Source organism: Leucopleurus acutus (genome assembly GCF_964270905.1).
Source record: "Leucopleurus acutus genome assembly, chromosome: 1".
In the NCBI taxonomy this organism is placed as follows: domain Eukaryota; kingdom Metazoa; phylum Chordata; class Mammalia; order Artiodactyla; family Delphinidae; genus Leucopleurus; species Leucopleurus acutus.
Genome location: NC_139142.1, coordinates 129,506,997 through 129,569,377, shown reverse-complemented (window position 1 = coordinate 129,569,377; position 62,381 = coordinate 129,506,997). Strand labels below are relative to the sequence as shown.

The following is a 62,381-nucleotide window of genomic DNA, read 5'->3' as shown; positions in this document are numbered from 1 at the left end:
GCATTGGATATGAATTTTGGAGCATGGAATGAATCTCAGTAAGATTTATAGAAAATCCACAGAATTTTAAAGATAATTGTGTTAATGAAAGGACTGCCAGGTTGGACACAGAAACAGTTGAAAAGAAGTCTCTGGGCCTTCAAGTTTCTACTAGCATGAAGCAGGTTGAGAGAGCTACTCAACTACAAATATGGACCATTCTTAAGGGAAAGGAAAGACATCTCAGAGAGTGGAATCAAGAGGCCAGAAGGCAAAGCCAAAAAACGATCAGATGATGGATTAAAGCAAAGATTGGCAAACTACAGCCCATAAAGTCAACCCAGCCTATTTTTGGATAGCCCACAAGCTAAGAGGCCTGGCAGCTTCAGCTTTTGCTTCTTGAGAGCCAGCTTCCGTTATTATCCTGGTGTAGAGAGGAGGACCTGGCAGATGAGAGTCCAAGGGATGGAGAGAACCAGCCTGCTCTCAGCCATCCTAGCAACCCTAGCTGAGGCACCAAATGAGTGAAGTTCCTTTCTATCCTACAACCCTAGTTGAGCTGCCCCATCCAACACCATGGAGAAGAGACAAGCTGTTGCCCCTGAGTCCTGTCCATATTGCAAAATCATGAGCAAATAAATGGTTTTATTTATGTTTGAACCACTAAGTTTGGGTGGTAATTTGTTAAACTGCAATAAGTAACTTGAGTGCATTTTTAAATCTCTGGACTGGGCAGGAGACTTTATTTGGGCTCCAGTTTCTTCATCTATAAAAATCAAGAATTGGAAATGTTAGTCTCTTAAGGACCCTCTCTGCTCTAACATTCTGTTATTGGGTGAATAATTCTATTATTCTGTACATTTTAGTGACTGCCTATCACTGCTAGCTAGGCACAATTAGCAGTGTTGAGGTGCAGCAGAGAAAGTGTGAACAAAATAAAGTCAAAGCTTTAGAGAACAGAACGCACAGCAGCAGACACAATCTGAGATCTGTTGTTGTAAACATTCTTCCAGCCATGGAGGAGAAAGAAAGAAAGAAAAAAGGATCTTTGCACTCAGAGATTCAAAAGCTCATTTAAACTGGCAGAATTGCCCCCCCCCCCATTCCTCAGAAAGAGCAAACCATGACGTCTGATAGCTTCATTTTTATGAAAATACCAGTGTGAAGTTCTGTAGCAAGAAGCAGACCCTGGTTATTGGACAGATCTGTATGTTTGGCTTTGCTGGATGCCCTAGACAAGCAAAAGCATTCTTCCGGCTACTTGGCTTTTAGGTATTCCACATGATTCGAATTAAATCTTATCTTCTGTAGAGGGCCTATCACAGCACAGCTGGGCGTCAGAAGGCCCAGAGAAGAGAAGGGAAGCAGAATTCCGTTCACCATTACGGTCAGCCTATGTTCTCCTTGTGTTCCAAAATGTTTAGGCTGTAAAGCTTTCAGCCTAAATTGAAGGGCTATAAATGTAAATCAGAAATTGTATCAACAGAATTGCTTTATTTTCTATTTGTCCTTCTGACAGTGCCTATCATGTTTCATTCTGAGTGAAAGAAATGGGTAACAGTGCTCTGGGCTGAGTGTCCAGGGACCCCATTTGTGGTATGGACCTGACTGTGAGCTTGGCAACGATGTCTTGGCCTTGCTGTTTCCTGATTCCCAGGAGTGAAGTGACGCTTAACTGGAAAGTAAAAACGGACGTTAAGATAGATGGGGGATTAAAACAGAAGCATCAGTAGAAAGCTAAGTGAGGTCTGTGAAAGGGAGGAATTCAAAGGTGCAGAGAGATCTTTGGGATTCTTAGCAAAACTCTCCTGCTAGTTTGAGGTGAGTACAGTATTTGCGCAATCAACCACAAAACCATGTTTGCCTGCATGTTGCCACTGCGGTTCGTGGAAGCAGAGAGTGGAAGAAAAGCGAGAAACAGCAAAACCAAGCCATGGAGCTAAGAGTCTGAGAAAAAACAAAAAAACCCAAAGAACAACGGCAGTTAGGACAGAAGGAAGGGAGGAAACTTATTTGTTGGAACTCGAGGTTCAAAGCCACCGGCCCCACCCAGCCCGGGACGGCCTGCCACGAGGACGTGTGGGAGTCCCGGAGGGTCGCGGGAGGCGTGTAGGGAAGCCAAGCAGAGAGCGCTCGGGAAAAGGACGCCTCCCCGGGCGGGCGGGGTGGGACCTTGGCTCCTGGCTTCGGCCTCCTACCCCCCGACCCAACTCCCACCATGGCTCAGCGTCTCCCAGCGCGCTCCGAGGTCGGGGCGGGGCCAGTCCTTTGCCCGCCAGGACCCAGCGGATCTCCCTCCCCGCGATCCTCCCGGCAATAGCCGCTCAGAGGTTAAGCTGGTATGTTTGCAGACGGTAATGGGGAGCTGGATGCCAACGGCCCAGCTCAGGGGAATCACGATTTATGTTTCTTGGAACAATTCTTCCTTCCATTGCATTGACGCCTTAAACAAACAAAAAAGCGACTTAAGGTCAGAGTCTACGAAAGTCTTGAAAACGTATTAACCTGAGGCAGGGCTGCGCGCTCGACGTGGCGCTCGAGAAGTAAAAGAGGAAGAGAGGAGAAAACTAGGCCGGTACTAGGCCTCGAGGAAGCCTCGGTGGCGCTTTATCGGACGGCAGAGCCGTGGGCGTGGGGCCGCTCCCACTGGCGCGGCCCGGGGAACGTTCCAGGGCGAGGCGTCTCCCGCGGGCGAGCGGGCGGACCCGGGACTGTGAGTCACCCTGCCTCGAGTGCTAGCGGCCGGAGCAGGAGAAGGCGGGGCGGGGGGCGGCGGGGCGGGCCTCCCGTGCACCGCGAGGATGTGGCGGATATAAAAGCCCCACCCAGGCCAGCTGGCTCCGCTTTGCATCTGGCGACGCTCGCAGCGCACTGCGCTTGGCCCAGGTAAGCGGGGTGCCCCGCCCGCCCGCCCGCTATGGCCCCGGGGCCGCCGCGCTGGCGGGGTGTGGAGAGCGAGGGAAGGAGACGGCCTTGCAAAGAGCAGCTCTGGAGACGGGGACTCGGGAGGCCGTCCGGGGAGGGGGCTGAAGGGACGGTCCGCACTAGGAGCTTTGCGAGGAGGGCGCGCAGTGGCGAGGGGGGTCTGGACAGGAGTGAGGGGGGCCGCGTGTGCCCCGGCCTGGGGCGTGCAGGGCAGAAAGAGGGAGTCGGGCATCCCCCGCGAAGTGCTCGCGGGAAGCCCGACGAGGTGGCGCCGGGGAGGGGGGCGGAGGGAGGCTTCGCATTCCAGACGCGCCGGGCGCCGCTGGGGGGCTGGGTGTGGCCTCCCTGCGAGCCCCTGGTCGGGTGGAGAGCAGACGTGCGGCACCCTCCACGTTTAACACTAGCGCTACGGCTATCTAGAAAGTAATCCCCATCTGTTCCAAGTTAACTTTACTTGAAACAAACGAGCATTTGTGGAACTTGTGCCGACGAGCAGGAGGGAAGCAGTCGGGGGAGGATGAGGGGTGGGAGTTTTTAGCATCAACCTCCTGCCCCAGTAAAACAAAACAACGGAAGAACCTCCCCTCATTCTCCTTTGTTCAGCTTATCTTGTAAGAGAGCAACTTTTGATTTCCGTGTATCTGGAGAGTTTCTTATTTGGTTGACTACTTTTGCATCAGGAAAGGAAGTGTTCTCCCGTGGTTCTGTGGGGAGAATCGTCACTGACTTACTGGCGCTGATGCGACATTGAGTCAGGGACAGAGGGTACAGAAAAGGGCGTAGCCCCCCGGGCTGCTCCTTGTAGCTCTGTGAGATGGGTCCCAGCGCCTGGTGTTGTAGGCCTGGATTCCATCAACTCTCAGTTAAAAAAAAGGTGTGGACATCAATTTCCTTATCTATGAAAGTGGTTTAAGAATGCACATTCTTACTTTCCCCACATAGGGTTATTATCGAAGATTCCAAAAACCATATTCATTCAAAAATAAATTTGTAAAGCACACTGGAAACATTAAGTGCCATACCAAAACCGAGTGTCATTCTTTTTGTGTTAAGATTTGCCATTTTAAAGCTATTAGAGGTAAAAGAACAGTAACTTCATGGGGCACGCTGGGTCTTTACCAGGAGCCCTAAGGTCCTGGAGTCCAGGGGTCGGGACCCCTGAGCTCATACTGACGGTACTGATGGGTTCTGTCCAAAAGTGTGCCCTACTGTGCCTGTCCGGAACTTGGTCATTTCGAATGCAGAATGCGCTGTAGCACTGAAACAATGTTACAGAAGGTGCTTAGGTTCTCAGGCTAGCCCAGAAAACCCCTACCTTAACCTGCACTATATCAAAGTACTGATAGTACAATGCCTAATTTGCGGGATGGGAGTGATGGGGGGTGGGGAGGGAGGGTGGGAGGAGGGTGAGGTATAATATGTAAGAGTAAATAATTGAAGTATTTTACTGGAAGTTTTCTAAGTTTTAAGGTTGGCCCTGATTAAATTATTTTAATTGGAAAATTATGTCCTTATCACCCTCTCTACTTTACTCTCTTCCTCCTGCCTCCTTGGAGACCCCTCCCGCCCCCACATATTACAAAAGCCTGTCCATTCTTCTCCAGTTCTGCTGCATTCCCCCCTCCCTCCCACTTCAGTGTTCTCATACCCAGCTAGAGACAAGCAGATTGAGTCAATATTCATTTATATTCAACATTAGGAATGGTTGGTGGTCCTGAAATCCTCAGCAACCCAGGGGAGATGTGTTATTTAAAAGATAACAAGAGCATTTTTAAACCTAAACATCTGTAATTTATAGAATTTGAGGCTATGGAAGGAGCCACGTAATATAATATTCAAGCATTGTGAAGGAGGATCTCATATGAGGCCAGGTTCAGTGTGCTTAGTGGTCAGTGGTGTTAAGACCATCCCATACAGCACTTCTGACTCCACCTATTATCTCAAATCTTCAGTCAAGGCTTTCCCCAGAGGTATGGATTGCATCTGCAGTGCAAGGGTGTGACCATCAATGTAAATTTTTTAGTTGGAGGTTTATGATTAGGGGACTGCCTAGATTTTGTGATTTCTTGCAATGCTAAATGCCTTGCCTGTTGCAGATGCCCAGGAAATATTGCTGACTCACTGGCTTTGAGCAAGAGCTTGGTCTTGGACTGGGGTCACAATAACATCCTCTGTCTTTGAGCTATTAAAAATGCTGTATCGATTGACATGCCAGCAGTCATGGCCATTGGTTTCCTGACTAATTTCTAATTTAAGTAGTTTCCCTGGCAAGGTAGATATCCTTCTATAATTGTTATTGATTTTGAGGGTTGTAGGCTCTTCTTGCACCATCGGGCCTAGAATTTGGCCTTTGTTCTTGTTCTTCCCTTATGTGGGGCTGTGCGCCTGCTGAGGCATTTCTTACAAACGGAGCGTGAGTGTGTCACAAATAGAAGTCCCAGGCGCTCTCTTTTTTTTTTTTTTTGTGGTACGCGGGCCTCTCACTGCTGTGGCCTCTCCCGTTGTGGAGCACAGGCTCCGGATGTGCAGGCTCAGCAGCCATGGCTCACGGGCCCAGCTGCTCGGCGGCATGTGGGATCCTCCCGGACCGGGACACAAACCCGTTCCCAGGCTCTCTTGGGCTGCCTTAAACATCTGTTCATGCCACAATATTTATTAAGCACCTACTATGTTCTACTTACAGTATAAGCACTGAGGATATAGCACTGAACAAAACAGACCAAAACAAAAACAAAACTCTGCTCTTTAGGCTTTAAATCTAGTGGGGAAAAAATAAAATAGACAAAATCGAGTGAATTTGTATAGACAGTAATTGGATTTTGAGCTTTACGTTCTCCCAAATTAATATTTGTTTCCAAACTTGATTGGGGCTCATTTCCCCTTTAATCCAGCTGTTCCACAGACCTGAGCGTCATAGTTTACTTGCTTTAGGGAAAGTGTTGTTTAAAGTTATCATTGACTTAACCTGCCTTCTGGATTTGACTGTGAGAATAGAAACGGAGGGCTTCCCTGGTGGTGCAGTGGTTAAGGATCTGCCTGCCAATGCAGGGGACACGGGTTCTAGCCCTGGTCCGGGAAGATCCCACATGCCACGGAGCAGCTAAGCCTGTGCTCTAGAGCCCGCAAGCCACAACTACTGAAGCCTGTGCGCCTAGAGCCCGTGCTCCGCAACGAGAGAAGCCACCGCAATGAGAAGCTTGTGCACCGCAATGAAGAGTAGCCCCCACTCGCCGCAACTAGAGAAAGCCCGCGCACTAGAGAAAGCCCACGCACGGGTAGCAACGAAGACCCAACACAGCCAAAAGTAAATTAAAAAAAAAATAAAAAGAATAGAAATTTCTTTTTTTGCATGCATATGGGAACCCACCTCCCTCTTTTTCCCTGGTGCCACACCCTATTCTAGTTGTAGGCTACATCAGGAGGAAATTCCAGTCTTTTAAAAAAAAATGTTCTGCTCTTTCACTGTCAGGTCTGTTTTTCCTCCTCCAGTTGCCAGTGGCGGTCCCCGTCTCTTTTGTTGGGGAGCAGGTCAGCTGTAGGGGTCAGGAGATGCCCAGCCTTGTTCTTTGCAGTGGCTCCAGTGAGATTACCTCCAAGTCTCCCCTAGGGTACACCTGAAGCTGTGAAACCATCTGAGCTCAGTCTTGTCAGAGAGAAGTCAGTAGCATCGAAGTAAGTGGTCTGAGTTACACTCCCAGGCTTGGTGTGGGAAGTTCTGACTCAAGGGAGTGGCTGTCACATGGAATCTTTGCCCTTTGTCTCTCTGCCACACCCAGTCCCCACACTCCCAGCTCAGAGGAAGTCAGAGTCCCAAGGCCACTTGCAAATCTTTCCTCCTTGTTGCCTCCTTCCCTGCCTTTCTTGCCACAAGGAGATGTAGGTTACGTTTCCACGTTGTCCCATGGACAGAGCTAGGAGCCAAGGGGCCCTGACGGTATTAAAGGTGGAGGTTGAGCTGTGGGAGAAGGTGAAGAGCTGCATATCGTATGAGAAAGAGGCAGTCTCCTGAATTGCTCTACCAGGCTTTGCAAAGGTGTGAACAGAGGCTGGGAATTGAAGCCTCCAGCTCTGAATGTATGGAACTGGAGCTGCATTTGAGATACGCAGTCCGAGGAAGAGAAAGGAAATTGAGGAAGGAGAATGTAGTGGAAAAGAAGGAAAAAAAGATATAATGTGGAAAGACCCAGTGTGTGTAAACCATCCAAAAATGTGAGTGAACGCCTCCAGTGTGTTAGGCACTGTGCTCAGACCTATGGGGAAATGGGGATGCATAAGACAGAAACCCTGGGGGCAGATAGAATGGAAGACCACCTTACAGAATGGAAGACCGTCTTTGTACCCTCAGCTCTGATATTTCACAGATACACCAAGAGAGACAGGAGCACAGAGCAGGGAGAGGTACAGGAGAAAGGTAACAGTATTTTTTGTGTCCTGAAGTCTCCCGAGGATGTCAGCTGATCCAGATAGAGCATTCCCAGTAAAGGGAACTTTGAAAACCCAGGCCTAGAGGTAGTTGGACAGTGCTGAATGTGTTTGGAGAATTACCAATCCAGTCTAACTTCGGTGCTGGGTGTGTGTGTGTGTGTGTGTGTGTGTGTGTGTGTGTGTGTGTGTGTGTGTGTGTGTGTGTGTGTGTGTGTGTGTGTGTGTGTGTGTGTGTGTGTGTGTGTGTGTGTGTTGCATGTGCTTTATTTATGGAAAAGTAGGTAGAGTCCAGAGTGTGGAAGATCTTGAATGCTGTGTAGACTTTTTTCTGTAAGCAGCAGGGCCCCATTGGAAATATAATATTTGGGCCATAAAACACTGAAATTGAGTTGTAGATGTGAAGACCTTGATCTCTCAACCGTGAGAGTACTTTGTGCCAAGTGACATCATTCTTCTGCACGTCTCTTTCTGCCCACTCCAACCCCACTTCGGGAGATTGAACGAGAGGCTCTGAGAGCTTGAGGCCACAGTGTGTCTGGAGTTAGTAAACAAATATTGATTCAGATCAGGCAGCAAAAGGGACAGGCCAGAGCAAGTGCAGCACCGTGTCCATCCTGCTCAGTTTGATCAAGGCCCCTGGGCAGAATTCCAGGATTTCTGGGGAATGACTTGCGCCTGGAGAAAACCGTGTGCTTTCAGGAAGGTTCTGTTAAATAAAAATGCTCTGGGAGGGAGGGGTGGAGAGTGAATAAAGTGGGAACTCTACCCCTACCCCCCACTCATGCATTTTTTTTTACCCCCTCTTGGTTTAAAATGTCAGTCTGGTCCTGTAGACCCAGGACTGCACAGTAAGGGCTTGGCGGGGAATCCCAACCCTCCATCCCCACACCCGCCCCCATTTTTTTGGTTTTAAAAAAATCCTCCTTTGTATCATCCAGTCCCTGATTGATTCATCATGGTTGCTAGGGATGTGTTTTGCAGTAACACATCAACACTCCACATTTTAAAAGTGGGTGTGACCACGAAACTGCTGGGTTATACTCAGATTCTGCTGGGCAGAGGAGCCCTGCCGCAATGTGTTTTTGTTTGTTTGTGAGAATTAATATTTGGGCTTTCTGGATCTGGTTCTTCATTCATTTCAGTAGAACTTGTTTTTATTATTTGAAGCACTAACTTTTAGGTTTTCTTTTTTTGTTTGTTTCAACCTTTTTGCAAACTTTCTTTTACTTTTTTTGGGGGGACAGGGAGACGTTAAAGCTGTTTTACTTGTACTATTTTTGTTGCAACTGTGTGTTGGAAGTGAAACAGTGAAATGCAGTGTAATCTATTGGGTTTAAAAAAAAAAAAGGACAAACTCTTATCTTTAAGATAGTGCTTATGTTAGATGTAAGTTGCTTCATTTCCAGCAGCTGCACGGATTTCTTTAATGTCTAGCTTTGCGCTATAAGAGCTTTTCCAGTCAGGCAGTTAACAGTCTCATTTATTAATATTTTCAAGGCCAGAGGAAACTGTTCTGTTCCCTTCGTTAGGGTGGAGTGTCTGTGTTCCCTTCCCAGTGGTGCGTTATTTCAAGCCAGTCTGAATTGGGTATGGCTCTCAGTGAGTCTCCTTGTACTTCTCTAGTTATTTTCTTAAACAAAAAACTTTCCCTGAAGAAGGCGATTGGAACAATCTTGTCTAAGTCACTGAGCCCTTTCCTGCGAATAAGAGGTACTGGTATGTGGAGGTACTCATCAAAAGATTGAATTTGCTGATTTTTTTCTCTTTCTTTTTTGCAAGTTGAAACCAGTTGGAGATCTTTGTGAGGCTGTAGTGTTGGAAAGAGTGATGCCATTTTCGTGTCTGTGGAGAGGCCTGCCAGACACGGAGCGGTTGTTCTGATTTTAATGCGCTTATGAATTTTTCAGTGTGCTAAGTGGTCACTGGGGTGGAATTGTCTCCTATGGTATGGAGACTTAAAAACAACAGGTACACTAAAAAGGCAGAGCTATTGTTTCAGTAAGAAAATTCAGCCTCCAGAGCAAATACGGTGAATGGATACTTAGTATTGGCATCAAATCCCTTTCCATAGCCAAGCTTAAATCTGCACCGTTCAGAAACATCTCAGGCCCCCCACGTGCCACCACATTAGACATGGCTGGTTTTAAACCTGGCCTCTTGCCCCCCCGCCACACTCTCCCACATCCCATCTCCTCAGGCTTTCCCTTGTTTCTCTGGCTGGAACCTTCCAGGGTGAGTGAGTGTCCTTCTCAAACTAGTCAGTACCTCACCTCTCAGACCCTTAGCCAGTCTCACTCATGCTGCTTTTATCTTTCTCTGTCTCCATGTCTCAATCTCTTGGAATGAAGAGCCACTGTGGGGAAGTTGAAAGGGCAAGGGCCCAAGAGTCAGGGGACCTGGAACCTGGCCCTGACTACTCATTAGCTGGGTGACCTGGGCTAGTCTTCCTGGGGCGAGAAGGGAAGAGAGCTGCAAGGTCCTGCAGGAGTGGAGTCTGTGTTTCATAGTTTTGTGTGTGTCTCTCCCAGCCTTTAATGCGGGGCAGGCCCGGTGTGTGTGTGTTAGGGGCTTGTTGATTGATTACCTGGGTGTCACCAGTGATTGTAACCTACAGTAGCCCTGCCAAGACTTTCTCTTTCTGCTTCCAAGGATAGCAGCACTCTGACATCGTCTCATTAATCATATGTGCTATATTAAGCTAATGTTTTAACAAACATAAGTGGTACAGCTGACTCTTTCTTCTGGAGATTAATTAGTCGTCTGCAAGATGACTTTGCATTCCCAGGGGATTGGATGTAGTGAAGAGACCAGGATGTAGTGAAGAAACCAGCGGATTGGATGTAGTGAAGAAATGAGGGCCATGGTTTAAAAAAAAAAATTATTATTAAATAATATTTTTAATATTTATTATTTATTTTTAATATTTATATTTAATATTTATTTATTTATAAAATATTTATTTATTTGGGCTGCGCCGGGTCTTAGTTGCAGCACGCAGGATCTTTTAGCTATGGCACGTATGCAGGATCTAGTTCCCTGACCAGGGATCGAACCTGGGCCCCCTGCATTGAGAGCGCAGAGTCTTAACCACTGGACCACCAGGGAAGTCCTGAGGGCCATGTTTTATTTCTAAGGTGAAAATGTGTTTGCCCTTAAGCTTGCATGGAGTAGGCAATATTTATATGGATACAGAAGACACTTGCATGGAGTAATCCCAAGCTTCATGGATATTGTTTTTTTGGTTACTGTGACATTCTTTTCCTACAGAATGAGTATCAACAATATAAATATAAATGTTCATTATGCAAAATAGCAACTCATTTCTGACCGTTTATTTAGCACCTAGAGTGTGCAGAGGCCCTCTTCAATCTGTGGGGGAACTGGGACTCGGGCGCCTATGAGACCCCCGTTTGGTTGAATTGTACTATGTATTTGCCATCTGAATGTGTGGCGCACGCGTGGCAGGAGCTCAGGACACTCCTGCTCAGTGGTGAGTAAGTCTAGTGGCATCAGAAAGTGTTTCTGGCATTGAAAGGTGGGAGAGGCAGTGCCGGGGAATGTGGGCTGCAGCCACCCCATTGGAGCAGGTGCCAGAGGTGTGGTGACTTGAGGAATGGGCAGCATCTGTAACCAGAAGAAGAGACAAGGGTAAGGAGATGAGGCAGGAGACACGAATCAAGGTGCTGTGGATTAAAGCTGTTACGGTGTGTTTGGGGAGAAGCAAGGAGCAGTTTGGTTGAGGTCCACTTTTGCTGGGGAGTACATAGAGGGCTGGACGGAGCTGGAGTAAGAGAACATCATGGAAGGATGGATTTTGAACTATTTATTGTGACAAGATAAAATAGAGGAATTTAGTTGGTAGTGGCACGTAGGACTGATGTGAGGTGAAAGAGCAGTACAACTGTCGACCGTTAAACAGCAAGGAAGACTTGTGAGCCTTTTTAAAATCCCCATTTTCTGTCTCTGTACTGTGCCTGTGGGAGAAGGATTACATGAATCCGATGGTCTTTGGTTTGTACCATACCGAGGGGTCCGTGTGGGACATGGTTAGGCAGCTGTCTCCCAAGCCGGTGCTCGGAGCTGGAAAGGCAACTTGAAAGAACTCCCTGGCAGAAACTTACCCGCCTCTGCAAGTTGCGATTTCCTAAACCTCAGAACCCATGTGAAGTAACTGATCTAATAAATAAGTGGAATTTAATCCACCCGGAAACAACTCTGACTTGTTGGTCTTCTTTTTGCTTTGACATTTTTCTTTCTTAGCTGTTTACAGTGGGGACTAGAATTCTGCAAGGCAGATGACAACCGTTGACCCCTCACTGCAAACCTAGCCCAGTTCTGACTGAGCCCCAGGGGTGGGAGTCCAGGCCAGGGCTTAGGTGGTCCGTGTCCTGGGGAGCTCATGTCCTCTTTGGTGATTCTCAGCAGCCTCCTGATGAGACGCTATAGAATGTGTCTTGGCCCAAGTTGAAGTTGAGATTATTCTTCGATTTTACATTCTTATACTAATTCTTCCACATCTGGTGTGTACTTGACACTTACAGCACATCTCAGTGTGGTCTGGACACCTTTCAGTGCTTGACAGCCCCATGTGGCTGGTGGCTAGTGTCTTGGACAGTCCAGCTACAGAGCAAGACTCTTAAAGAAAATAGACTTTATTTTTCAGGGCAGTTTTCGGTTCATAGAATAATTGACTACGAAGTCAGAGTTCCCATATATTCCCAGAACCCCCCCTATATACACACACAACCTCTCCAACTATCAAAATCCCCCACCAGAGAAGTACATTTGTTATAATTGCTGGACCTACATTGACACATCTTTATCACTCAAAACACATAGTTTACATTAGGGTTCATTCTTGGTGTTGTAAATTCTGTGGATTTGGGCAAACGTGTCATAACATGTATCCACCATTACTGTATCACAGCCCTAAAAATCTTCTGCGCTCTGCCAGTTCGTCCCTCCCTCCTTCCCCTCTAAGCCGTAGCAGCCACTGATCCTTTTACTGTCTCCATGGTTGTGCCTTTTCCAGAATGGCATATAATTGGAATCATACAGTATGTAGCCTTTTCAAACTGCTTTTTTCACTTAGTAACATACATTTAAGTCTGCTTCGTGTCTGTTCATGGCTTGATAGCTCATTTCTTTTTAGTGCTGAATAATATTACATTGTCTGGATGTACCACAGTTTATTTATAGAGGATGACTTTACAAACTAGGATCGTATCCCAGTGCTGTGATGCATTGCAGGGGTTGGGGGTGTGTGTGATAGTGTCTGAGAGTTGTGGGAATGGGGGAGTTGGAATAGCTGTGATTTTCTTTTTTGCCATGTGCTTAAAAAGCTTCTATAAGCATCTGGGATTCCCTGGTGGCGCAGTGGTTGAGAGTCTGCCTGCCGATGCAGGGGACATGGGTTCGTGCCTCGGTCCGGGAAGATCCCACGTGCCGCGGAGCGGCTGGGCCCGTGAGCCATGGCCACTGAGCCTGTGCATCCGGAGCCTGTGCTCCGCAACGGGAGAGGCCCCAACAGTGAGAGGACCATGTACTGCAAAAAAAAAAAAAAAGCTTCTGTAAGCATCAAGAAGAGAGAGGATGTCGTGTAGGAGAGAGTTCATGGTGAAAATCTTGTAGAAATACTTCCATAACCACAAATAAAGGCGAGTCTTTTTCTTTTAATTCCTCTAACTCACCCCACACAGAGCCTGGAATCTGCCTAGTCCAAAGCCTTCTGATAAATTAACAAATGTCTACGTCCAAATAGTCCTTCAAAGCCAGCTGTCTGAAAACACGTAGACTAAGCAAACTGTTGGAAGAGAAAAGAAAGCTGAATTGCATGGGCACCATTTCCTTGATCAAAGAATATTAAGCAAAAAGAGACCAAAACAGGAGTTTCTGCAATTCAGACGTCGTTCCCACTGTTTGAGGATGCAGCTCTGCTCTGTTTTCTTTATTTTTGGGAGGCTGTTGGCTGAATGACCTGTCTTGTCTCAGTGGAGGTAAATTTCCTGCCAGTTGAGCACTTTTTATTGGCAGGGGTTGGTATATCAATTCCGAGAACTGTGTGATTGCAAAGCTGGAAAGCCAGTTCATTACGTTGTCGTATCACTGTCCAATTAAGTGTATTAACTGAAAGATGACTTAACTTCAGCCATTTTGAATCTTAAATACAAGGATCAGTCTTCTATGGGATGAGTTAATGTCAAAATCTGTCCATTGTGTTTCTCATCAACAGTTTAATATCTTCTTTTTTTTTTAACACCTTTATTGGGGTATAATTGCTTTACAATGGTGTGCTAGTTTCCGCTTTATAACAAAGTGAATTAGTCATACATATACATATGTTCCCATATCTCTTCCCTCTTGCGTCTCCTTCCCACCCCCCCCATCCCACCCCTCTAGGTGGTCACAAAGCACCGAGCTGATCTCCCTGTGCTATGCGGCTGCTTCCCACTAGCTATCTACCTTATGTTTGGTAGTGTATATATGTCCATGCAGTTTAATATCTTCTAAGCATTGGTGAGGTAAGAGAATAATTATGGATAGTAATAAAGGGCTCCATTTAGGAATCAGCCAGCATGAAAATGCTACTGATTTCAGTTCATATCCATAGTTTTCAGACTATGGATATATATTATATATGATATATTAAATTATTGGTGAAAAATGCAGCAGTACTGGCTGGTTTGACAAGACTCACTTTTTAGGAGAACTGGAAGATTCAGTCTTATCCTGTTTGGACTGGTCTTGGGAAGAAACGTTTTGGTTTTGTATTTACAAGTCAGTCTCCCCAGGTTCTCTTCAAACTGGGCAAGAGCAAGACTAGCTAGTTCTGTGGTCCATCCCAAACCTAAGGCAAACCATCTCTCAGCTTTAATTTTCCCAGTCACAAGATAGGAATTGCATCTATTTGCACAAATTACTCTAATATCGTCAGATGAAATGGCCCAAGAAGTAGAGATGAGTATAATGAATCATTGCGCTTCGGGGGAAAGGAAAGCCTCTTCATAATAAAGAATTGTACTTTTTTTTTTTCCAGCTTCTTTCAAAATGTCTACCGTTCATGAAATTCTCTGCAAGCTCAGCTTGGAGGGTGATGTAAGTATATCATTTTCACTTTGTGTAATTTTTGCAAATTGGTCATCTCTCTGGGTAGCTGTGCCTCTTCCTTTCCTTGTACATCTAAGGAAAATGAGGACAAAATTCGGACAGTCATTCCCGGAATCCCCTTGCTTCCCTGTCTTCCCCAGTACTTTAGCTGTTCCTAGTAGTTCAATTTGAAAGAAATGGTATGGCTCCAGAAACTGTTTTGGCATCACATTAAAACTGGACAAACACTAGTGACACTGAGATGCTTGGAATTTTATCCTGCTATATACTTAACATGCCAGTGGTAGTAATTATTGTGATTTTTTTTTTTGCCTTAGCGGGCCTCTCACTATTGTGGCCTCTCCCATTGCGGAGCACAGGCTCCGGACGCGCAGGCTCAGCGGCCATGGCTCACGGGCCCAGCCGCTCCACGGCATGTGGGATCTTCCTGGACCGGGGCACGAACCCGTGTCCCCTGCATCGGCAGGCGGACTCTCAACCCCTGCGCCACCAGGGAAGCCCGAGGACTTTTTTTCTTTTTCTTTAATTGGAGTATAGTTGCTTTACACTGCTGTGTCAGTCAGTTTCTGATATACAGCAAAGTGAATCAGCCATACGGATACATATATCCCCTCTTTTTTGGATTTCCTTTCCATTTAGGTCACAACAGAGCACTGAGTAGAGTTCCCTGTGCTCTACAGAAGGTACTCATTGATACAGGATTTTTAATGTCATGCCCTCAGATTTTATTAATGGTTGGCATAAGCTACAGCCATATTGAAAATGATCCTGCATGTTTTGGACTTCTTATAGTGTCCAGAGAGTTATTCCAGACAAGGACTTTTTAAAATTTAGTACCTGGGAAAGCTTTTCTTCAAAATAGCTAGAATTTTTTTTTTTTAACTAAATAATAGAAGTATTATAATTCATCTTGTTGCCTTTTTTGCTTTGGCTATCAGGCAGCTCAGACTTATACTTAATTGTCTTTCACAGGAACTTGGAAATTCTGATACATTTGCTTTTTTGTTTTACAGTCAAAAATTTTAAAAGCTATATGCAAAATTATGTCATTACAAATGCTTTTAGAATAAAGTAGAGTATAAATTATGAATATGTAAACTATCTAATAATACCATACATCTTTCAGGTTATCTTGGCAGAACTGGCTTTTACAGAAACTCAGCAGTGACACTGGTTTATAGGCATATCTTCCAGATATTTCAAAATACGCTCTCACTGAAATTAAAATACAAAGAAGCACTCAAGTGGGTTGACAGCAGCTTGGGTCATGTGGTACAGAACCCTCTGTCTCTGGTGCTTGCCAATAAAACATTCAGATGGATGATGTTGGTGCGAGCACAGGTTGTATGGAGTGTAAAGCCTACCTCGTTTTCATCTTTCTTCTTGGACCTTGTGCACACTGTTGTTGGCAACCATACAAGCAGCATGTTGAGGTCCAGACAAGTCCAAGAGCTAAATAAATTTTTTCTTAATGGATCAGATCATTAGATCATTTTTAGTATCGGGTTTCATCAGAGGGCTTTTCATGGGGCCTTTGAAGTTACTCTAGTATGATGTGCTTCTCTGTGGAGAGATGGGACTGCAATAGAAAATGTCATGTATTCCCCAGTACTTTGAGGGAAGAGAAACATCACTTGGACCTCCATAACTTGATTTTCAGATAAATGAATTTTACAGGTAGTAAGTTCAATTATCCATTTAATTTTATTTCCAGAGATACTATAAAATTATGTAAAACTTTTCCCTACTCACTGTTGTTTTTGGGATGAGATGACACAGCACCTGATATGTGAAGCCATATTTGATATGGCTCGATGGCCAGACTGCCTGCCTTTGTAAATAACTGATGGCATTGTTAATAAATAGGAAAATGTGTTCCCTTAGATTTCTGTCCTCATTTTGTAGCCACCATAGCATATATAGTAAGTATTTCAGAATAACACTTTGTCATTACCTTTTCCTGAATGTGTACTCTATTCCCACTGAGTTAATCTTACTGGAAAGTTTAAGTAGTGAAATTATACGGAAAACACCTTGATAATCCACTGTGTTTCAGTTTTAACTGGATTTACTATTTGGCCAAGATGGTCACAAGTACATTTTGAAACATTTTGTCCAGCCCTGAACTTAGATTTGTGGCTTTGTGCTAGGAGACATTTGGGAGGATGGCATCTTAGTTGTCTACCTGCACAGCCTCACTGCTAATAAATGCTGGGGTGCCTTGTAACGTGATGCGTGTGGGTGGAAAGGTAAGTCAGGGCAACTCAGTCTCCGACTATTCCCAGAAACTGAGCCTAGACAGAGTCATGATATGATGGGAGGTGTGCAGTGTGGGGAGGCAGGGATGGGGAGCCTTGACATTGAAGGCGGTGTAGTGGTGGATGGGTCCACTGGCCATCAGCCAACCTAAAGAGCATTGTCAGTCCTGTTTTGTCTGTCCTTTGCTTTGGGACTGGATAGCAGGGAGGAGGAGGGCTGTAAGTGCATTTCAAAGGAGAGAAGTTAACACTCTGGAGAGGAGAACTGATGTAGAATCATGCTGTTGTCCTTACCTCAGTCTGGGGTGGGGAGAGCTGGGGAGGGTCCATCAGATCTGGAACGGTGAAAAGCACCAGAAAGGAAGAACCTGTGGTTTAAAGGGCAGTGAGAAAAAAAATACTAGGAAGAGTAGTAGGCAGAGGGGATCGTGTTAAAGACAGCAGAGTGGAGGGTAGAGAGAGTAGAGAAAGCAGGAGGAACCTGGCCGAGATGAAGAGGATGTGAGCCATGTGGCCTGACCACCTTGGTTCCACGGCGGTGGCCAGAGGGTGGGGGATGCAGGAAGAAGATGCTTCCCTCACTTACCTCATAGTCCGAGACAGGCAGGCAGGCATTCTACATTTGCTTTTTAAAGAATTGTGAGCTCAGTGATACAGGCTCAGTGGAAATTCATGTGCCTGTAGCAAAAACTTGGCTAAACACACTTGTCATTCAGGCATTTCCACATTTCCAGCTTGTTTCAAATTTTGGCCAGCCCAGTTTCACGCTCTTCAAAGCCTTCCGCAAAGAAACGGGTGGTTTCAAGTGCCCAGCTTTGCGTTTTCCGCCTTTGAGCTTGCATGAAAAGTAAGATGAAATGTGGAAATAGATTTATCATATTCTAAACTAGTTGAGCCTTTGAAGAAGAATTCTCATTAGAAATAAGGAAGTTTCGTATCCTATGTCGGATGGCATGTTCATATACTTACTGAGTTACCTAGCCTAAGAATGATGCGAATTATTAAAAGAAACAATAGGAAAAAAAAATTTAGGAATTGACGTTTCAACAAGAGGATTTTAAATATGCGGGATTGAAGTGTGTTTGTCTTTTAACCTCAGCACTCCACACCTCCAAGTGCGTACGGGTCAGTCAAAGCGTACACCAACTTTGATGCTGAGCGGGATGCTCTGAACATTGAGACAGCCATCAAGACTAAAGGTAGGCCATCCATTTGTCCTCCTTGTCAAACACTGACCAAAGGGCTTTTAGTCTCTTTTCTTGAATCTTCATATATTGGTCATTTGAAATCGTCATCAAGCTTTAATGGAGCGATCAAAACCTACCCCACCCCATCCTTCTCTCCTTCGTTCCCCCTCTTTCTCCCTCCCTCCCTCCTCTCTTTGGAGAGAAGAAGATTTAAAACATGAGAAACTAAATCACCGAATAGCATAGTGACATGGAAATAGGCTTTAGCTGAGGGCCGGGAGGTCTGATCCCCTGGGTGTGTGCTTTGGGCTGAGCTCTTCACTTTGAGGCCTCACTGCCCCTTCTATAAGGAAGAATTTGGTCATGGTGATCCCTAAGGGTCTCTTTTTGGTCCTAAATCCCCTTGAACTTTATTACATTTCTTGGAAAAATGCTGGGAACATTTTACTGCTTTGATCTCAGATTGATCTAATGAGCGAAAAATTCAGACTTTTTTTTTTTTTATTAGCTCCACAAGTTATTACGCCCCTCCTTAGGCCTGGAGCTTGGGTTTGAAGAGCTGTCGGGATGATTGTATTTCCTAGAGTTCCAGGATGAGTAAGAGAGGACAAGGAGGCATAAAAGCCTCTGTTCTGAAATAAAGCAGATAAAGCATTTAATTGGGTAAGAGTTGAGCAAGGGCCTGTTGAGCAAGGGCCTGTTCAGGTCATCGTGCTGTTTTCTGTATCCACAAAAGCCAGCGTTCAGACTTCTTTGGCTTACGTTAACGAAGCATGTACCTCTGGGGTTGCCCCATCCCTGGATCCTTGGAAACACTGTGATTATTGTGGTGATGCTTGTGATTCACCACACTCTTTTCTCCTTTTGGACAAAGTGCTGCTTTTCATATGAGGCTAGATTGAGACACGTATGTGATCCAACAGCCAGAGTGGGTGCTTGTTCATCCCCTGCTGACGAGTTGTGGGACATTAGGACGATGGAGTGTTTTTACTTATTGACACATGCATACAATTCACGTACGGGTCACTGACAGACTGGGGACCTCAGTCAGGGTGACCTGGGGCCCTAAAATTGGCGTGGTCATGTGTCCCCGTTATGCCGGCATATATACTGATTGTGCCCCCTTTCGCCCTCCGAATTGTCTTGTTTTGCAGGATAAATTGCATAGTCACTTTTCCTAGAACCCTTGGAAAAACTGGTGACTGTGTTTCCAGGGATAGGAAGGAGTGCAGAAAGATCCTTTACGTCCTGTGGTTCTAATAGGACATAGGTTTGCATCACTGGCCTCAAAGCAGCCTTCGTTTCCATGGGGACAGTGTGGGCACCTCCCACTACGGGCGGCCTGGACAACTACCTACCTTCAAAAAGCCATCTTTTTTGGTGCTTTTAAATGACCATACTTGTCAAAGGCCAGGCTGGGAAGTCAGGAAGTCACTAATCAGAAAATGAAACTAAAATCTGCAGGGCTTACCTCCCTGCAGTCAGTTCTACTTGGTGGAGCCTAGTGGATGACAGCATATGTGTTCGTGGGTTCAAATCTTAGCTCTACCACTAATTTACTAGCTATCTGACTCTGGGAAAACATTTAACTTTCTTAAGCCTCAGCTTCCTTACTGTAGAAGGAGGGCTAATGAAAGTTCCCACCCACCTCACAGGGTTGTTGTGAAGTAGGAAGCTCTTAGCATGGTGCCTGGCATATAGATAATACTCAAAATATGTCACCTTAACACACACACACACACACACACACACACAGTCCGCGCACACACACACACACACACACACACGCAATCCGCTCTCCTAAAAACTCACCTTCTCACTATTTGAATGTGCTTGCATTCCTGGGGTTTCCCAACTAGCCATTGTAGAGATATAACCGAAGTTTAACAGTTAACTCATCTGACAAAGATGGTGCCTTTTACAAGCTTGAGACAAAGGCTGCTTTTATCCCTGCATGAGAAAGCTTTTAGCACACTGGAATGTAAAGATTGCGCAAATGAACTCTGGTAACAGCTGAAACTCCCAGGGTAATAAAAATACCTTCAGGCGCTTTCTGAGTTAGAAAAATACTGTAGTTTCTAAGCAGAAACATCTGGAGGGCTAAGATCTGGATTCCTGCGTTCCAGTTTGGTCAAGTGCAGATGACATCACCATTATTAGGGTTGCAGCTGCGTATTGAGTGCTGCTGATTATGGGCTGGCGTGGCACCAGGCACTTCAGGAACATTCTTCCTAGGTGAACTTCAGATTAATCCTCTCGTGTAGGGTGCTATCGTCCCCAGTTTATGGCGGACATAATTTAGGATTAACATGCTCCAGGTCTCTTGGCTGTGGTTCAGATAGGGGTTTTAACACGACTCTTTTCCAGCCCCAGGGCTGTGCTCTCAAGCACCCCAGTGTTATGCTACCCACCTGCCAGGGTTGGACTTTTTACTTTCCCGTGAGTTGTTTTCAGGCATGAGAACATTTTCTAGCTGTGATTCTATGGGTATCAGATACATGTTATATTTGTGGGTCCAGCTTTTGGGCTCCTGTCTCCTTCTCTCCCAAACTTAATGCCCAGTGGGTCCCACTTGAGACTGCTTTTTATTATTTGTTTTTGGTGCCTAGTGATTTGAAAGAGTAACTGATTTTTCTTCAGTTAAGTCTGTTGGTCCTTTAAAATAGTTTCTAGATTGTTGGTATATTTAGAACCTTAAATCCTTCTAGGAAACTCGAGAGGAAAGAATATGATAGCTATCCAGAGCTCAGAGTTGTAACAAAGATTTTATTATCAGCATTGGTTATTACTTTTTTTAAACATCTTTATTAGAGTATAATTGCTTTCCAATGGTGTGTCAGTTTCTGCTTTATAACAAAGTGAATACATATACATATGTCCCCATATCTCTTCCCTCTTGCATCTCGGTCCCTCCCACCCTCCCTATCCCACCCCTCTAGCTGGTCACAAAGCACTGAGCTGATCTCCCTGTGCTGTATCAGCATTGGTTATGATGGTGACAAACCTAGATCCATTTTCTAGTTGGAGAGTGACTTAGTACATTATGGTAACTGCCTTTATATTGCATAGAATGTCTGTAGAATGTCACCAAGACATGAAAAGTAAAGTTTGTAAACAATTATTTTACATTGTTATTGAGATATACTTCACATCTCATACAATTCACCTATATAAAATGTACAGTTCAGTTTTTTTTAGTGTATTCACTGAATTGTACGACCATCACCACAGTCAATTTTGGAATGCTCATATTTCACCTTGAATTTGTCAGTTGCGTAGGAAATGGACATAAAATAGTGTATACAGTATGATCATACCACCACAATTTTTTTTATGTCAGAAAGAAAAAGATAAAAGGCATCATTAACTGATATATAGAATTATGGGTAATTGATTCTTTTCCTGTGTTTTCGGTATATTCTGTTTTTTTCCAATTTTTCTGTGGTGACATGTATTACCTTCATAACAGAAAGCAGTAAACTAAACTAAAAACAAAAATGAAGTCATCGTAGTTGAACAACATGGGTTTGAACTCCACTTACACGTGGAGGTTTTTCAACGCTAAGTACTACGGTGCTACGCGGTCAGAGGTTGGTTGAATCCACAGATATGGAACTGAGGATAAGGAGGGCCGACTATAAATTATATGTGGATTTTCAGCTGTTGGGGGTGTCGGCACCCCAAACCCTCCAGTTGTTCGAGGGTCAGCTGTAGTTGGGAAACTCACATCCCTTTTGGTTTTTTCTCCTTCCCCTTGATCTTTTTAGATACTAACGCTAGTTTAAAAAAAATGAGCTAATTAAGATCTTACCTTCCCTTTTAGAATGCCTTTCCCTTTAAGTGTAATTAGGAAGCTCATGCCCCACCTTATCTGGCTCTGTCTCAAACCCTTCTCCAGGAGAATACAATGCAAATTAATTGGTGTTTCCCTGACATCCAAGGAAACAGGGTAAACCTCAAATGCTGATACAAACAAAGCCAAAGGACCGTGAAAAGATGACCCTCTGGGCCTCCCCTCTCAGGGTAGCCCAGGTGTGTGTGCACACGTGCGTGTGCCGAGTGTAGAGCATGCTGGGCATTACCTGTACTGCCTGATGTACGTCTGCTTCCCTATCCGAGTACTCGCAGGCAGAAGGGCTGTGAGCAAGTCAGCTGTGGCCTAGGGTTACTCACTGCTCTTAAACCCAAGGATTGTAAACCGAGGCAGGCCTGCAGTGGGGAGAGTTAGGAGGGGCAGACCTGGGTGAGATCTATAGGCTGGTGCTGCCTAGACTGGTCAGAAGGCCCCAAAACAGCTCTTATCCCTCCCTTCTCCTCTGCCCTTATCTCTCACCTGGGCTGCTAGGGCATTTGTCCTTATTTATTTATAAAATATTTATTTATTTGGTTGTGCCGGGTCTTAGTTGCTGCAGGTGGGCTCCTTAGTTGTGGCACGTGAACTCTTAGGTGTGGCATGCATGTGAGATCTAGTTCCCTGACCCGGGCCCCCTGCATTGGGAGTGCGGAGTCTTACCCACTGCGCCACCGGGGAAGTCCCTGTCCTTATTTTTACGGGCCTCCTTGCCTCATCCATTGCAGATTCTCTGTCTAGCTTCATCTCCAGGCTATTCGGTGCCACAAACAGAGCCTTTGCTCTCTCAGGAGTGTGCAGCCCGCTTCTAGTGGGAGTGTTGGCGCACTTCTGACATCGAGGCAGTTCCCACTCATCTTGGCCTGAGCTGATGCACCGCCTCTTCTCCGAGCTTTCTCTAAGTGGGAGGCAGAATCATTTATTCCTTGATCTGTGTCTCATTTATAGCTCTTGCCACATTGTGTTATAGTTATTTATCTATGGGTTTGTCTCTCCCACCAGAAAGTGAGCTCCTTGAGGGCAATGACTTTATTTCATTAAACTTTTCTAATGCCCAGGCCCCTGGGATCATGTGAAAAAGTACATATTTAACCTGAATAGTAGTGAAAATGTACACAGATACCGGCATACAGGTGAGTGCAGAGTCAGGATATGTGGCTGGCAAGAGAAGGCAGCAGAAGGCAGTTCCAGAATCCGGACCATATCCCCGAAGGATTAACAGTCCCCTAGTAAGCTTTGATCCTTTTTTCCAAAAGGAATTTAGCTCACACTTGTAAGTTTGCTTTGTTTTTGGTTTGAAGGGATCTCAGTGTTCCCTGAGCATGTCACCTAAACCAAATGGAGGATTGCTTTGTGTATGCTCTGGCTTGAGGTAGACTCTGCAATTACTTACCTTAATTAATGTCTAGTTAGAAACTGAATAAAGCCATGCAAAAGTAGTAATATTGCTTAATTAACAAGAGGTTTCTGAGACTTAGATCTGTAGGAGTCTCTTGGTCTAGATTGGCCTTGGGTTAAATATATACTGCAGAGTGTACAACACAGCTGTGAATGGTTTACCATATGGGTCCAAATAACTAGAAAGGAAAGTCAGCTAAATTAGAAAAGGATGAATCTAGACTACATAAAATAGATTGTAATTAGAAGCAGCACAACCCCGGAGTTAGTGTAAGTGCCAATAAACTGGTACAGCTTCGGTCTCTCTCTGGAAGGGGAGGGTAATGAATTGCCCTATTATTATTGCCAGTTTTGATTTTAGCAGTATTTGTGTTCTCCGGAAGGGTTGCAGAAGCGGGTGATTTTTCCCTCCCTTATAAGCACAAGTATAGAAGCATAACGGCAGCAAGTTTCTGCGCTTATTTTTTTCTTATACTTTGGAAATGGAGCTGCTTAAGATTTCCAGCGTGGCCGAAAGACTTAACATCCCATGGCAGTGGGAAGCAAGCCAGGATGTGTATTTTTGGTTTCACCTGCACACCTGGAGGTATATTCATTTAGCTGAGACAGCAATGAGGAATGTATTCTCTTTTTTTTTTTTTTTGCGGTACGCGGGCCTCTCACCGTTGCGGCCTCTCCCGTTGCGGAGCACAGACTCCGGACGCGCAGGCCCGGCGGCCGTGGCTCACGGGCCCAGCCGCTCCGCGGCATGTGGGATCTTCCCGGACCGGGGCACCAACCCATGTCCCCTGCATCGGCAGGCGGACTCTCAACCACTGAGCCACCAGGGAAGACCAGGAATGTATTCTCTTGAAGATGCCAGGAGGCAGATTGGCTCTGAAAAGTAGCTTCTCTCCCACGGGAGCGGCATCGGAGGTGTGGGCCCAAACTAAGAACCCCCACGCCTGAGTGTGAGCACGCTTGTGGGAAAGGCCTTTCTGCCCCACGTAGCCCAGGGTCTTCTCACTCTAACCATCCTGGAAGTGAACAGGAGGGAACAAAACCTTCCCGTTGATGAGGACTTTCCTTTTGTGTTCAAGCTCACTTTAGACTGAATTCTCATCTTACAGCACTGCTGGGAACAAAGAGGGACCAGTGCTGAGTCACGGCCACCTTTACTCTGGGCACAGATTTTCTGATTTTTTTCAAGATGATCATTGTCTACTCGGGTAGGTAGATGCCAGACTCATGCCAAGGAGCCTGTGAAACATGGGTGAAGGAGTCCCTGGTGCCTTTCTCACTGTAGGCATCGGCTGTGTTGCCTGCCTGTCAGTTTTTTTTTTTCTGTAAAAAATGGTTACCTCTTTTCCATGAGGAAATCCCAATACCGGTGACACCCAGGGAGGATGGAAGTCACCACGTTCAGGTGTCGGCAGTGCTGAGACAATAACTAGTAACTTCTCTGTCAGCTGAGTTCAGGGCGGGTATCAGTTTCCTTTACATCTGTTCAGATTTTTTTACTTTCTGACTCAGGAAGCTGGTAGAGCAACAGGGCACAAATTGGTGCTTTCATTTTATGCATAACCCTTCATTTGCAATTTTATTTGATTTCGATCTTGAGTAGTGGCCTTTGTGTTTTCCTGCTGGTCCTGTAGAGTATCTCAGAAACGTAATTATGCACAGACGGCAGACAGGGTTCCAGATTATTAAGATACCCCAGTGGGATTACCAAGGAGACTGTACTTAAATCCTTTCTAAGGGACTCAGCTGAGGTGAGACCAGAGCAGAATGGAAATAGAAGAAATTTGATTTCTGGGCCCAATCCTCTTCTTAGGCACTTAGCTAAACCACACTTTCCTTGAGTCAGGCCAGGCAGCACCGTGGCAGATGGTGGGAAGGGTACTTTGGGCAACAGTGTGTGTGTGAGTGTCTGTGTGCGTGCATGTGTTTCTCTGTCTCTAAAATCACTCTTACTGGCATTTTAGGCTCCCACTGAGTTATGAATGGCTATTTCCAGAAGAGAGTCTTCTAGCTCTTTCTCTTGAAAAAAACCTCAGTTGGGTTAGCTCAGTGGCCACGCATTGTTACTGGGTGGCAAATCATTATCTACAGATTACTCAATGGGTGTACATTTGTATGGTCTAAATAGTAAGTCCAGTTCTGTAGACAAATAGACGCATTACTGTCTCCAGTCCTTTTTAGCAACAAGATGGAGGAGTGTGGTATAAGGAAGTACCAAATTATAATTCAAAAAGGTACAAACATGACTCGTAGAGATATAGGATAAACACGTGGCAAACATTTATTTAATTCATTGAGATAGGGCTGGTTAAAAGGGAAATTTGAGAGACTAGGTGTTTATAGACACTGAGGAAAGAATGTTGGAAGAAGATTGCTAGGCTGGATACAAGACCGTTAATGTCCTTCAGGGCACTGAAGCCATAATCTTGGGGGCTATCCTTTCTACTGGACCAAAATCTACAAGTTAACACATAACCCCATAGAGCCTGTGCCATAATCAGTAGTGAGTAGCAAGTTGAGTGAGAGCGTGCCCTGGAGAAACAGTCTTGGATGGGCCTTTTAGCCACACTGGGAAGACAGATTCCCTTCCTTTTGCCTTATTTTCAAGTTTTGGATTATTTTCTGTAATAGGAGGCAGAATAGCCCAACATAGATATTTAATCCTGGTTTGAATCCCAGCTCTGCAAGTGACTTGCTTGTGTGACCTTGGGTGAGTCCTCGTCTTTTCCTCATTGGTACAATGGGGATGACACTAACACCCATCGCACATGGACACGATGACAATTGCAAGAGAGCTTTGTACAAAGCACCTTGTAAAATGCCTGGCATGTAGGTACTCAGTGAATGGTTGATACTATCCATATTATAATAAAATAAAACCCATGGGTCTGTGCCTTCTGCTGTCTCTGTGGCCTGCCTGTGACCTTGTTGTAAAGATGATTTCTGAGGTTTGATACTGATATGCCCAGTAACCTAAGCCAAGTCCCGGTTTTACCTATGATCTAGATAAGGAACGGACCTGGGCAGTTTTCCTTTATCTTCTAACTAGTCAGTCAGCCCTGCCTGGAGGGCCTCCTGAGTCCTTTATCAAACACAATGAAATCTGTTTTCTCTGTGCAGTCAGTGTGCCTTGGCAGATGTGAGTCAGATCCTGTGCAGAATGGCCTCTTGGTTCCTGGCCATGAACAGTAAAGATGCACATTTTCCATGCAGTGCCAGATGTGGAGCTGACTTGGGGTTTCCACCCGCAGAGAGGAGGAGACTCCAGGAGGCCCGTTTTGTGGGTTTGGATTCAGCCGTTATTTTAGACTGCAAGTGTTCTTTGTTTTAAAAATATGGCTGATGTTTTAAGGAACCCACGACCCCACAGTTTTCTATGTGAGCCCTGTTGTCAGCGGTGCCTTCCCATGGCATCACTTGCCGGAGCTGTGGCTTCAGGTGACTAGCACGTAGAACAGGGACTGATTTTTTTTCAGATGCCCTGGAGTGTGGGAAGCATTTTTGTAGTTAGCTGATAAGATTAGTTGGCCATTTTCGTTCAAGGAAAAAATGCTTAAAAACTTTCGTGCTGCTTTCCATCAGGAGCCAGATAAATTTGTGTCTTAGTTCCTCACCAGTCTTGAAAATCTTAACTTCTGTTAGTGTTGAAAAGACATTTAATGTCCCTCAACAGAGGATTGGATAAAGAAGATGTGGTACATACATACAATGGAATATTACTCAGCCATAAAAAAGAATGAGATAATGCCATTTGCAGCAACATGGGTGGACCTAGAGATTATCATACTAAGTGCAGTAAGTCAGACAGAGAAAGACAAGTATCATATGATATCACTTATATGTAGAATCTAAAAAGATGATACAAGTGAACTTATTTACAAAACAGAAACAGACTCACAAGCCTTCGAAAATAAACTTACGGTTACCAAAGGGGAAAGGTTGGGGGGAGGGATAAATTAGGAGGTTGGGATTAGCATATACACACTACTATATATAAAATAGATAATCAGCAAGGACCTACTGTATGGCACAGGGAACTCTATTAAGTATTCTATAATAACCTATATGGGAAAAGAATCTGAAAAAGAATGGATATATGTATATAAATATGTATAACTGAATCACTTTGCTGTACACCTGAAACACAACATTGTAAATTAACTATACTCCAGTGTAAAATAAAAATTAAATTTAAGAAAGGCATTAAAAAAAAATCTGCCTGAATCACAGAATTTACTGTGTTCTCACCCACATTCTGTGGGATCCTGCACCCATGTCATTGTTTCCCAATGTGAGGCTTTGCTTGGATTACCTTGTGACCTTCTGTATCAAACACAAAAGGAATGGGATGGGAAAATAGGCATTATTCACATTTATTGTTTTCTTTATGCGTTTGCTTCATCCATGCAGTTTCTTTTCGACCCTGGGCTCCTTCCCTCAGCAGACACTTCCCTTCGCACTGGCACAGGAGCGATCGGAAAGTGCAAATCCAGAGAGGCAGAGCCTCATCTGCCATCGTCTGCACCTATGTTAACCTTGTTTAAATGTAAAGCTTTCCTGGTGTACTGGCACTTGCTGTGCATTTGTTGACGGTGATTGTGCTGACATAGGTAGCCGAACGTTCAGTCCTCATCCTTCAGCTGCATCCTGGGCAGGAGTGGTGAGTCACCAGATGACCCTTGCAGCTTCAACCTGGACTGGACTATTTTCCACAGGAATAAACCGTCTCACCAGTTATGATGCCAGGTCAAGAGGAAGCAGCACTGTTCTGAAGATAAGATGGTGAAATCCCACTGGCAGATGTGTGCATTCTGGGGTTCCAACACAGGACGTGCCTTCCGTGGCTTTGAGTAGGCCATCGATCCTGGGCACTATGATTTATTTTCCTCTGTCTAGTTCAATTTGAAACTTGCGCACAGTGGTATGGGAGGAGCAGCTGATGCAGGTGAGGCCCTCGGAAGGAGGAGGGGGCTTCCACTGGCAGAAATAGCCCCTATTTACTTTCTTTGTAGTTGCTGGCATTAGCATTGATTGTATCAATGTATCAATGTATCAGATCTTTCATTGGTGAGGGGTCCCAGCATGCTCGATGCTGCATTGCAGCAGTCTGTTTGTTTGGTAAGTAATTTAGGTAAAATACACTTAGAGGCCTTCGGGCTCTAGTTGTTGCTGAGTTCTATGTGAGATTCAGGTTAACCACCCAGGCTCTTTACGGGGATTTCCAGTAACTGGATTGTATTCTGACTCTGTTGGCTGAATGCTAAGCTGCTATGAACAGAAAGGTTCATTGTTTGGTTGGAAGAGAGGTTTGTTTCAATGACTAAGAACACGGGGCTGCACTGAAGTTTGTGGAGTGAGCTCTTTTCAGGTGTTATTTCTTACCAGGGTTGTTTGAACAAAGGTAAGCATTTCTTTCCCTAAGATTGTAGTTGACCCTGCACCTCACAGAAGCAGTTGGTAGAAGCGATTTAATAGTCTTATACACAGGGAGATTTCCAACGACCTTTCTACTTCCCACCCATGCTTTTCCATCTCTGTTGGCGATTCTCAAATAAAGAATCACCAGGGAGCTGGTTGCAATGCTGCTTCCCAGGTCCAAAGTCCACAAGAGTCTTTAATCATATCTCAGAGGGCAGGGAGGCCCAGGGAGCTGTGTTTTTTTTTAATTTTCTTTAATTTTTTAAATTGAAGTACAGTTGATTTACAATATTATATTAGTTTCAGGTATATAGCATAGTGATTTGGTATTTTTGCAAATTATACTCCATTATAGGTTATTACAAGATAATGGCTATAATTCCCTGTGCTGTACGGTATATCCTTGTTGCTTATCTATTTTATACATATTTTTTTTTTTTTTGGCCATACGTGGGCCTCTCACTGCTGTGGCCTCTCCTACTGCGGAGCACAGGCTCCGGACGCGCAGGCCCAGCGGCCATGGCTAACGGGTCCAGCTGCTCTGCAGCATATGGGATCTTCCCAGACTGGGGCATGAACCCGTGTCCCCTGCATCGGCAGGCGGACTCTCAACCACTGCGCCACCAGGGAAGCCCTATACCGTCATTTTAAATGTATATTTAAAATATTATCCCACTATAAGGACAAAAACATTTATTTAATCAATCTACTATTAGACATTTTCCCCCTTTATTTTATGCCAAAATAAGCATCTTTGAAACGATCTCATATTCAGCAGTTGGGTTTCTACGTTGACACCGGCTACTCTGAAAATCAGAGCTGAAGGTATAAATGCTGCAGTTAAGGTAACTGACGTATTGGTATGAATTCACTTAAAAATGAGTATGTAAATACAAAAATGTTACTTATTTTTATACCCAGAAATTCTAACTTTCTGCTTTTTGATCTTTCTAACACACTTGAGAGTTTAGAATACCTTCTTTGTAAGTCTGCTCATTGCCGCTGTCTCAGAGTATTATCGTTCTGACCTTTCTGTTGCTTTGGAACTCCTGATTTCCTATAGGCTGGGCTGTTCGCAGTTCACGTGTGACCCTGGAGGCTTAACCACTCTGCTCTTTCTCACTCAGGAATTACCTATCCAGTTATGGCAAAGACTTCTTTTTATTAAACAAAGTTCATAATCAGTAAGGAGAGAGACCTTTCACTTTCTGAATTCTTAAAATAGTGCTTCCTTAAGTTAAATGGCATGTTAAGAGTATTTCTGATATAAAATTGGAAACTTTCAGATACCAGAAGGCATTGCTTATCTTTGTAAATACACATGTTCTAATTAAAATAGGTACTAAAATATTTCGGTGGTACTTCAAAACTCCCAGTTTAGATTTAGATTAAAACATTATTCTTTTTAATAAAGTTACAAAATTGATTATTAAAATTGCCTATTGAATATTAAAAGCAGTGGAACATTTATTTTCCTTACAAAACAATTTAGTCTTCAGTAAGTAGGATTGTATTAATCAGTTATTCTATTAAAATACAACTGCCATATTAAATCTGACTCATTTGTCATGACATTTTGTATAATTATAGAAATTGTACCTAGCTGCTTATATAGCCATAATCCTGCAATAAATATAAATAATTGTCTCTATTAATTCAGGTCACAGTTACTGTCTTATTAAAACCTCAGTTAAATGTTAATTCGGGGACCTTCCTTTAAAATCTTTCTAAATCTTTGTTGTTCCCTGTGACTGCCAAAGCCCCACAAATGCACCTCCTACTGTTGAGTCCAGAAACCCAATTTATGAATGAAATAGGTTTTTTTTGTTGTTATTTTTGGTTTTTTAATACAGATACTTAAAAAGGTCCATTTAGACTTGAGGTTTGAGGCTGTTAGGAAAAACAGAAAAGAGGGCATACATGTGGGGTGGAGGGTGCTGACAGAAAGAAAGAAAACATCTTAATGTCTTGGCATTTCACTTTAGGGACTAATATATACATTTCAGGTTGAAAAAATGCTTAAAACCTTCTATGTAAGCCCAGAGAACTAGAGCATATGGTTGAGTAACTACTCCCTACTTGTGTCTTCATAGGTGTGGATGAGGTCACCATCGTCAACATTTTGACCAACCGCAGCAATGCACAGAGACAGGATATTGCTTTCGCCTACCAGAGAAGGACCAAAAAGGTACAGCAGGTTCGGGGATGGAGGGCATTCCATGCTGAATTTCAGTTCCTCAGCCATTGCTTTTTCTTTTTGTGAATTCTGGCTCTTCCCAGCAAGCGCCTCCTGGAACCCTAGGAGATCCAAGGTTTTCCCCTTACATCCTGTAAGAGTCACAACTCACATATACGGGTCCCCTGGGGTGCTTGGAGCTTATGCATAAAGACCACACCCTCTTCCACCCCAGAGGGTGTAAAGGGAGCAGTTCTGGAAATAGAAAGGATCGGGGGAAAACAACAGGTATCATTTATTGAGTGCTAACCTTTGTGCCAGGTATGCCGTTCTCTACATGTGGCCACTCATTTCATCTTTATGACTTCTGCTGGTTCTTGATAAAATGTTTTAAATTTAATCTTGGGACACTAGCCTCCATTTGAGCATTGATCCTGACACACTCCTCTCATTCTTAAAAAAATACAGTGGAATTCCTAAGATCTTTGCAACCGCCAGGTTTAGTTTAGTAGCTCATTTGGTCTCTAGGCTGTCTTCACCTTGCCATGCTCTCACTATTTAAAGGGTCTTGTGTGCCTTTTTCCCTTGCTCATCCACGAGTGGTTAAGGAACAGCCCAGCACTTGTTCATCCTTTATTTTGTCGCAGTGTTAGGAAATTTATTTTTACAGACAGGCTGCTTTATTTTTAACTTCTTGCTATTAAAAGCTTTCGATTTATTCTTGGACGGTGCAGTAAGCATGGCTTCCTGCAGCTCCCGCTTGACTTATGGCTTTCACTCGTAGTCACAGTGGAGGTGAGCTGGAAGGAGTCTAGAAAAGACATTTCTGCACTTGGAGTTGACATGACCACCAGGGTCCAGGAAGTTGCAGGTCACACCCTGCTATATCTCCCTCTCCCACCTCTCAAAACAGTTGGAAAGGACGTAAATAAGAAAGCATGCAGCTTGTTTCCTCTCATATGCATTAAAATTTTTCTTCCAGCTAGACTGACATTAATCTACTACAGTGAGGCATGGAAGGGAGTGTTTATTTCTCCACTTTCCCAAAAGGATCTGTGAGCCGGTAGAACTGAGTTCCAGTTGGAGCAGAAGGCCCACCTCTTTGGACAATATGCCTGTATTGCTCCTTCAGCTGTCACTTACAGAGTGTGGTCTTGGAACACACTTGGGTGTGGACACATAAGTGTACATAGAAATATAGAAGCCCGGATTTCGATTTCAGATGAGATGTATGGAGGACAAAGCTCTCACATACCCTGCTGGAGGGATGATGTTACAGAATCGTGATGGGTTTGGTGACCTCACAGGCTTCATGGTGGGCTGGGGACAACTCACTATCCTATGATTCTTGATACCTCTTAACCCTGGGCTAAGGAGAATTATCACATTTTAAGAAAGATACATAAAATAATGGAGAGACTTTCTGAAGGAAATCCTGAAAGCAGAACCTTATTGTTTGCATAATAAAGGAGAAGGCCCTGTATTGTACTTTAACAATAGGGACCGAGGCTGCCTAGGTGAGGGACTTGAACAGCATGGGTACAGCTAGTAGAAGTGGACAGGAACTGGGACAGAGGATCAGTGTTATATTTCTTTCATGTTCAAGCAGATGCCAGGTTTCTCCGTAGAAGGAATGGTCATATTTTATTTGTCAAACATATCTGGACAAATATTCTTTGCTAAGTGCAAAGAAAGCCCTGTGCTTGACATTATGAGAAGCAGGAAGTTGGCTGCCCATAAGGAGTTTATTATAGAAGTGGAAAGAAGTCAGTAGGTGCCCAAATGCTATTTGAAGTCTGAACAGAGAATGGGTAGAGGGGAGTGTCAGGGTAGGCTAAGTTTGGAATTACCTAACCTCAGAGTTCCACGCCGGAAAATTGGTGCTATAATTGGAAGGTGTAGCTTTCTAAAGTTCTCTCCTAAGTGCTATGTGTTACTAGGACTTCAGGAAGCAGGAGAAAGTAGGTGATGAAAGGGTTGGACCAGATGATTTCTAAGACCCATCTCAGTCCTCGCCATCTGTGAATGATTTGAGAAGATTCTCTCTGAAGCAGGCTGCCCATCACCTCTTAGAGTCTGCACACGCCTCTAGGGGCTAAACATCGTAGATGCCATGGGTGCTGCTGGAAAGCAGGAGAGGAAGAGAGAAGAGGGGGGGAAAAGTGAAAAGAAAGAAAAAAAAAATTATAACAGGAGAGTTCAGCCATCACTCAGTGCCCATGATTTGTAGGAAATCTAATCCCTGAGGAAGCATCTGTCAAAGCCACATCGAATTGGGATATCTGTCTGCCTATGTGGGTGCTGACTCAGGCCTCTGACTTGAAATCTGTCAGTGGATTTTAATGGTAACGGTGGGAACCTTTAAGAAACAATATATAGCAGGGAAGCCCAGCGGTGAATGGGGAGGGCGTTAGTCTCCACCATCTTGATAATACCATTCCAGTTTGGTATGGAAAATAGAGGTTCTCTCAGTCTTAGGTGAAGTGTCTTGCATAGGAAAGCTTCATGAGATCAGTTCTAGCCAAGTGGGGGCCTCTGGTTCCACCTGGAGACTTTCTGGAGCCACCTCTGCACAGCTGCACAAAACCTTTCACAGGAGAATACCAGCAGGCCACAAGGGTTCTGCTTCCTTGGAGGCTCCCCTCTTTGATCACCTCCTTCTTAGCAGGGGCCTTGACCCTAGAAAGTGCCCTGTCTTAAATAGGCTGTTACCACGTGCGAGTGTAAGCGTATTGTAAACTGCATTCACTCACAGCTTTCTGAGGCATTGCATGCTGCTCTGGTTTCCTTTTACTGACTGGACGAGAGGGCAAAATCAGCTTGGATTTTAGGGGATTTTACCGGCGGAAAGTCTGATCTTTCCACTTCTGACCTTTGGGTCTGCCAAAGGGAATGCGGTTGAAGGATACTTTGACCGAACACCCCAGAGTTGTCAAAAGAATCACAACCTGCTTTACAAACACATGCCTCTTTTTTTTTTTTTTTTTTTTTTTTTGCGGTACGCGGGCCTCTCACTTTTGTGGCCTCTCCCGTTGCGGAGCACAGGCTCCGGACGCGCAGGCTCAGCGGCCATGGCTCACGGGCCTAGCCGCTCTGCGGCATGTGGGATCTTCCCGGACCGGGGCATGAACCCGTGTCCCCTGCATCGGCAGGCGGACTCTCAACCACTGCGCCAGCAGGGAAGCCCCCACATGCCTCTATTTTTGTCTTACTAGTTTTAAAGGGAATATTGGTTACCAACCAAGTTTTCCATGTTGTTGCCTGTGTTTCTGAAGGAACTTGCATCAGCACTGAAGTCAGCCTTGTTCGGCCACCTGGAGACAGTGATTTTGGGCCTATTGAAAACACCTGCTCAGTATGACGCTTCCGAGCTGAAAGCCTCCATGAAGGTAAACACGTGTGAGATGCAATCTCTGTCAAATCTGCCATTAATATTTGTGAATTACAGCTTCCTGAGTGTAATTAGGTGATTTTCAGTTATGTTGAATTCTCATTTGGAATCATTTTTTGGGAATGAACTGAAGCTATAAGGCTCAGGATTTGTACCAAAAATATTTCAATTACTTTTTTTAAGACTGTAAAGAAATTTCATGATGCAGAGAAGTCAGTTACCAGCTGCTACTGCTTGGCACCTGGGCAATTGGAATACCATTTGGAAAAACTACTTCCTTGATTACACTTCCTCTTTAAAAAAGATTTGTTATGATATTAAGGCAAAAGTAAAACTCATAGCTTTTGTTAAGTGAAGCTTAACAAAAATCTGCATATGCCGTTTTGGTTGTCTCTTCTGACCTCCTTGCTGGTCCCATTGTTTGATTCAAATTTTGGGCAAAATCAGAGCATCACAGTGCACATAAAGGGTGATTTCAGCTCATGAATGGTTCCTGTGTTTTGTTCACAGTATCAAGGCACATGCTACTGTCTTTTGTTTGTATTTTGCAAAGTTATTTTGAACATGGATTTTTTAGGTTAAATTAGATAGTAAAAATTCCAGGTTGTAAGTTCCCCTGAATTTTGTGTGTACCTAAAACATCGAGTATTATATAAATGGAATAGATATATAAACATAAATGCATGTTTAATGGCAAAGCACAGAACGCTTTTCGTAAGTGTGCCTGCAATACTTTGAATAATCTGACACTGCCCTCTGCTGGTAAAACTGGGTAAAGCCTCAGTGGAGGGAAAGCTGTAGTTCTGATTTTTTATTCTAAGTCCGAGTGCATTTTCTGTGATGCCACCATTTCTGAATTATGGAGAGATGGAGCTGTAAGTCAGTCACCAGCTAATGTCACAGTTCAGTTGTCATCCCTTCCCCCACAGAGCACCTCGAGAGGGAGGCAGCTTCCCACTGGGTATTTCCAGGGCCCAGAAGTTGATAGCTCAGGGCTGCTGAAAGATTTGCTCTGAAATCAGTTTTCCAGCTTGGCCCAAGCTGTGCTCAGTTTATTTGAGCAGACTTGCTCTGGCTTTCTAAGTAGACTGTATTGGACAGAATGATAAAATGTCAACAACACTTAATGATCCTGTTTAATAAAAAGAACACTGAAAACACTCAGTCTTGGGACCTTTGGAACCATGGATGAGCTGGCCTCTCCTAGGTTTCTTCTGACCATCATCACTTCAGATCAGTTTATCTTATTTTTGCCAAGAATTCATTTAGTTGTGATTTGTGCAATTTTATAAGTATCTGTTACTAGGTATTAGTGACTTGAAACAGACCTGCTTGAGCTGTCAATCACCATTGTAATCTATGTAATTGGGCCCAATGAAAGGTGCTTTGACTGCTAGATCTTTGACCTTGTGCCAGCTCTTCCATTAGCTATCACAGCTGAGTACCCTTCTGAAATCCATAAAGCTTGGAGTGACATGAACTGAGCTATGCTTTAAAAAAAAATCTGTTTTGACTTCTGGCAATACCAGTGGCAATATCTGCCGTATGTTACAGTAGACGTTGCCCTTGTGATGGGAACTGTGGACAGTCTGTGGAGAGCCTGGGCCAAGTTTGAAATCGCCAAGGTCACCTTTAAATATAGAGGAAAAAATGCTATTAGAGTTCTCTGATATTAACATGGGTATATCAGTGATGAAAGAAAACAAATCTTCTATTGCTATACCTGTTCTACGTTTCAACAGTGTCAGGATATAGCATTTCTTCCAATGCATGAGTTATTTTTAGACTCTATTACATATCCTTGAGATTGAAAAACTGCCCCCTAAAATATTTGAAGATGCTTGGTAATCTCTTTATAATATCTGTATAGAATGTTGTATAGACCTTTGGCTAAGAAGGGAAGAAATTTTGGCTTTGCCAGCACCTCTACAAATCATGATTAAAAACTCTGGGAGGAAGAGGCCTTGGCTCAGATAAGATGAGGAATAAAATTCAAAATTAACTATTCACCTGAGGCTTAGCTTCTATAAACTACTGTTTATACTGTTTTTACTGTTTTAGGGGCATATAAACTCTAATAAGTTTAATTAATCGCTGACACACTTTTCATGTGGATAAGTAAGTTTCTTATTGTATTAACACCTTATAATTGATTTACATTTTAAACAGTTGTCATTCTACTTAGTTCAAAGTGATATTTCCATACTCGGAAAGACAAGTATTAGAGAATCCTGATTATTAAATCTTGACTTTGATCATGAAGCCAGCTTTGAAATACAAGTTTCATTGGGTCCTTTCAAGCTTTCTGTCATGGCAGCTCGGAAGTGTATGTATTAAATTTGAATAGATCACCCATCAAATTCTTCCTCCTTCCTAAAGTGTTGGTGTCTGGGTTTACCTGGCTCTTCATTATTTCCTTTTGCTTCTCTAAAATGCCCAAAGAGTGCATCGCACTCGAGCAAAAATGGAAGTACAAGAATGAAATTTTTAACACTAACCCAATTTTACATTTCAAAGAGGTAAAGCTAAAAAATTTATCTTATCTATACCTTTCCCTCGTAAAAGACTTGCTCCAATCTAATGATGCTGGCTGCACATGACAGCATAAAATCTCTGTGTTCCTTTGTTTTAAATTTCTGAGCAGAATTGTACAATAAAGAAAATTATTTCTCATCTATTAAAGTAATGGCCGATTATTAGAGAAGTTGAAAAATAAAGAAACATAGGGAGACGATAAAGTTATTCAGTTTATCAACCCATTGCCAAAAGGCAACCACTTTTAACATTTTGGTGTATTCCATTGCTGTCTCTTCCCATTTCACTATATGTTTATATATAGTGGGAAAAAAAATTTTTTAATGTAGTTGAGCTAAAAAAAACATGTCAGTTAAACCATCTTTTATTTTGATGAAGCTTTTTTTTTTTTTTTGCGGTACGCGGGCCTCTCACTGTTGTGGCCTCTCCCGTTGCGGAGCACAGACTCCGGACGCGCAGGCTCAGTGGCCATGGCTCATGGGCCCAGCCGCTCCGCGGCACGCAGGATCCTCCCGGACCGGGGCACGAACCCGTGTTCCCTGCATCGGCAGGCGGACTCTCAACCACTGCGCCACCAGGGAAGCCCATTGATGAAGCAGTATTTTAAAGGAATAGAATATAACTTTACCTTGTGCTGAGGAATGTAGTACAGATCCCTCAGGAGGAATGCAGGAAGGAGCGTGCTACACACCCAGTCTGTGTGTGTAGTTTACCTGACTGAGATCAGGGAAGTGGGCTAATGGCCTGGAGGGCTTTCCCTGCTGATGTCTGCAATGCCTGGTTCGCAGGGGCTGGGGACCGATGAGGACTCCCTCATTGAGATCATCTGCTCGAGGACCAACCAGGAGCTGCAGGAAATCAACAGAGTCTACAAGGAAAGTGAGTAGCCCCAGTTCTGTGGTGCACCCTCTCAGCCCTGTTTCTGTGACCCCCATCCTGGCCTGCGGGGCTGGTGTTCAGGATAGGGTGCCTGGATTACTTGTGGAGAAATGCTTGTCACCTGGACCGTCCAGGGGTCTGCTCTGTTCCAGGTCCCTCTCCTCCATCTCCTGATGGCCTGGGTTTTGATGATGATGTTCCCCTAGAACTAATACAAAAGGATATACAGGAGCGAAAGCAGAGAAAACAAACAAAAAAGAAAAAAGAGATCTGGTGGGGAGAAGTAGAAAGTATTTTACATGGATTTCTTGGAATGGGTGCTGTCCAGTTTCTGCTGAGGAGGTTCCCAGCTCTTGACTGTGTGGATCACTGTTGCAAGAGGCGCGTGGACCTTTGTGCACCAAGCAGTGTAGGAGACCCGGGTGGAGTAAATGATGCAGCTTACATGTGTACGTGGTACCACTACATTTAAACAGAGATGCTATTTTGAATAATAAAGTACAAAGTCATTGAAAAGTACTCTTTAATTCTTACTAGTTTTTGCCATTGTGCATTTTCTCGATCAGTAGATAATAAACCGCAGTTGTGTACGTGTGTGTGTGTGTGTAGTCCTCCAGATTTTTTAATGATCCAAGTAAGTATAGTCAAGAAGTTTGGGAACCAGTATTTCAGCTACCCAGGAAGTCACTGATCAGAGGCGAGCTTGAAGATCCCTGGTCTGATCCTGCTCTGCGTGTCCCTTGTCACTGATAATAGCACTGGTTCTGATTTTATGAGGGTAAAAATCATTCCAGAGAGTCCACCTCCTTTGGGTGGGTACCTCCATGCTGCCACAGCTGTTTCTGCTTTTTAGAGGCTTAGTGGGCAGGGGATAAGTGGGACGGGTGGCTGGCTGACTGCACAGGCAGGAAGCGTCAAACCAGATATGTTGTTTTGTTTTCCAAGTGTACAAGACCGATCTGGAGAAGGATATCGTTTCTGACACGTCTGGTGACTTCCGCAAGCTGATGGTTGCCCTCTCGAAGGTTGGTTTCCAGTTTATTTCTTTGTCTTTGCTTCCTCCCAAGGCAAGTTGCGTGCCTCATTTTATACCTGGGAACGAATTAACTCAGTCCTTTGTGCCTGCATCAGAAATTCCAGCTGCATTTTCGACAGTGGGTTTGCACTGTCACTGCAGAGTTGTCATTTTTGTATAATAGGATTTCTTATCCTGCAAAACCGTATGGTCAGGTGGACTTTGGGGCCAGAGGAGGAAGAAGCGGCTCTCAGCTCCTGGCCTGGATTTACGTGCCAGCCCTCACTGTGACTCGGGGAAGGTCATTTTGCCCCTATCTGTGGTCACATAGGACCCAGTGGCAAGTGACCCTCTGGTTTCTTTCACTTGCTTTCATTTCTTAAGAGACGGTTTGCCCAGGTAGTGGTTTCCCTGGAGAGGTCTTTGCTTGTTTGCTAATGTTAACACATTAATGTGGATGAAAGGCATTTCCTTCCTTAGTCTGAGTTCTGACCCGAGTGCAGTTTAATGTGTATTAGCTGGGCGAGGGAAGAGGAAGTTTCCCCTGGGAACCCTGATGACAAATGGTCGATGGGCATGCTGTGTCCTGCCCACGCACCTCTCCATCACCATAACAGCTCCGTACTCCCCTCCCCAGCTCGCTTCTCTACCACGTGCCCTGCATACCGCCACCCACCCATCTTTTTTTTTTTTTTTTGCGGTACGCGGGCCTCTCACTGTTGTGGTCTCTCCCGTTGCGGAGCAACAGGCTCCAGACGCGCAGGCTCAGCGGCCATGGCTCACGGGCCCAGCCGCTCCGCGGCATGTGAGATCTTCCCAGACCGGGGCACGAACCCGTGTCCCCTGCATCGGCAGGCAGACTCTCAACCACTGTGCCACCAGGGAAGCCCCCACCCATCTTTTTGAAATCCACTTGCACCAAGCTCCTGATCAACAGACATTTCTGCTGCATCAAATCCAAACTCTCAACTGCCTTTAAGTGTCTTCTGTCCGCTGGCCCTCCCTAACTTAGACCTCCTCGCTAGGCTTCCCTCCCGCTCACCTTCTCCTCGGCTGGGCGCACATCATTCCCCTGTGCCGCTCCTCCTGTGCGGAATGGCTTCTCCTGCTTCCCACTGCCAGCCTCATCTGATGGAGCCTTTGCGCTTTGCCTCAGCTGTACCCCATTGTCCACGGACTTTGCTGACGATTCTGCCTGACAGATTTCTGCCTTCTTTTGCATTTCACGTCTACTTAGAGCCACAGATACTGTGTTGTCTTACCATTTATTCCATGCGTATTTCTCCATCTGGGCTGTGAGCTCTCTGAAGGAAGGAGCTAAATATCATTACCTTTTTTAGGGGGAGGAGGGTAGATTCTGTAAGGTGCTTAGCCCAGAACTGGGTAACAAGAGGGTATAGCCCCCACTTCACTGCCTCAATTATTGTAACAATCCTTGGTCTTACCTAGACTTTTTGTTTTTAACCTAGACTTTTTTTTTTTTTTTTTTTTTTTTTTTTTGCGGTACACGGGCCTCTCACTGTTGTGGCCTCTCCCCTTGCGGAGCACAGGCTCCGGACACGCAGGCTCAGCAGCCATGGCCCATGGGCCCAGCCGCTCCGCGGCATGTGGGATCTTCCAGGACCGGGGCACGAACCCATGTCCCCTGCATCGGCAGGCAGACTCGCAACCACTGCGCCACCAGGGAAGCCCTAACCTAGACTTTTAAGTGAAGAAAAATTTCAGGAGGGTGTTTATTCAGTAAATAGTGGCTTACATGAGTTGGGGAGAAAATAACATTTTCAGTTTTAAAATGTACAAAGAAATACATTTGATGTTCTTAATTTTTTTTTTTGTTTTCCTGTAGGGTCGAAGAGCAGAGGATGGCTCCGTCATTGATTATGAACTGATTGACCAAGATGCCCGGGTCAGTGCCAAGCTTCTTGGTGTTCGGGGTTTTGTTTCCTAGTCTCTGGATAGTGGGTATAGTTATCCATCCTGCATAACCAATTACCTCAAACTCAGTGGCTTAGAACAACAAGCATTTATTATCTCTCAGTTTCTGTGGGTCAGGAACTGGGAAGTGGCTCAGGACTTCTCCTGAGGTTGGAGACCAAGTGTGGACCAGGGCTGCGTCATCTGAGGGCCTGACAGCTTCAGGAGGATGTAGTAGTCCCCCACCCATGTGACTGTTGGCAGGAGGCCTTACTCTTTTTCCACGTGGGCCTCTCGAAGGGGTTGCTTGAGTATCCTCACAGATGGCAGCTGGCTCTCCCCAGAGTGAGTGATCCAAGAGACACAGCCAGGAGGAAGCCAGGTGCCTTTTATGGTGTAATCTCAAGAGTCACACACACTGTCACTTCTGTCGCACTCTGTTCATTAGAGGCGAGTCACTAGGTCTAGCTTCCAGTCAGTGGGAGGGGAAGTAGGCTCCACGTTTGGAAGGGAGGAAGGTCAAAGAATTTGTGGGCTTCGTTTTCACTTTCTGGAAGCTGTGGTTATAAGGGGATATACCCTTATAATGCTGGTGTCAGTTACAGGTCAATTTCTGACTCACATTTGCCTCACTTAGGCTTTGCTTGTTTCTGCAGGGTGTGATGCTGGTGTTCACACTGGGGGGCATTTGCTACAAACACACACTAATAGAATTCACAGCACGGAACAGTGGGAGGAGATGGTAGAGGCACAGGCAGGGATAGGAAGGCTTGCTGCCCTTGGTGGTGGGGGAAGAGGTGAGAGAGGCAGAGGCCCTTCCTTCTTTTCTGGCTGAATAGAACTGCTGGTTCTCATTCCATAATCACCCAGAACTATTTGTGAAGCTGATTCAGATCACTGTGAACTACATGCCTTTCCCAGACGGTCGACAGCTGTCTCGAAGTATTTCATAAGAGCTGAAGAACAAAATCAATTTTAATCCATTTTAGTTTTAAAATTCAGTATATTTCACATAGCCCACTTAGCAGGAGGTAGAAAAGGGTTTTTTAAATTTATTTTTTATTAAATTTATTTGTTTATTTATTTTTGGCTGCGTTGGGTCTTCTTTACTGCGCGGGCTTTCTCTAGTTGCGGTGAGCAGGGCCTTCTGTTGTTGCGGAACATGGTCTCTAGGCGCGCGGGCTTCAGTACTTGTGGCTCCCGGGCTCTAGAGCGCAGGCTCAGTAGTTGTGGCGCACGGGCTTAGTTGCTCCACAGCATGTGGGATCTTCCCGGACCAGGGCTCGAACCCATGTTCCCTGCATTGGCAGGCGGATTCTTAACCGCTGCGCCATCAGGGAAGTCCCTAGAAAAGGGTTTTGCAGCTCCCAGATAGTGGATGACCGGTCACTGAATAAGTATCGGCTCTTGCATAAGCCTTTCTCCCTCCTTCCCTGCCATTCTTAGTGTCACTTATAGCCCCTAAATTTTCCAGAAACTGAAAATGTGATTGGACCAGCTTTTTTTTTTGTTTTCAGCTCCGTCATTTCCGGAGTCTCTAGGAATTCTGGGGGTGGGTATGTGACTTGTAGCTGTCTTTAGTAGATGACCAGTAGTTGATGTGCTATTGAACGTGCCGAATGGAGGAGAGCTGGATGTGCCAATGAGCATTGGCTTGTCCTTCTGTATATGAGTAGAGGTTCTTGGTCATCCCTTCGGTGTTCAGGGAAGGAGATTTCTACAGCATCACCCTCACGAACAACCTCCTGTCATGCTGTATGTCTGTGCTTCAGGAAGACTGCTCTTAAGACTTTTGACCTAAACAGCACATTTTTCCTGTGTCTGCAGTGCAATCGTCCTTTCTCATTTTGGCATTCTGAATGTATAGGTTTTGGGGTTTTGTGCGTGACGGGTTTTTAATGACCTTGCTCTGGACTGTGGAATTAACTTTCGTGGTCGGTTGTGCTCGTAGGATCTCTACGATGCTGGCGTGAAGAGGAAAGGAACTGATGTTCCCAAGTGGATCAGCATCATGACCGAGCGGAGTGTGTGCCACCTCCAGAAAGGTGAGTGCTGTGCTGGGGAGGTCTTAGAGCCCCAGGGCCAAACCGGAGGGCCCTCTCCAGTGGGCCAGCTGGGTGTCTGTGTTGGGGCTCGGGTCTGCCAGAACAGAGTACACTCCCCGCTTTGTACCCTCTCATCTCACCCATTTTTCCTCACCAAGTCCATTCATCCTTCTTTCCCATTTTGGATCGTTTTTTCCCCCTAAATCCTTTTCATGTTTGGTGCTTTGTTGTGCTGCCTCTTCTCGTCTGGATCCTTTTATCTTGCTATATCTGTTGAAGTAATGGACTTAGTTGGGTGCTATGTACTGTTTCTCGTGGCCCAGAGAAAGTGGGTTCCACACCGGAGAGATGAAGATGGTCAAAACATGTGGCTGGGGCAGTGCCATTTAGGACAGGTGCACGGTACGGCTGTCCCAGGGCACCTGGTACAGTGTCAGCTCTGGTCTGCATGGCAGTCCCTAACCCTCTAGGACGCTATGATTATCATCATCTCTGTGTGCGTGTGTGTGTGTGTGTGTGTGTGTGTGAGATGCATAACCGTGTGGGTAACCATTGATAGCTTTGACTAGTGGCTCTGTTATAATAATTATCTGTTGCTTTTCTTTAGTATTTGAAAGGTACAAGAGCTACAGCCCTTATGACATGCTGGAGAGCATCAAGATGGAGGTTAAAGGAGACCTGGAAAACGCTTTCCTGAACCTGGGTAAGCAGGTGTGGCCCCCCCATCCCTAGTGGACATCAGCTTTCAGTCAGCTAGCTGTGCTGAAGCAGAAGTAACAAATGGCCATCCTGTTAATTCAAGTGGCTTTGGGAGACATGAGACATGGCTTCTTTACATGATTTGGGTAGTTTCATAATCTTCACCGTATGAATTTAAGGTACGGAACTGAAAAAGGGCTTACGTTGGTAGAATGGAGCGTTGCCCAGGAGGAATAAGATAACCAGAGAGGGCTTCCCTGGTGGTGCAGTGGTTGAGAGTCCGCCTGCCGATGCGGGGGACACGGGTTCGTGCCCCGGTCCGGGAAGATCCCACATGCCGCGGAGCGGCTGGGCCCGTGAACCATGGCCGCTGAGCCTGCAAGTCCGGAGCCTGTGCTCCGCAACGGGAGAGGCCACAACAGTGAGAGGCCCGTGTACCACAAAAAAGGAAAAAAAAAAAGATAACCAGAGAAAGGGCTCTCTCCATTGGGGGAACTCACACATCCATTTGGGTTTCTGCATTGCTCAGAGTCCCCTGGTTTAAGAGCACAGTTGGGGGACTTCCCTGGTGGCACAGTGGCTAAGAATCCATCTGCCAATGCAGGGGACATGGGTTCGAGCCCTGGTACGGGAAGATCCCACGTGCCGCGGAGCAACTAAGCCCATGCGCCACAACTACTGAAGGCCGTGGGCCTAAAGCCCGTGCTCCCCAACAAGAGAAGCCACCGCAACAAGAAGCCCGCGCACCACAATGAAGAGTGGCCCCCGCTCGCCGCAACTAGAGGAAGCCCGCCTGCAGCAATAAAGACCCAGCGCAGCCAAAAATAAATAATATATAAATTTATTTAAAAAAAAAAAGCACAGCTGGCTGATTCAGAGGATTCCTGGTTTTCCCTGAGCGTTTCCCATTTTGCAGAGCCCATTCCTGTTACGTCTGGTCATCTGGTGGTGCCCCAGGTCAGGACTTCACCCCCTACTGGTGGAGGAGAGAGGAGTTACTGACCCTTTTCTTCTCTCCACAGTGCAGTGCATTCAGAACAAGCCCCTGTATTTTGCTGACAGGCTGTACGACTCCATGAAGGTAAGGGCGACTGGCCGAGAGGTCCATGTTTCCACACTAGGCTTTTTCTTCCTTTGTGCCCCAGACGAAAGCTCCTGACTAGTGGATGGAGGAAGGGACCCCACTGTCTAGGTGCAGGAACACACTAGTCAGCTCTGCTTTTATGTGACAGGTGAGAAAACCACAAATCTGTCTTCTGTTTCTCCCAACTACTTGAACACGTGTTTGTGTACAGGTAGAAAGCAAAGTGCCACGGGAGAGAGAAAAGGCTAGATGGTGATCATGTCAGATTCCTGTTCAGATTTCTCAGTGATTCCCTCCCGGTACCCCAGAGTAAGGACAGACAAGGAAAAGAGGTTCTTAAGCAACCACTAGGCAGTAGGCATTGTGCGACTTACTTTATCTTAAATCATTACCAAAAAACCTGTGAGGCTTGTGTGACTCTTTTCTTTCTAGATGAGGAGAATGGAGCTTGGGAAGCTTCAGCTTGCTTGAGGTTACATAGCCCAACTTGAACTTGGGTCTGTCTGACTCCAAAGCCAGCCCTGCACTTTTCCCTTAAATGGACTGTCTCTTCCCACAGTCGCATACCCTCTTCCACGCCTTAGATGTGCCTTTTGCCTCATGGCTTCCAGGCCCTTGCCGCCTCTTCCTGGGTCACCCCCTTGTCCACACTGCCTCTCTCCCGTCTCCCCTCAGGTTCCATGTCAAGTATGGCCCGTTCTCTGCTCTGAGGTTCTGGATGTAAACTTTGGTGGTCCTTATTGCTTGTACCATTCAAAATGGCATAGAGCCACGGTGAGCGTGGTAGCATGTGCTCTCTAAGCCCCCGAGAGCCAGGAGCTTTGTGTTACGTACGTAAACTCGCGCACTTCCTGACCTGAGCCTTGCAGTGGTTAGCGCTCAGTTCACGTTTACTGAATGTACAGCATGGGGGCTTTGTGCCGATTTCATGCTGGTGTGTTTGGAATTCCAAGGCGCTCATTGTTCTTAAGGGAGCAGTTTTGCGGTTATCTTTGCAGTCTCTTAGAGGGCGGCATCAGGAACCCAAATGAGTTCCATGCGCAGGAGAACTCACTAGACTCTTTTTTAATGATTAACATTGTCAGCGAATTATAACTTGGAGCGTAAATTTGACTTTCAGGGCAAGGGCACTCGCGATAAGGTCCTGATTAGAATCATGATCTCCCGCAGTGAAGTGGACATGTTGAAAATCAGATGTGAATTCAAGAAAAAGTACGGCAAGTCCCTGTACTATTACATTCAGGTAAGGCCCCACCTGACCATCAGAGGGCTGGGAGTCCTGGGCAGGTGCCTGTCAGAACAATGGCAGAGGGCTTCCCTGGTGGCGCAGTGGTTGAGAGTCCGCCTGCCGATGCAGGGGACACGGGTTCATGCCCCGGTCCGGGAGGATCCCACATGCCGCGGAGCGGCTGGGCCCGTGAGCCATGGCCGCTGAGCCTGCGCGTCCGGAGCCTGTGCTCCGCAACGGGAGAGGCCACAGCAGGGAGAGGCCCGCGTACCACTAAAAAAAAAAAAAAAAAAAGAACAATGGCAGAATGGCGGTTTTCTGTTTTCTAACTCCCCGGGGAAGAGATGCTAGTCATCAAATATCAGGGATTTATTCTGAAACTGCTATTAGGATTTGTCCTGGCATCTTACAGAATCAGGCAGATATTTCATATTTCCCACACATATTCTGCAGTGACAGTTGGTGCTCATGACAGTGATCCTGCAGGACGTGCTGACGTCCTGAAAAGACTTAGATCAATTTAATCTACGTTTTATTATATTTCCATTTCTTGAAACTCCTCTGTGATAAGCCTGGCAACATTTCCTCACTCAGAACTCCCATCTCTCCCCTCCGCATTTAGCCTGTCCCTGTTTTGGAAGGATAGAGTGTTCGTATATAAGAAGCAGTTGCCTTCACCGTGGTCCCTCCCACTGTGTTTAATTCAGACAGATGTTGCAAACCCCTCTTTCTGAAAGATCCTGAAAATTTCAACGTCGTGTCCGTGGTTACCAGGGATGAATTTAGAGCTGGGTTTGCTATAACTAGGTTTACTAGGGCATATGTTTAAAACTCAGGGAGGATTTAGACTCAGTAATTATTTCCTTAACTCATCAGCTTATTCCCACGTGACCTTAAGAGTCCACGAAACAACACAGTCAGGCAGGAAGGTGCCTCGCGTGTCTTCTCTGGAAGGATGTGGGCCAGGGAGAGAACAGGTGCTGTTTGCAGGACCTCAGTGCAGGAGGAGCAGACTGGGTTCTGTCCTCTGGTCACTTACCAAGTTAATCCCCAGGACCCTGTGTTCTCTCTACCCTTGTGGCAATAATCTCCCCTGGGCCGCGATCCCTGAGGGTCCTCTGATGGTTTGGGTGTGTCTGGGCAGGTCCCACAGAGGCTCCACGAGCCGTGGGCCTGCTTGTGTGTTTCTGCAGAGTGTGGGTCTTTCTCCTGACCCTGAATTTCTTTTTTCTCCTTGGCCACTTATAGCAAGACACCAAGGGTGACTACCAGAAAGCGCTGCTGTACCTGTGCGGTGGGGATGACTGAAGCCCTCAATGGCCCGAGGGTCCAGGACGGCTGCTCTGCGCTCCCAGCTAACAGTTCTACACAATCAGCTTGTGGCTAACAACCCCCTTGTGCCCATCCCTGGGAGGATGATGTTAGTGCTGCCCACCTCACCTGCTCCATCCTTAGTTTAGTTGCCTAAGCATTGCCTGCCTTTCCGGTCTAGTCTCTCTTTACAGTAAAAGAAATGAACATTCCGAGGAATTGGAAGTGAAATCTATGATGTGAAACACTTTGCCTTTTGAGTACTGTGTCGTAAACAGATGAATAAACTGAATTTTTACTTTAGGAACAAGTACTTTGTTGACCTTGCTCTCAATTTAATTGTTTCAAAATCAAACGTGCTTAAGGGTTGTATTGTTGGGCCGGTAAGGCTGTCCCCTTGAGGAAGAAAGCTCTAGAAAGGAGCTGTCCGATATAGTAGCTACTATTTACATTTAAATTTATTTAAACGAAATAATTAAAAGGTCAATTCCTCAGTCAGTCTGTCCACATTTCAGATACTCAGTATCCACGTGTGGTTAGCACCTAGCGTGTTGGACAGCACAGGCAGCGTACATTTTCATTATAATAGAAGGTTCTATTGCACAGGGGATGATAGTACCTATGGGGGGAAAAAAAACCCAGAATGACCCCTTCATCTGCTCATCTTTATACAGGTAAGTTAGGTGAAAACAAGCTGTAGGGGCCTCAAACTGGGAAAAGGGTAGGATGGTGTGGTAGACTCCATTTAGCAAATATTCCAAGTATTCCCATAAGAATTACAGAAATCAGTAACATCCTGCCCCAGCCTCGAGGGCTCACCTGTCAGAGTCAGGCTACAGCATCCTCGTACAAGCAGTGTAACGAAAGTAGACGGGCACACAGAGAAGAAAGCGATTGGCTTTGCCTGGGAGGATTGAGAAAGATGACCCAGAGAAGAAAATGTCTGAGCCGTGCCCTAATATCTAAGGGGAAGTGTTACAGCTGGGAGGAAGCTCTCCACGAACATTCTTATGGTTCTGATTAAAGGTAATTCATACACCTGGTTCACATTTCAAACATCACACAGAGTCTGTGCAGTGAAAATTACATCTCCCTCCCACTCTCTTCCCAGCCAGCCAGGGGGCCTTCCTAGAGTCACGTGGTTTCTGGTCCTTCCTTCCATGGATAGACTGTGTACTAAGCAGGCGTGTGTGTTGACGTACCTGTCTCCGCTCGCAAGGTGAAGGTGCTGTTCATTGGCTTCTAGCCCAGGACCCTGCAGATGGCTTGCTCATACAGGTACCTCCCCTAAGCTGGGGGTAGGGCTGGGGCAGTGTTGATGACTATCCCCAAATTCTTACACTACATTTCCTCCTCGTAAAGGGTGCTGTGTCAGTCACTAATTCTTGACACCTGGCAGATGTCGGACGCGCTTAGTGGTCTGCAGGGACCAGGCAGGTAGTGGAAATGCAGGTGTGAAATGGGCTGGTTGGACAGAAGTGGGGAGCCTGGAGAATGGAGGACACCTGCCCCACTTTCAGCCTTCAGATCCAATGAAAACAGCACCACGATAACCAAAAGATATACATCTGTGGACCGATTGATTTGCTATTTTGACCTTTGGCAGACTTGCTGTAGAAACTCAGATGGAACAGGGCTCTTCAGTCACTAGGCCCACAAAGTGCCCGTAAGGCCACTGAGATACTCTTTAAAATGCAAGTTAGGCAAAAAATAGTGTGTCTTCTCAAATGTCTCTTCCTATGCATATTAGATGTGATGCCTCCGATCCCAGAATATACTTTTCCGCGTGCTTGGGGCAGAGTTCAAGGAACTGCGTAAGAAGCGGGGAATTTCTGTCTCCCCGCACATGCTGGTGTTGCCCTCAGAAGTGGTCGGGCTCTGTGACTTCCCTGGCAGTCCAGTGGTTGAGACTCCGTGCTCCCAATGCAGGGGGCACAGGTTCGACCCCTGGTTGGGGAGCTAAGATCCTGCACACCGTGTGGCGCGGCCATGAAAACAACAAAACCGATTGGGCTGAGCAGAGGCTGTCGGGAGCGGTGTTTCAGATCACGAAGCATTCAGGCTGTTTCTTCCCACCACACAATGCGTTTCATGCAGCAGAGGGAAAGGTGGTGGAAAGAGAAGGCAGGGCTGGGCAGCCAGGGTGTGGGCAGGCTCCTGCTCTCGCCCTGCCCAGGGTGGCCTGGCCACTGGTCTGGCAGCTCTGGACCCTCCAGCAGGCGTGAGGGAACGCCCAAAAGGCAGCTTGGCGAAAGGAAGGCCCCCGGAGAACTGTTCCAAATGCTGCCTGCTGTCTCCCCTGAATGGAACAATGGCAGTCTAGTGTTTTCCAAAACTGACAGAAAGGGCACTTAGAATTTGGCCTCATCTTCTGGATTCCAGCTTGTCCTCCACAGTTAAGCTGTCCAAACCATTTCTTTTTTTTTTAAATTAAATTATTTATTTGGTTGCGCCGGGTCTTAGTTGCAGCAGGCGGGCTCCTTAGTTGCAGCACGCTTGTGGGATCTAGTTCCCTGACCTGGGATCGAACCCGGGCCCCCTGCATTGGAGACGCAGTGGAGTCTTAACCACTGCATTACCAGGGAAGTCCCCAAACCGTTTCTGGAAGTAAAGAACCATCTGGAGATTTGACTATTCTCCCAATTTTACTTTGTCAAGAGAAGGAAAAGGGAATGTGGCAGGCTTTAACAAGGGCAGCCGATAAGAAGAACTTTGTATTCTTTGAGGAGTTAAAGGTGAATGCATGCAGTTTAGTCATGGAAACTTATTAAACTATGATTGTGAACAAGAAGATACGATTTTTTTTCTCCCTGACCTGTGTGGTGGAGCAGGACAGGACTGTCACATTGCACAGCTCCAGACGGCACCCTTCACATTGCAGCCTATGTGAATGGTATGTCCCCTGGACTTATGCAGTGCACAACCTGAGCGGCCATACATGACAGCCCTATATGGTTGACCCTAGGTGTGTGTGAGATGACCTACTAAGCCTTTTTGTCACATTGTTGGCTTCCAGATTAGAGTTGGAAGACAAATCTTACTTAGAAACAGGTGGCTAAACCTTGTGTTTTCCACAGACTCTTGATCTTTGGACCCATCTTACTGGGCTCTGCATCAATGACCACGCATATGAATCTTCCCAGTATGTGAAGTTCCTGTGGCGTAAATTATTAGTAAAGATAGCTAGAGCAGGGGAAACCAGGCTCACAAAGTGGCTGCATTTAGCAAGAAAAATGATTTGAGGACAGAAATCTTTTAAATCAATTTTTAGTCTTTAAATGACTCCAGTCTCCAGGCCTCTCCCCACATTTTGACAAACGGCTTTGCCTTCCCATCCACATTAGTTTATCTGACCTCCTTTTTCCATCAACTACCAAAATGAAAACTCCGCTGCAAGAGAGAGGGAGCGATTTTAAACATCCCTTAGCAATGAGGCAGAACATGCTATAGCCATCAAGTTCTACTTGTTCATTCTATTTATTGAAAAAAGCCTGTAGCCTGATTTCTTTTATGCGAGTACATTTGAGCAAGCAAAGTTTATAGAGATGACTTATCTCATTACATTAGAAGAGTGATTTGCTATCTCAGCATCTATAAGCAATTTTAACAGACATTTCTGGATGAAGAAAAGCTTTTGTAAATATATGCGAAAGACACGATTTCATCAAGCATTAAATTGGAGGTGCCTTGGAAAAATATTACATTTGTGCATTCAATTAGCTTGATTGTGGCTGAATTTTGTCCACTGAAGGAAGCATTTCTACAGAAAAACAGGAGCATTCCCTATGTCAGCAGGTTTCTTAAAACAGAAAACACACTTTCCCCTTTGCAAGTCCTCTTTTGCATTTGTGCTGTTCCCAGCTATGCGTCCCTAATCAGCCTTCTCAGTCTCGTTCTCCACAGTAAGAGGGTAAGGGGAGAGCGAACCAGGAGCCACGTTGTTTAGGCCTTAGAGAAATCCCAACCCAACGATTCCAACATTAAATAGCCTGCATCTAGTCTGAAAGCTAGGCAAGCTCTGGGCAAAACTGGGACGGGTCAAGGATGGACTTAAGTTCTCCAAACTTGCCTTCCTGGTCTCTGCAGGGCCTCTCCTTTCAGGGTCTGTGGGATGCTGTTTAAATCTTGGTAGGGCTGTTAGCCCATGTCTCTTTCCTGGAAGTAAGTGTATAGGGTCAGCTTTATCTTGGAATGAAGGCTTTGTTCCCATATTACGGGAATGAAAGGAGTTAGTGAAGGACTGGGAGAATGGTTGGGATTCAAGAGGGCTTTCTTGGACCCCTGAAATCACAGTAAAGAAGTGACATAAGTATTTAGGATGATCACTAGCCCTTCCCTGCAACCCTTGCTGTTCTGTAGTTGAACCATCAGCTTTATATTAATAAGAAACAAACCAGAAAGGACATAATATGTCAGTGGAACCTGGTGTGGAGGTGGCTTGTTAAACAGTAGGTGAGGACAAATTACAACTATCCCAGCTGTAATCCATTAGAGCCCAAGGCTATCGTACTTCAAGTACATTTCTAAAGATTAATACAAGGATTAGCAAGGAGTTTGGATCAGGAATACAGAAATATTTCAAAGAAGTTTTAGGTTTCTATATCAGTGAGGTTGCCAGATCTCTTGGATTCTTGAGCTTTGGAAAACCATCTTGGTCTTAAAGGATCACCTTTGTCCTAATAGATATGAACTCATCTATGACTAGGAAAAAATTTAAAGTCCAGAGTTGGTCAGGTAATACAGGATCTCTCAGTCATTCACTTATTCATTTATTGACTTATTAATGTATTCAGTAGACAAGCCTACTATATGCTGGTGACTGAACTAATCACCGAGGATTGGAAGAAGAACACGGCAACGCTGACCATGCAGAATAATAAGGGCTGTGATGGGGGTACAGGTGAGACTCTTGGGCGGGGGGGGGGGCCAGAGTAAACGATTCTCACCTAGGATAAAGCATCTGGAAAGGTTTGGGGAGAGGCGATCCTTAAAGCAGGAATTTTTTTTTTTTTTTTTGGTATTTTTTTCCTGACATACAGGAGGAATACAGAATCACTGTAGAAAGTTAAAAAATACAGAAAAGTATAAAGGAGAAAATCTGAATCACCTGGAACTCCAACTAGAACAAATCACTGTTAACATTTTGGCAGGACGATTTGAGACTGAGCTCTTGTTTCCTTGGCAGTAAGCTCAAGAGGAAGGAATGAGAGGCAGGTTTTCCTTCCCATCCTGAAGAGGGAGGGCTGAGTTCCAGGCAGTAGAAGTCAGGTTTCCCTTGCCTCATGGAAGAGTTAAGTGGATTTTGAGTTTTCCAAGTCCAGTTCAAGAATATGTAGGCCTGGATTGTCTAAAGGGAAGGGTTTTGGAGGAAAGGAAGAAGCGAGTAGCCTAACCCTGGCTCAGCTGGGTTCAGAGACTGAGCATGGCAGTGCCCAGGGGATGGGGACAGTACCCAGCCTCCATGCAGTGCCTGGAGTGTCCTGACCTCTGGGAAGCCTGGGTGTTTGCAGGGAATTAAAACCTTGCCCGCCGCAGTGCTGGCTCCCTCAGGGAAGGTCTTAGTGATGGTATGGTGAATGGGGAATGAGGCTCTGCCCAGTATTAAAATCTATTTCCAGTCTTGCTCTGACTCTATACCATTTCCTCCGCAGTCACCGGGACAGCACACATCCCACGACCAACTGCTAGAAGGGAACCTCTGTACGTTTACCTTCTGACTTTTCTCCTTGTCACATTTTATGATTTACAGTATCTATTCCAGATAAATCCTAAGTATTCCAGACAGTTCAGAGCTCCATAATTTAGACCTAACTTTGTGCTTTGAAGACCCTAAGTTAGTAGGGAAAACAGCTTCCTATTAGAGTCTTAAAGCAAGAGAAGGAAGATGAAGGTATGAGGTTTCAGCATCGTTCACATGTAGCTTCTAATACGAACAGATCCAGAGCAAGGGAATGCATGTCAGCCTTATTCCTAGCCTCTGTATCCTTTGTTTCTCCCCTTGGTTGAAGCCTCCAAATATAGAAATTCAGGCCTGTCCTGTGCCTGGTTTCAGGCCTTTGCTGGCCAGAGCATGGAGTATTTAACCAGCTTTGTCTCCCGCTTGGCATGACCCTGCTCAGTCCCGGGAAGCCCAGCTGTCCCAGGAACAGGCTACTTGCTTCTTCCTTTCACCCCAGAGCCCTCCCCTTGGAGAGAATCTGCCTCCACTGGGCTCAAGGGGTTCCAACCAGCTTATATATTCATGTCCCTACAAACCCTGCAGGTTACTCTCCTGACTAGATGATGATCGGTTTATGCCCTAAAGCAACAAAGACAGATACGGAGACAGCCAAAGTTAAAAAGATAAGGTGGAAATCGTGCTTCCTTCAAAATCAGTTGGCTTTGTAATTGCCTTTTCTCCTGGTCTAGCAACTGCCTTCTCCCACGTGGATGCCGGTGTTTATTGCCTTATGCTTGAAATGAAAAGGCAAATTTTGACATCCAAGGACTGGTTAGTCCTGAGAGGGCAGGGGATCTGGAAGAACAGTAGTTAGTCAGCACAGGCTGTGCTCTTGAAGCGGCTTGGCTTTCCTTCCCTCTGAGAACGTATCTTCAAGGTCAGTCTGAAGTTTGCAAGCCTGGTGGCCACTCTACCCCACTGGGGCAGCCTGACAGAGGGAGCAATTCAGTACCGCACAGCCATAAAATGTCCACGAGTTTAAAAAACAAAACCACAGTTGTTCTTGGGGCTGGGCTGCTTCCCCCATCCCAGTTTTAGCAGGATGTGTATGTAGCCATGAAACTCTTGGGTGAGCTCTGAGGCCGTCCAGCGGGTGGTAGGGAACGTGCAGTAGGAACCCTGCACGTCAGGGCTCAGTGTCTGCAAATGGGCTTTACATGACGAGCGGGATGCACCCTGCGGGCAGAAGGGATCCCGGGGCAGGGAGTGCGAGGCAGGATCTCAGGAAGCCAAAGCTGGGCAAGGTCACTCTCCTCCTCCTCTGGATGTGATCAGTGGCCTCCTTCAGGCGGAACTGACATGAGCTATGCCGATGGCAGGCGAACGGGAGATCCCAGCTTCACAGTGGACCAGGACCTTGCCTTCCTTTTCCCGGACCCAGTCAGTGAAGCCTATTGCTCCTTGGAAGCAGGAGCGAATGTCAGCCGCGTGGCTGTCTAGCACAGGGATCCATTTGTAGTGCAGGTGGGCCGTGCAGGCCTGCGAGGTTCGCCGCCAGACACTCTGCAGGGCCGTGATCACGTGCAGGGTGGCGAGGAACCGGCACTTGGATGCTTGCTGGGTACTTTCAAGGTGGAGGAACAGAGGGATTGCACCTGGGCCGCCGTGGTCCTAAGGCGGCCGGTAGCTGATGTTGAGCACTGGTTTCCCACACTGGCTGATGAGCGCGCTCTCGTTTCAGTCTCCTCTGGTGAAATGGGTTTTACAGCCACGCAGCACTCGGGAATATTCCGAGTGGAAAGCCTCCTACCCTCGCCTGTAAGAAGCACACCTGCCGGCGAGCAGGCAGGGAGGGGAGCAGCGAGGCTGGCGGGACGCGCACCGCGGTCTCCTCGGCACCCCCGCCGCGCGCGCGCCCTCTGTCGGGCAGCACGAGCGCGCCGCCGAGGGGAGATCGGCGTGAAGCGAGCCGCGCACGCTCGAGGGGGCAAGGCGTGGGGTGGGGGTGGGCGTGCGCGTGGTCCCGCCCCCACCCACGCCGCACGCAGGTGCCCAGGCCCAGTGCACGCAGGCGAGGCTCCGGGCGAGCGGGGCGTGGCTGCGCGGGCCGGCAGCTCCGCTCGCTTTTCCCGTCTCGGACGCTCGGCGTTCCGCCGGCCACTCGCCGACCCTTGGAGTCGGGCCGAGGAGTTTTCAACGGAGTCTGAGGAAACTCAATGTGCAGCGTTACAGGAAACTAAATATAAGACGTTTAACTGGAAGAGCCAGGTAAGATGGGTCATTTGACCCTTGAACCACGCGGGGGTTAGGGGCACTGACCTCCCGTGGAGTCGAAAATCCTCTCATGCTCAGTCTCTGCCTCAAAAACAGGAATTGGTAAACGACTCACCCAAGGGCTGGAAGCTCAAACAGTTTGGTTAGAATGAGGATTCAAGCTCTAGTTCTTTTGATTCCGCATAATGTGATCTCTAATTGAACGCAGGCTTTTCCCCACACTTACTTAACGTAAAGGTCTGTATAATGAAAATACAGGTGCTGTATTTGTTGGAACAAAACTCCGTGTAAGTGGACCCGCACAGTTCAAACTGCAGTTCAAACCCATGTTACTCAAGGGTCAACTGTATTTTAAGATGGAACTCTGGCTTAGATATCAGAAGTTGTTGAGGGCTCCCTCTCAGAGGTGAGTTAAATCATCAATCAGTCATTTTCTATCCCCACCCTCAATAAAGAATACAGGTTTGGAGTGTCTAGATCCGGGTCTGCTGCTGTAAGTCAGATGACTGCAATTAAGTGATAATAGTAAAAACTATGCGGAATATCAGGCTGCCTAGATTCAGGGGAGTTTTGCTCCCACAAGATCAGAAAACATGGAAAAGGCCAGGAAGCCCGCAGTCTGGGGTGTCTATTTTCTATGGATGTGTTAAACCAGTGTGGTGAGTCTTAGGTCTGGGCAGTGCTTCTCACATTTGCTCCTGTGGCCAAGTCCCTGTGAGTCACTTCTGGGGACATCACAAAATAATGACCCATTTTCCATATAGAAACCAGAAGTAGCTTTATGGATGGAAAATTTTATAATCACATATGTAGCATTTTCATGCCTCACAAAGATGTATGTAAAATATTTCTAGGAAATGACATGTACAGTGGTGGCCCTTCTTGCCCTATTCTCTCCTCCTGTCCTGCAGGCTGCCCTTACTGAGGCCAGGGAAGAGAAGGAGGCCTTTTACAATGAAACTCCCCTCTGAGCTTCATAACATATAAGGAGGTTTGCTAGTGGGTGTGAACCCTTTGCTGGACGTATCTTTTTTTTTTTTTTGGCTGCGTCGGGTCTTGGGTGCTGTGAGGGCTTTCTCTGGTTGCGGCGAGCAGGGGCTACTCTTCGTTGTGGTGCGCGGGCTTCTCGTTGCAGTGGCTTTTGTTGCGGAGCTCGGGCTCTAGGTGCGCGGGCTTCAGTAGTTGTGGCTCGTGGGCTCTGGAGCGCAGGCTCAGTGTTTGTTGCGCACGGGCTTAGTTGCTCCGCGGCACGTGGGATCTTCCTGGACCAGGACTCGAACCCATGTCCCCTGCATTAGCAGGTGGATTCTTAACCACTGCGCCACCAGGCAAGTCCCTAGAGTTTGACTGTCTTTTAACTGTCTTCTCCATTCTCACGACTTGACCATGGAGCAGAGCTGAATCTCAAAGGACAGGCATGGAGGGGTTTTAGCATGAAGGAGCAAAAGGAAAGGCAGAGCAAAAGGCGGCACAGGGGCAGGGTGGAGAGAAGGGAGAGGGAGCACATCTTTCAGGCTGCAGCCACAGGGCCAGGGACTAAAGACCCATTTGTATGGGCTGAGTCCTGGAGTCAGACTGAGTAGATTAGAGAAGAAATCTCCAAATCTCTCCCACCAGAAAGGCTTTCTGTGAGTTAGAGTGTATCACTTGAACCTGGAGTAGATACCTGTTTGAATGTGTTTTGGGAACTGATATTGATGCTTGATGGGTTAAGAGTAAGACTTTGTCATTCTCTCCTCCACAATAAAGGACTCAGCGTAGAGATTTTATACATTCTGAGTTTTTCTGTTGAAATCTATTTACTACCAGGACATTTGGCAGTCAATCTACACTGGCTAGCTCATTAAAGCAACAGTCTCTTGAGCTTACTTTATGTCAAGCCCTGTGTTATGTGTTTGACATAGATTATGATGTTTAATTCCTCCAGCGTGCCTGGAAGTGGGTATCATGAGCTCATTTGACTGATGAGAGAGCTGAGGCTCGTCGATGGTGACTTTCCCAAAATCACGTGGCCAGTAAGAAGCGGAACCCAAATCTCTTACTCTCTTTCTCCAGCGTGGTTAGTAACTAGCTCACCCACTGCTTCTGCAGCAGAATTTTAATAAAAACGGAAGAAAAATCTATTCTTCGATTTGTGTGTGTGTGTGTGTGTGTGTGTGTGTGTGTGAATTGGGAAAAGACTATCAACATTTTTAAAGTAAACTTTTAATTTTAGAATATTTTGAGATTTGCAGAATTACTGTGAAGATAGTAAGTGTACCTGTATTCCCACACCCAGCGTTCCCTTTTGAAAACATCTTATGATAGTATATGTTTGTTACGATGAATAAACCAACTTTGATACATTATTATTAACTAAAGTCCAGGGTTTATTCAGATTTCCTCAGTTTTCCCCTTATGTCCTTTTTCTGTTCCATGATCCTGTCTAGGATATCATGTTATATGTAGTAGTCATGTCTCCTCAGGCTCTCAGCTGTGGTAGTTCCTCAGACTTTGCTTGCTTTTGGTGACTTTGACAGTTTTGAGTTCCTCAGTTGGAATTTGTCTAATGTTCTCATCATTAGATTGGGGTAGTATATCTTTGGAGGAAGACGACAGAAGTAAAATGCCATTTTCATCATCTTGTATCAAAGGTCATCCTATCCACGTGACATCACTTAAATGCTAATGTTGATCACCTGGCTCAGGTAGTGTTTGTCAGGTTCTTGCCCTGTCAAGTTACTCCTTCCCCCATTTCCATGCTTTCCTCTGTGGGAGGAAGTGACTTAAGAAGTGGGAAGTTACCAGCTCCTTGAGGCTGGAGTATCTGTATGTTATTTGGAATTCTGCACAGTGGATTGGTCTCTTTTCCCTATTTCTTTATTTAATCATTACTTTATATCAGTATAGCCTCATGGATATTTATTTCATGCTTTGGGTTATAATCCAATGCTACTTAATTTTCGTGCTCTAATTGTTCCAGCTTTGGCCACTGGGAGCTCTTTCAGTTGGCTCCTGTGTCCCTATGACACATCAACTTTTATTTATTTATTTATTTTTTTGAGCACTCCCTTATTTTCTGGAGCTACAAGATGCTCCAAACTCATCTTGCATATTTCCTGCTCCGGTCCTCGAATCTGCCATTTCTCTAAGCAGCCCTGGTTCCTTTCATTGGAGAATGGTGTTAGAAACCAAGATCTGGGCATTAGGTGTGCTCATTCCTATGGGGATGGCATTGCTTGTAGGTCCTCTCAGCTGAAAGAGCAAGGAAATATTTGTGTATATACTAATCTGTGTATATACACATATCTATAAATTTTTCTATATGTAACCATCTATATCTATGTTAAGCTAAACATGAGTTCATACTGATATCTCCAACTCCAATCTGCTACTGCATGGCTCGTTCTAGCCTTCTCCCCTTCTTTATCTGTAAATTCCCACTCCAACAGTGAGGAACCTGCTTCCTGCCATCTGCCATCCATTTACTTAATTGTTCAGTTCCGGTATATATGTACAGCCATATCAGAACTGTTAACGCATATCGCCAAGGAAAACAACTTTATCAGCTAGAGTGCAGTGCTGTGTGCAGTTACTTTCTTCTTTGGTGTTTCAGATTCTCCTCATTTCCAGAGTTACTTAGGCTAGCACTATTCTCCCCCCTCTCCCCATCCCCTTTAATAAGGTTGTTTCACACATTTGTAATACAGTTGTGTTGTTTGTCATATTTTTTATTCCATTATGGGATCTCCTGAATCATTTTTTTCTAGTTTGCGTGTACTTTACAGTATCACACAGAATCACCACCCTCCAAAATCCTCTGCACTTCACCTACTCAACCTCACCCCCTGCAAGTACTGGCAACCAGTGATCTGTTTACCACCTTTATAATTTTGCCTTTCCAGAATGTCATATAATTGGAACCATACAGTAGGCAGCTTTCCCAGACTGACTTCTTTCGTTTAGCAATATGCATTTAAGATTCATCCATATTTTTTAGTGACTTGATAGCTTGTTTCTTTTTATCAAATGGGCAATGCTTCATTGTCTGGAGGTAGCACAGTTTGTTTATCCATCCACCTATTACAGGACATGTTGGTTACTTCCAGGTTTTGGCAGTTAGGAATATAGCTGTGCAGACTTCTGTGGGGACATAAGTTTCAGCTCATTTGGGTAAATACTTAGGAATACAATTACTGAGTCAGGTGGTAAGACTATGTTTCGTTTTGTAAGAAACTGCCACACTGTCTTTCAGAGCGGCTGTACCATTTTGTGTTCCCATCAGTACCGAGTGAGTCTTCCTGTGCTCTGCAGTCAACGTTTGGTATTGTCGGTTTTTTTGGATGTTGTCATTCTGATAGTCTTTTTTAATTTTTATTTTTTAAACATCTTTATTGGAGTATAATTGCTTTACAATGGTGTGTTAGTTTCTGCTTTATAACAAAGTGAATCAGTTATACATATACATATATCCCCATATCTCTTCCCTCTTGCGTCTCCCTCCCTCCCACCCTTCCTATCCCACCCCTCTAGGTGGTCACAAAGCACCCAGCTGATCTCCCTGTGCAATGCGGCTGCTTCCATTCTGATAGTCTTGTAGTGGTATCTTGTTCTTTTCACTTGCAAATCCCTAATGACACGTGGTGTTGAGCACCTTTTCATCTGCTTCTTTGCCATCTGTATCTTCTTTTGTGAGGTGTCTGCTCAGATCTTTTGACCTCTTTTAGTTCTTTTTAAAAAATTGTGGACTTTAAGAGTTCTTTCATATTTTGGATATAAGCCCTTTACCAGGTATGTGTTCTGCAAATATTTTCTTCCAATCCGTGGCTTAGCTTTTCATTTTCTTAACAGTATCTTTCACAGAGCAGAAGTTTTAATTTAAATGAAGTCCAACCTATTTTTTTTCTTTCATAGATTGAGCTGTTAGTACTGTATATAAAAACTCATAGCCAAACCCAAGGTCACGTAGATTTTCTCCTGTTTTCTTTTTAAAATATTTATTTATGTGGCTGCGCTGGGTCTTACTTGTGGCACGGGGGATCTTTATTTATTTATTTCAGGTCTTTATTGAATTTGTTACAGTGTTGCTTCTGCTTTATATTTTGTATTTTTGGCCGGGAGGGATGTGGGATCTTACTCCCCAACCAGGGATCAAACCCACACCCCCTGCATTAGAAGGCGAAGTCTTAACCACTGGACCGCCAGGGAAGTCCCACACGGGATCCTTAATTGCTGCATGCATGCAGGATCTAATTCCCTGAGCAGGGATTGAACCCAGGCCCCCTGCACCACCAGGGAAGTCCCCTCCCATGTTTTCTTTAAGAAGTTTTTATAGCTTTTCATTTTATATTGAGGCCTACAATCCATTCTGAGTTCATTTTTGTGTGAGGTGTAAGGTCTGTGTCTGGGTTCATCTTTTTAAATTTAGACATTCAGCACCATTTGTTAAGAAGCCAGCATTAATTTTTTTTTGTTTGTATATCTTTATTGAACTATAGTTGATTTACAATATTAGCTTCAGATACACAGCATAGTGATTCAATATTTTTACAGATTATGCTCTGTTTAAAGTTATTACAAAATAATGGATATATTTCATTGTACGATATATCTTTGTGCTGTACGATATATCCTTGTTTCTTATTTATTTTAAAAATAGTTTATTGCCGATGCAGGGTACGCGGGTTCGTGCCCCGGTCTGGGAGGATCCCACACGTCGCGGAGCGGCTGGGCCCGTGAGCCATGGCCGCTGAGCCTGCGCGTCCGGAGCCTGTGCTCCGCAGCGGGAGAGGCCACAGCAGTGAGAGGCCCGCGTACTGCAAAAAAAAAAAAAAAAGTTTATAAATATGTAACAGTTTGTATCTCCTTATCCCCTACCCCTGTCCTGCCCCTTCCCCTTCTCTCTCGCCACTGGTGACTACTAGTTCTCTAAATCTTCTTCTGTTTTGTTATATATATTCGTTTTATTTTTTAGATTCCACATATAAGTGATAACATAGAGTATGTCTTTCTCTGTCTGACTTATTTCACTAAGCATAAGACCCTCTAGGTCTATCCACACTGTTGCAAATGGCAGAATTTCATTGTTTTTATGGCCGAATAATATTCCATTGTATATATGTGCCACATCTTCTTTATCCATTCATCTGTTGGTGGACACTTGGGTTGCTTCCATATCTTGGTTATTGAATGCTGCTATGAGCATGGGGTACATGTATCTTTTTGAGTTAGTGTTTTCACTTCTTTCAAATCTTTTTGAGTTAGTGTTTTCACTTTTTTCAAATCCAGGAGTGGATTTGCTGGAGAATATGGTAGTTCTATTTTTAGTTTTTTGAGTAACCTCTCTACTGTTTTCTGTAGTGGCTGCACCAAGTTACATTCCCACCAGCAGTGTTCAAGAGTTCCCTTTTCTCCACATCCTCTCCAACATTTATTATTTGTAGACATTTTGATGTTAGCCATTCTGACAGGTGTGAGGGGATACCTCATTGTGGTTTTGATTTGCATTTCTCTAATAATTAGTGATGTTGAGCATTTTCTCATGTGCCTGTTAGCCATCTGTATGTCTTCTTTGAAAAAAGTCTATTCAGGTTTTCTGCCCATTTTAAAATCGGATTTTTTTGGTTACTGAGTTGTATGTGCTGTTTATACTGGGTTAGCCCAAAGGTTCATTCGGGTTTTTCCGTATTGGGCTGGCCAAAAAGTTGGTTCGGGATTTTCCGTAAGATCTTACTGAAAAACCTAAACGAACTTTCTGGCCAACTCAGTATTTTGAATATTCACCCATTATGGGTCCTATGATTTGCTAATACCTTCTCCCATTCAGTAGGTTGTCTTTTCATTTCGTTGATGGTTTCCTTTGCTGTGCAAAAGCTGAGCGAAGTAACTTTTGTATTACTGACATCTTTTAATTCAGCAGATAAACTTTAATCTCATAATAAGTACTTCCTTTTCAGACAGAAAAGATCATTCTAAATGGGTTTACCTCGTTTGGTATCTATTAAATGTTGATTTAACATTCTTAATTGCAATTATGCATTGGTTTGCTTGGTATCTTTTTAAAGTTCTTTGATTAAGGGTCAGTACAGCATGGTCTTTCACATACCAAGGCCATTGAGTCCTATTAGAAGGGTAAATTGTAATGTGAAATGTTTCACTGTGCAAATCTCAGCTGTGTTTTAGTTAAGTAAAAGCACATTGGCTTTGATCACCACTCGGTCAGTTACTTGTAACGTAAAAGGGATGGCTAAACAATGGGTGCATACTTAGTCAGAATTCCAAATGTAGCTCTGGGAGTAAAAGGAAAGAAGAAAATTGTTCCTTGATAATCACAAATAATAATGTTGCCTTTAAAATATTCTAAAATGGTTTCGTCATAGAGATGTTAATGGTTCACTAAGTCCTGGCCACGCAAAGTGTGGTCTTCAGACGGGAGCACCAGAATCATCTGGGAGCTTGTTAGGAATGCAGAATCAGGTCCTGCCCCAAACCTATTGAATCAGAATCTGCAGTTGAGCAGGATCCCCAAGATGATTTGTATGCACATTAAAGCTTGCAAAGCTTTTTATTGGCAGAACGTTTCTGTCTGGTTCGTGGAACTAGAGTGCTGTGGAAGTGAGCTTTGAGAGTTCCGGCCCAGGCACTG

The 62,381-nt window shown here is 45.2% G+C and overlaps 1 protein-coding gene across 1 annotated transcript; it reads left to right on the top strand.

The window, feature by feature from the left end:
- The first annotated feature begins 2,785 nt into the window (after window positions 1-2,785).
- On the top strand, window positions 2,786-47,134 carry ANXA2 (annexin A2). Its single transcript, XM_082832999.1, has 13 exons — window positions 2,786-2,865; window positions 14,366-14,424; window positions 17,794-17,893; window positions 30,641-30,735; window positions 33,999-34,112; window positions 37,438-37,528; window positions 38,474-38,553; window positions 40,390-40,449; window positions 42,409-42,502; window positions 43,110-43,205; window positions 44,224-44,282; window positions 45,406-45,528; window positions 46,762-47,134. The coding sequence occupies exons 2-13, from the start codon at window positions 14,377-14,379 to the stop codon at window positions 46,819-46,821; spliced, it is 1,020 nt and encodes a 339-aa protein (XP_082689125.1). The 5' UTR covers window positions 2,786-2,865; window positions 14,366-14,376; the 3' UTR covers window positions 46,822-47,134.
- The last annotated feature ends 15,247 nt before the right edge of the window (window positions 47,135-62,381 follow it).

Bases quoted from the DNA above. Each gene is read 5' to 3' on its own strand.
- ANXA2 (XM_082832999.1), top strand. From the start codon at position 14,377: ATGTCTACCGTTCATGAAATTCTCTGCAAGCTCAGCTTGGAGGGTGAT. The intron at 42,503-43,109 runs GTGAGTGCTGTG...GCTTTTCTTTAG, and splicing joins TGTGTGCCACCTCCAGAAAG to TATTTGAAAGGTACAAGAGC. The intron at 45,529-46,761 runs GTAAGGCCCCAC...GGCCACTTATAG, and splicing joins CCCTGTACTATTACATTCAG to CAAGACACCAAGGGTGACTA.